The sequence below is a fragment of the Boleophthalmus pectinirostris genome, unplaced genomic scaffold (assembly GCF_026225935.1).
Source record: "Boleophthalmus pectinirostris isolate CB_2022bp ecotype Guang Dong unplaced genomic scaffold, ASM2622593v1 HiC_scaffold_15, whole genome shotgun sequence".
NCBI lineage: Eukaryota > Metazoa > Chordata > Actinopteri > Gobiiformes > Gobiidae > Boleophthalmus > Boleophthalmus pectinirostris.
Genome location: NW_026571070.1, coordinates 20,570,328 through 20,642,416, shown reverse-complemented (window position 1 = coordinate 20,642,416; position 72,089 = coordinate 20,570,328). Strand labels below are relative to the sequence as shown.

Below are 72,089 nucleotides of genomic sequence, written 5' to 3'. Positions count from 1 at the left end.
TGAGCAGGAAATGAAGCCCTAACTACAAATAAACCACCATCTTTGTCTAGACAAATCTCTTTTCGGGCCGTAATGCTCTCAGAAATGTGTTAATGTCATGTAAAGTCTTTCAGGGGGCTGCACAGATGAACGGGAGAAGCCAAATGTGGCGCGCTGAAAGAACCAAAGCTCTCTTCCAGGATAAAACACCAAATCGAATTATTGCCCCGGCCCAGCTGTCATGGCGTCAGAGGAGAGGATCCAGGGGCTAATGCTCTCTGTGTGTGACAATGGCCATTATGGAGGCCTCTTTGCTTCGCTTTGAGGTATGCAAATCTTATACATACACCTTAATCCTGATAGTAGATGAGCTAAACAATTTAGAACACAAACAAAAAAGTTTACATGGCAATAACTTTTCTGAAGAGAGCTGTTTCCATGGAGCTCTTATTGCTTTGCTTGGAGTATAACATTCAATTTGCATTTCATTAGGACTCTGTTTTTCAACTCAAACTAAAAACATACAGTGTCAGCGGTCACATCTCCACAGAGCTGGCCTGTAACTTGGCCTGGTGGTATAACCTGCTTTTCTACTTAAATGCCGTACCTTGGAACATTCTAGGGAAAGCGATAGAATTTCCATGGAGACTGGCAGGTAGCGAAATCTCCACCAGAAAATTACACAGTGCATGAATAGCAAGCGAAAATTCAAATCTGTCAAAGTTTAGAGTGAAAACGTTTTACCACTCATCCAGTCGTCTCTGCTCTAAAACTTTGGTCCAGTTGACAGAACAGAATTTTCTTTTGGTATGGATGCTACCTGGACGACTAAGGGATTACACAGACGTAGTGCTTGAATAATAAAAACCTACTTCCCTTGTATGATATGTCCTTTGTGCTGGTAAGTATTTGCTGCATTATTTATTATTTATCATCGACTCATTACATAGTTGTTATGGTAATAATTCATACTATAGGGTATAGGTCATGTCAGCTATATTTGATGGTTCAGCATTTTGTGGTATTGTGTCATTTGATCTGTGTGTAAACTCAACTTAAGCTGGATTTGGAATGCTTTGTGATTATGGTACAAATAAGAGTGCGATTACAAAGACTTCACCGCCCTCACATTTGTCAGAAGTGCCAGTCAAAGCTCCACGTCTCATTCAGACTGGTCTTATATGAGTTTAATGGCAGAACCACACCTGCACACTCACACAGCGCTTGGCAGAAGTATTCAGGCTGTGATTGCCGTGTGAACGTCCCTCCTCCTGCCTCGCAGAGCAGCTCCAGTTACCAGGTCACACACAATTAGAGCGAGAGGATCAGACGGGCCCCGGTTGTCATGGCGCTGCAGTCCGCTCTGTGGTCACTGCACGCCTACAGGAACACGTATGTGGGCTGCAAGAGTACTGCAATACTTAACTCACATGTATACACCGCCAATGTCATTTCTGCATTCTATGTATAGTATGTACAACTTGTTTTCATATTTCATTTCACCTGATATGTCTATGTTGATGTATGTTGATGTGTGTCTGGATTCAATTGAACTAAAAAAGATGAAGGTATAACATGTTTTTTTTTTTCTTTTTGGTAATGTAAATAATTTTAGATAGGACAACTTTTATTAGTCCCACTATGGGAAAATTCAAGTGTATCCAGAACAAAAGGAGAATAAAAATATGCAATCAAAATGAAAGATAAATAACTATTAAAAATAAATTCACTTGAACATGGGGTTAACATACTAGACAGAGTATGATATAATAAAACTCAACACTGTGCAAGAGTAAAACTATAACTATTATGTACACTAAGTATAAGTACACATACTGTATCTCCAGTATACAGTATGGATAAACAGCAGGTAAAGTGATTTTGGTGTATAGTACTGATGATGTGATATTTATTGAGTTATAAACACAATGTCTCAGTGTCCTCAGATAAAAAGATGTTCAAATCAAATATTTAACAATAACATTTGTGATGAATACTTACACTTGATGCCATGATTTGATTTTTACATTTTGTATTATGGTTAGAGCAAATTATCCAATCAGGATAAGCTTCTCATACTGGAGTGATAGATCCAGCTGTTCTGCCACTACTACCAGATTCAACATCAGTTCTCAGTAACAGTTGCACAGCTGAAAAACTAACCCTAACCCTAAAAAAACAAAACAAAACAAAACAAAAAAAACTTAAAAATGTGCATTATGAATGTGGTTTAAAAGAGCATCTTCAGCCCTGTTGAAAAGACACCTCTCACTTCCTCCCACTCACTTTCACACTATGAGACAAACCGCCGAGGGCCACAGATCCAGACACTTTTTGGGAGGTGAGAATGTAATCCAAGTTTTAGGAATGAATTTATTTGCCAAAACTGCTATCTGTACATCTGCAGGCTGTTTGCTACTTCCTTTTGTCACCGCACTGCTCTCTGTCTCCTCCTCCTGCTCTCTCTCCTCCTCTTCCTCCCTCCCTCTCTCACCGCGAAGAGGACCGAGGGCCTGTAGGGACACGGGCCCACTCCAGATCTTATCACTCTCCCATCCCGGCTAAGGTTACATCCATTTTTTAATTTAGCATACTGGAGACAAGTCAGCATTCACAATGAGGCCATTATGATCGGTGTCAGCTCGGTGGCACTGGTCGACAGAAAATACACTTTAGCCAGAGGTAATCACAGAGCTAGAACCCTGTAGGGAGATTACTTTTGGGGGAAATTGGAGCTAAACAGCATTTAACTTTTAGAAAATCTGTCTCTAAATAGATTTTTGTATTCAAATTTTCTTCTTCTTCTAAAACAAACCATTTTATTAGTCAACTTCAATCCCAGTTTGTATATATTTTTATCTTAGTACATTTTGAAGACTCACTGTTATTCTGACTGCATTAAATGACCTCAAGAGCAAAAAGCAATGGTGTCACCAGACCAAGTTACAGGTCAGATCTGTGGAGAGGCGACCCTGCTCACAATAAGGATACATATTTCCAAGGATCTTCTAAAGTATAAAAACACCCATGCTCTAATTGCCAGACAACTATATGTAAAGCCATACTGCTGAACATTCCAGGCAAAGCAGGAAAATGCAAGTGGCACCAGAAAAGTTACACAGTATAACTTTAATACTCCTTTATTACACAAAATTGACCTGGAGTTATGTTTGGTTTCATTCACACATGTCTGAGTAACCCTTTATTATTAGTCTGTTTAGTTTTCAAGTTAACTTTTACCTTTAGTTCAGTTGAGGTTGGCAATTCAAGGCTAAAATAATCCAAATTATTCTAGTGAAGGTGTGCAGAATTTAAAAACACAGTGAAGCATTTCCTGTATTACCACATGACATCACAAGTTGGAACAGAGTGTTTTCAGTTTGAGAGAAGAACTCAGCCTAAATATGCAGGTTTTGTGAGTTAAATGTGTAAATGAACACAGCTTCAAGTATGCTTTTGAAGACACAACTTTATAACACAGATCAGAAAATTGTATAATATAGCTCCTTTTCTCCTCAGATATCTTGAGCTAACCAGTAATAGTTAAACCAGCTTATTGTCACAAATAATAGCGGTGAGGTGAGTGCAGCGCTGATGTGAACTGGCATAATCTGCGGCTGTATAAACTTGGAGAGTTAACACAGTGAACTCTGTCAGGGCTGCTGCTTCACAGGGACATGAATAATGCATTGAGCTTTAAACAGAACTCACCTACAGTACTTTTTATTCTCAGGCGGGCGGGGGCCATATGTGCAGGGACCAATCTTTAAGAAAAGCTCCACATGCATCCTCATTTATAAGAATTATTTCAGTGAAGAAAAAAATAGTGTTGAGAGTGACAAAGAACCTATGTGGAAGCTCCCTTGAAAGCATTTTTGTTCTGTACAGAAAGTTAAGGCCATACAAAAAGTGATATACTATGCCTTTAAGTATATAAGGAAACTGTAAAAAAAAAAGTTATAAAAAATGCCAGATAACTTCATATAAAGATGCTGTGTCAAATTCTAATTAAAGTTATGAAGTGATTTCTGCATTTATTTTTTTTTTTCATTAATTTCTGTAATTCTGGTGTGAACTTCTATTAAAAATTATGTAATAAGATTAATCAAAGAGCCCATAGTACACAAAAATGACTCTTGTGAGCTTTAATCAAATGAAACAGAAAACGCACACCAAAGTTCCTGCAAGGAACAGCAAAATAAAAGTGAAAAAAAAAAAAATATTAGAATGTTGTTACCAAATCAAAATCATACCTGGAGTTATGTTTTGTTTCATTTACACATGTACTAATCCTGTGTTATTATTCTGTTCACATCTCCAAAGCTCAAAATGCTCTGCTCCACCTTATGTCATGAAGCGGTAGTTTCCAACTTAACAGCTATTTTTTTTACCTTTTGTTCAGTAATGATAGGCAATTCTGGGGATGAAATGGTCCAAATTATGGAGTGTGAAAGTGTATGGAGTTTAAAAACACCGTGGAGAATGTCTTGTATTACCACATGAGATCACAAGGTGGAACAAAATGTTTTTTTTTAAAGAGAACTCAGTCTAAATATGCAGACTTTGTGTGTTAAATGTGTGAATGAAACAAAACACAACTCCAGGTATGTTTGTGATGAAAAAACAACATTATAACAGATCAGAAAATAATGTAATATGGACTATAATAAGTGTTTGGGTGAATATTTTTTTGCCCATGCATTCCCAGTCCAATTTGTATTTCACTCATACAGTTGCCTCTGTAGCTGTCATACTGGTTGACGCAAAAATCTGTGCCCACTTGAGGCCAACGTTCAGACTCTAAAAATATTTCTCTTCACAGTGATAACCCGCACCATGGGACCACTAATATACCAGGTGTACGTACAGATGCATGCTGGGAGATTGGAACGGGCCGACGCTGAGTAGACAACATAACCATTGAGGGGTGGTCAGGCCTGGCACAGGAGAGAGAAAGAGGGGGCAGTGGCTGGGGCCCAGGTCTGAGGGATGAGGTGAGGAGTTTGGGGTTAGGGAGGATAACCAAGAGGACGCCTGTACTTCCTGTATGCGCGCAGGTACACAAAGGCCCTGTTGAGAAGTGCGGAGAGAAGCGGTGGGATGAAACACAGCCACTGATGGTTAACAGATCTATCCCCCAGGACCACAGCGCCCCCTCCCATACCTCACCTCCAAACACATCACAACAAGATGGAAGGAGGGAGGGACAGCACTAGAGGTATTAGATCTTATTGGTTTTAGTGCTGTCTAGTTAAGGATGTATTTGAAAAGAAAATAGAAAATCACAAAGATCATACTTTAGAAGTGCCATATTGTCCAAAATTGACTCCTGTGAGCTTTAAGATATGTTAAATCTCATCAAAAACATACCTGGAGTTGTGTTTTGTTTCATTCACCCTTTACTATTACTCTGTCTACACCTCCAAAGCTCAAAATGCTCTTCCACCTTGTGATGTCATGAAGTGGCAGTTTTCAAGTTAACAGCTTCCTTTTACCTTAGGTTCAGTAGAGATGGGCAGTTCCAGGGCTGAAATGATCCAAATGATTGTAGTAAAAATGTAGACGGAGCACTTCCTGTATTACCACATGACATCACAAGGTGTAACAGAGCATTTCAACCTTTTGAGAATGTTTTCGGTTTGAGAGAAGAATTCAGACTAAATATGCAGGGTTTGTGTGTTTAACATAAACTTAAAGGTGCTCTATGCAACTTTTCTGGTGGAGAATATGCCCCCTACTTGTTTCCATGGAGATGTTATTGCTTTGCTTGCAATGTTCCACTGTATAGTATTGGTATTAGACTTATATATCTCCAAAGAGACAAGCAAATGATGCCACCAGGTCAAGTTAAGGGGTCAGATCTGTGGAAAGGTGACCCCGTTCACAGTAAGAATGCATGTTTTCAGTGTATCTTTGAGCACCTGTGATTGAATAAATATAAAATACATAAGTAGAATACCAGACTGTGGAACAATCCCAGGTAAAGTAACAGCATTGCCTTAGAGATAAGCAGGTGGCAAACCCTCTACCAGAAAACTTACACAATTCACCTTTATAAAGATCATTAGAAGAGCAAAAATCATAACAACTTTCCCTTGAGTTTAATAATGTGTTATGGTGTATGCGTCAGTGATTCTGATATCCTCTGTCCCTGTCACTAGCACCTTTTAGCATTTTCAGACCAAGTCAAAGAGAGTTGGCATGTCTCCAGACTGCTGATTGCCATATTTCCAGACCAGAAATGTCACTTACCACTTTGCTTGGCTTCATCCGCCAGTTAAAGCCTTTGTAATCCCCCAAAAGAGCAGAGTCACCCTGGATATCAAATATTTTCTCCTGTCCAGTGGAACTGGACAGCTCCTCTGTCCACTGTGCGTCCCATAAGAGAATAGAGAGAAAAGAGCAGAGCGAAGGATTCAGCCAACAGGAATGAAACATTAACATTCCAGCCGGGCCAGTAAAGACACAGACAGGAGATAGAGAAATGTAGCGGAAAACAGCACTCATGTAGGTCGGCACTGATCATTGTATTTTGGCCTTTTCACTGCTTTATATGGTGACTAAGTTCATAAAAACAGACTACATTTCATCCATTATATGTTGGATTATGTGTGCGTCGTGAATGAGGAAAAGCAGTGTATTTGAGGTAGATTTGAGGGGCCAGTACACCTCCCTGTGTAAACTTTTTATTGGAGCCTCTTTAGCTGAGTAAATAGCTGCTGCACCTCTGTGTCTGGGCCCATTGGGCTGAGAAGGCTCTGCTCCACTGTGCAGTATCCAAATGTATTTTCATCTTTAACCTGGGTTCATGAACGTGTGTCTGTGATCACATGTTTCACACACTTGAAGAAGACTTTTCAGAATTGATGGTATAATTTAAAACAAACTGCAAATTTTTCATAATAAGACTAATGCACTGGATTTGAAAAGCACCTTTCAAGACACACAAAGTGCTTTACTGTGCTTCATTCACTTCATACTCAGTTATGTTGCCACAGCTGCCCTGGGGTAGATTTATAGAGGTAAGGCTGCCAATCTGCGCTATTTGCAGACATCCGCTAGCTTGATTCATCAGCCAGTTTCACTTCATGGAAACCGTCTGACCTCGCTTGCAGCATTAGAATTTGTTCACTCGACGGTAGGCATGTACTTTTTTAAATTGAACCAATCGCTGCTATTTGGTCGTGATGTATGTATGAGGCTAACTGGTATATTAAGCTTTTCCCAAATCCCGTAGGAGGAAGAGTAATAATGTTTGATAAAATTCATCAATCATTCTCTTTGTTTAGGTTTTAAATCCTCGATCTCAGGAATCGTTACAATACAGAATATATGGCTCTTTGCTGATTGGCTGGTGCCAGGACTCGCACTTCCGGGGTTCTTGCAAACCGTCTAGTGTATTCTGACTCCTGACCTAGTTGCTGGAGAGAAATGAAATTGAGCGGAGGTACTAAGTGGCGCCAGCTTGGCTAGACATCCGCCACCAATCGCACACTTCAAACACCATATTCACACTGAGGTCAAGGTGAGTGAAGAGTCTTGCCTAAAGACACAACAACAGTAAACACTAGAGAGAGATGTGGCACTTGGTATTCACCGTGGTCTCCCATACAAATACAAATAAGACTCAGCACTGCTCATCATCAGCGGGAGCCGGCTGAAAATAGATTTAGTCTTAGAATCTGGCAACAAAAAGTTATCAGCTTGTGAATGCTTTGTTGGAAAATTTACAAATTGTAAATTGTAGGAAACAGATATGTAATGTTTATGAAATATAATATATAAATTAAATGGCAACCTGATTAAAAAAAGCTAAAGTAAACAATACTACTCCACAAATGTACAAACTCTGCCGTCCAAGTCCCTCCCTCCTCCCTTCACACTTGAGTCCTGCACTGGGCCTAGAATAACCATCATTAAAAGTCAAACCAAGAAAAACAGCAGCCATGACTTATCGCAGAGACAGGCCGCGTGGACAGGAGCCTGTTTTATGAACCACATGACACACACTGAACGGAATGACAGCCAGCCAGATGAGAAAACACTAGCACTTATCTGAGACCTAACCGGACCAATTAACAAATCTGTACCAAAAGTTTGAATCAGGTAAATTAAAAAAGTATAAGATAAAAACAGATAGAAAAAAGTTAAAAAAAAAAAAAAAAAAAAAGGCTTACAGGGAGGTCTGACTGGGCCAAGGTACCCTCTGGGGCTCTGGAGCTCAGTACTAGTACACATAAGTTTGGAGTTGTGGGGTGGCCGGGCTGGACCTTATAAATCTCTGCCCTCTCGTACAAGCAGAGTGGTGCGGTGGGCCCTGTAAATATGGGGAGTGTGAGTTTGACCGCAGGGCAGGTGGAGGTAGTTTAAAAAAAGAACAGGCCAACACTGTAAAAACGAATGACTTGAATAAAGCAGGTTACATTCTGAATAGCAATTTTGTTTGATTAGTTTAGATGTCATTAGCAGAGCTGGGAACTTGCAAGTCGTGACTTGGACTCGAATAAGATTTGAGTCACTGTTTTTAGGACTTGAGACTTGATAAAATGGACTAAGACTTGGGACTCGACTTGGAATTGAGGCCTGTGACTTGAGAAGACTTGAGAAGACTTGAGAAGCACATTTAAATCTGAATTATTTCTGTTCTAACCATAATGATTCACACTAAGATCTTGTCAAGACATTTAAAAAGTAAGAATGAACTAAATTAATTTCCACAACTCTTGTATACTCTGTAAATACTCTTAAATAAATATACTTTGACCTTTAAGCACAATTTAGTTTAAAAGTCACATAAATTGCAAAAATCTAAGATATATTTGGTACTTTGTTTTAAAGAATTGAAATGACTTGAAGCTCAAAGCAGACGACTTGGACTTGACTTGGACTTATGGGCCAGTGACTCAAGACTCGACTTGGCTGTATTTGACTTGGGACTTGACTTGGACTTGAGGTCGAAGACTTGGGACTTACTTGAGACTTGCAAAACAATGACTTGGTCCCACCTCTGGTCATTAGTTGATAGATTTGACTTGTTTTGACATATTTAAGACACATTTTAACGTGTTTTACTATTTAAGGAAAAATAGCAGAAAGAAAACTGCAACAAAAAGTCCTAAAAATTAAAAATCCTACTTTATTCTCCCAGTAGGAAAATGTGTCCACCGCATTTGATCCATCTTTAAGGCCACAGTTAAGAGCAGTATGACCCGTCTCCAGGTCAACAGTAGAGCTAATCTTGGTCAGGATTACATTATTCAGTTTATGAGGAAATCAAATCGAGTGCCTGGAACTTTCTTGCTATGAATCAAGAGTTCATCCACCATGTCGCAACTCGGGACATTTAAAACAGCCTGAAATATATTTGTAGCAACATATCCAGCAAATATTTAAAACCTCTGAAGTATATTATGAGCAATTAGTGTCCGTGTAGCAACCGGGGAGCTATGTCTAGATCCTGCAGAATCCCATGTGTTTTGTCTATAAAAATCACCTTTATGTGCCTGCTCATGTCCCACGGCTGTATTTTAGCCCTATAGGGAGTCACTGGCTATCACTACACATTGCACTAATACTGTACATCAACACTGTATTTTTATCCTCTAGGAGCTCGGATGAGGGAGTATGTAAGGATGAGATCATCTGTTGTTTATGCTTTGTTAATCTAGTTGTAGACTGCTGCTACTAGACATATCATTTATATAGCACTGCATGTCAAAACAAGTACTTTGGCCTTTAGTCCAACCTCATCTAACACCAGGCAACCTCAGAACAAAAACACTTTCCTTTGGGCAGGTTTGGATAACACTGTGGGGACTAAAGTACGTCCACGACTAGGCAAAAGTTTGGACTCACGCTTTTTACTAGTTTCTATTTTTTGGATGCATACACAAAACATCTCACTATTTATAAAATATTTTTCATAAAATATTTTTTGACAAAGTAAAAAAGTGACAAAGCAAATATTTTATCTTTTTTTTTTCTTTGCTGCATAATTTCATACATCAAGCGTCATATATTTGATGTCTTCTGAATGTATATCAAATGAGGAAAGTAGTAAGCATACAGAAATAAACTCTGAATGAAAGGGTGCGTCCGAACGTTTGACTGAGTGTATACAACACACACTTAATTCATGGGGAACTGCCTGGTGAAAACATGATTTTAAGTTCAGATGGCTTAAAGGTTAGGGTTTGGGTCAAAGTTAGGCAAGTATTGACTATGATTACGTGAATGTAAGTCAGTGTAATGTCCTCAGAAAGCACAGAAACCCACCAGTGCGTATCGACAGTGTGTGTGACAGCGTTGTCCTGGTCCAGTCTCTCTTGGGGAATGCCTCTTGTCTGTGGAGCTGTCCTGGCTTTGGCATCCACTACTTCCTGATTCCCAGCTGTCTCTGCCCTCCAGTGCCCATCAGATCCCGGTTACCTAGAAACAAACAGTCAACAAAAGGCCTAGTTTAGAATGGCCGCTTGACATTGCAGTGGATTTCATTTGTCACTCTGGCTGCCCGATGCACAAGGCACAAGGGAGCGTGTAGGAGGTGCAATCAGAGTCAGAGGCTTCATTTTGGTCTAAGACAAATAGTTTGAGTGAAATCAGAGGTCAAAGAGCAGAAGATATTCAATTCTTTTACACAAAGATTACACCTGAGTATAATTACTGAAGTACAACTAGAAAGTAAGTTAAATCATTTCTCAAGTAGAAGTAAACTATTGTAAAAATTTAAACCAAAAACTAATCTGATGGACGTGTTAGTGTTGATATAACACATTTAGCTGACAGTCAAAATATTAAATCATGTGGAAATAATGATATGTCCAAAGAACTGACTATGGAAAGCAATTCTATCTCAAAGTGTAGAATATGAAATCATGTCTTTCAACAACATAATTCTCCCTCTTTTTTTTTACATTTTCATCCATATAAATAAGTAAGATTAAATAAATAATACATCTTTTTTAATGATCCAGAAGAACTTTGTGAATCACTACACTTGAGAACCGTGACACTTGAACTACTTTATACCATGATGTTACGGTTCTTAGTTTGAGCAGAACCCTCTCTCTTGTAGCTTTCCTTCAGAGGTAAACCCCCTCCTAATGTCCCAATCTCCCAACATCTGCCCAGCTTTGACAAATTCCCCAAACCTGAGACCCTGGTCCTCAAGAGCAGGACTATTAATAGGCTTCCTGCTCGTAAAGACAGACGTGGCAGATCAGGTTTTGGGGGGAGTTTGATATGCACGTAATACAATATATGTTCAATTGAGATGCACCGTCACAACCCCCCCCCCATGGAAATCTGCATGAAATCACTGTCTGGGCAGGGCTGTAAATCAGCGATGGCTTTGTTTATTATTGCAGTACAGTTTTATGGAGGGCCAGAGCTTTCTTCTGGGACGTCCTGCAGAGGAATGTCCCAATACAGAACCAGCGAACGTAATGAACAAGTTTCCAAAATGGGAGTACTGCAGGCTCTATAATCATGGTACTAAAGTAATCAATTTATTTACTCAAACTGGCATTATAAAGAAAGCAGTATAGCCTTGGGCTGAATACTTCTGATTGTAATTTCCAAATAAGAAATTGATATTTGACATTTCCCAAATAGAAGTTCTGATCAGGAAAAAAAAAAAGTAAAGTACTTTGTTGTTTTGGCAACAACAAGAACTTTTTCCAAATACATTTTAATACTTTGTTTTGCCCTAAACGGTAGGGATATAACAATAACCAAAATAGTGATAGTGTATCTTCAAGTCGCTTAAACTTTGGTTAAATAAAAAAAAAAAAACTAACTACAAAGACTATGATCCTTTTCTCTGTTTCAGTGCAGACTGCATGAAGAAATAATTGTTATAAGCACTTTAAAATTTATGGATTAAGTCCTGTCAAGGCATTTTAAGAGGAAAAAGTAACATATTCACAGTTTTGTTAGTCTCCAGAAAATATCACAATAAATATCATACCCTGAGCTTTATACTGTGAAATTATCGTACTGACAGATTTGAATATCGTTACAACCCTTCGGCACTAAACTGTACTGGCACATGAGATTTTCACTTCTCCCAATATGGTGTCATAAGGGTCTATTGTTATAACATTTAGTAAACATTCAGAATGAATTCTTATTTACGTCTTGATTTAAGCCCAGCTGGTTCAGACTTGTTTAGATCTGGTTTAGTCCTGGTCTAATCCAGGTTTACTTTTGGGTTTTGATGTGCGTGTGTGCATGTGCCCATAGCAACAGACACATATTATACATTTTAAAAAATGGTTGAAAATTCACAGTACAGCCTTTGCCTTTGATTTGAATTTGCTGTTTGAAGATTCAACTTGTATTGGTAAAAACAGCCCCAGGTCTAAAAAGGCGAATACTGGGGGACAGATATGATTCGAATTTATTATGAGTTGTCCTGTCAATAGTTTTACAGCCCGTTGCCTGTCTGGAAATTTATGAGACAAAGTGTAAGCCCACCAGACATATTTTTTTGTATTTTTGTTCTAATGTTATGTATGTGCAGCCAAACCATCAGCCTACTGACCGCCACAACACCCACTTTCTCTTCTCATGTCTGCTCTGGCCCGATGTGGTTTGCCTGGCAGCCCCCGAAACAGGAGGAAAAGTTATCAAAAAGAACAACGCTTTTATTCTGCTCCTCTCAGCTGGACCCAACCTCAGACACTACTCAGTCGACAGCTGCTTGAACCTGGGACAATATCAAGAGAAGTCATTGCACTGTGCACAAAATTGAAAAGCAAAATTGATCTAGATATTAAGAATTTTGTTCTCAAATTCCTCACTCCCTCCAATACTCCAGCATGGTTAAAACTTTTCCCCAGTCCAGTCTAGTGTTACATACTGTGTCCACCTAATAAAACCAGCCTCATAAATATTTTTCATATGTTATTGAAATGAATCGCTATATGGTTTGGAGAGGGTCGCAGTTGGTAAATTATGCATACAAGCTAGTCCGCACTCCACAGACTTAATACGACTGAGAATGGCTAGTTTATTAACCCCGAGAGTGTATAAAACATGCAGTGTGTTCATAAAACTCAAATGTCAACTTAAACGCAAGGAGCTTTTTAATTAATTCTGATGTAGGCAAGATATAAAACATTTTATAGTGGCGATTGGGCAGGTCTGCAAAATGATTTTTCCTTGGATTCTTGGAATTTTGCGGCTTTCAGATTGGTCACACATGCAAACAAACTCTATGACCAAGGCGCTAATTTGATCGAAATATTCGTGGCTTTAAAAGGAATGAAAAATTTGCCATAGCAATTTACAATTTAAAACAAAATACTATAGCATTTGATAGTGAAAAGTATCTAGCGGATATAAACAGGACGCAGGAAGTTTTCTAGTCTTTTGATTTTGATATAGTTATGGCTTTTCAATGTATTACTCACAGGCTTAAGTGCAGTAACAGTTCACAAATCAGTTTTATTAATTTAAACACAATCAAATAATAATGTCAAAAAAACATCTGTACACATATTTTTGCAGACACGACAATCTTGCATTTCACAATGAGGCCCATGTAAAGTATTTCCAGTTTGCACTTAAGATTGCAACATAAAAATGTGCTGTATGAATCTATAAAACGTCTAGCATGACCTTGATCTAGCAGCAATACGTAGGTACCCCCAAGTTGTCTGAGGAGTTTTGGAGATGGGAGCCAATTGGGAAAGGCCAACAGTAATCATGTGCAAAAGGAGGGAAGATTTGAAAGTTTCTGTTTAAGAAAATTCACAGTTGCTAGCACATGTACCGTATGTTCACAAACCTCTCAAAACGAAGTGGCTTTTCTGTCATTGTCCATTATGTTTGTCCCCATCCACAGATGTAAAAGCGCTATTTAAAATGGGACACAGAATGTATCTTCAACATAGAAATACTACACTACATTATACAAAAGGACTACTCGCTGTACAAGTGTTGGTATAGTGCTTGTATAAAAGATAATAAAACCTATTCAAGCCTGCTTTATGTTTTTAATGTGCTGTTAAAAGGGAAATGTTTCTATGTGATATTCATTTGAAGTATATGGGACCAGGGCTGCAAGCTGGTGAGTGGTGAGATGCTATGAAGAGGACGATAACAAAACCCATAGAAATGTGAACCCAAAAATAGTGGTGGTGCTACAGTCTATAAATAAAGCAGAAATATTGCAGAAATTAAAAAAGGCAATTGACACTTGACATCCATGCTTTTGGTCTTGACAAAATGCTTTATCACAAAAAGTTGTATCTACATTTAATAAACAAAAACCTTCCAGGCTTCACAGTGGCCTGTTTTAACCCCCATGAAAAAGCATCGTCACCTTCAAGAGCACATACCTAAATGAATATAGGAAGGAATAGTCCAGTGATTACAAACTTACTCACACAAAAGATTTCCTCTGTACACGATTGTCTCAGCAATGTAAATAAAGTCATTTTCTTAAATTATTAGAAAACCCTTTAGTTTTTTTCATAAATGTCCTCTGTGGTGGAAATCATTTTGAAAAAGGCACAAGTCTTTCAGTCATGGAGGTACCTTCTCAGTGGTTCAGAGCCACTCTAAGTTTCAGTTCATAAATAAGATTTACAGGACGTCCCGGGCAAAAGAGGAGCGTCAGAGTCTGTTCGGCGACACAGGGGACAGGTGGCCAAAAAGGAAGCAGACTGGAGGGGCTGGGGCTTCGTGGAGACGGCGTCACCGCCAGTAGTTGTGGCGTGCTTTAGTGAGTGCTGTGCCGAGGTTAGCCGAGGCGAGTCAGTAGCTCCTCACAGGTGTGAACTCTGACTGTGTCCCGGCACCAGAGCACGCCGTAAAACACCGTGACAGCTTCAGAGAGCGGCCCGTTCACAGTAACCAGGGCAAGCAGCTGCACTGCCGTAAATTCACCTCTCTCTTCAAAAACTCAACGTTCGGAGTTAAGACCGAGTGTGACAGTGTCAGCACATTAGCCTCTGTTCCTCCTCTCCTCACTGAGACGCTACCAGCACCGGGCACAAGTGGCGGGTGCAGGGAAGCCGGCCCGAGGCAGCCTGGTGCACTGCTACAAATACTCCAGGTCCAACGCGTGGTGCAGAGCCATGAGGTCTGAATGACTGGAGATCCTCCAGAACGGCATGTTGTGCTGTGAGGACACAAAGAACATGTCAGAAAAGTCTGAGCATTTTACCTTAACAATAATGAAAATAATTAATAGAAAAATAATAATGAAAATAAAATCTACTACTCAGTCTATAATCATTTTGAACACATAATATAAAAGTAAATCAATTAAAATAGAGTCAAAAGTAAAGTAGCCATGTTTGTGAATTATAAAAAAAAAGATTTCACACTGGAATATTCATGCGTACAACATAGATCTGTCAGCAGACTACCCCAGTAACAGAGTACACTCTGAGAGCTGGTCTCTTGTTGTTCCCGAGCAGAGTGCAGAGGAAACCTGATCCATGTGAATGCGAGGGGCTGTCAGGTGGAGTCCCCTCAGTGTGGAGCCCATTACCTGCCTTTATCACTGCGACAGCCACATGTTCCGCTTAGGAGAGCCTGCACTGACCCTTACAGAGCTCTTTGCTTTTTGTTTTGTAAATTGTCTTTGCTTTTAAGTTTAAAAGCTAGAGATGTTATCTGTGGGCTCCAGCCATGCTAATAACCAAGAGCAGGATAGTGACTGGATTGGGAGGAGTGGAGCTAGGGACTCTTTTGTAGTTGCACACTGTCATGTCCCATATCGCGCTCCTGACGGCTCAGATTGTTGTGTTATTCCATGTCCTCTGTGATGTTGACACAGAAACCTTTTACCGCACGCTGCGTCTCGGGAGTCGCAGCACTCAGAGCAGCCCTAAAAACACGTCTTTTCCTTCCATCAATGTCTCACTCCAACAAGTCCAGCCTGAGCACAAATATTTGCATCTTTTTTCCACAGTCATCCCTGAAGACGGAGATCGCAGGGAGTGTTTGCCTTTCACAGCAACATAGCATCTTAGGCATCTATCCAGGGGAAAGGTGAGCCACTAAGCTTAGTTTTAACAAGAGGTGGGTAGAATAATAAAGAGTACTCCATATTACATTTCAAATGAAGGCTAACTAGTTGAAGAAGTATTTACTCAAAACGCAACTATCAAACATTAGTACCATCATCTTATTCACTACAGAGGTTTAAAGAGAACAGTTATCAGTGTGATTTGATTATGAATATATTGTGTGGTTTGCATATACCAGTACACTGACTGTGTTTGAATAAAGAACTTCCACAGCACAACCTAATGTATTCAATCAAAAAGTTGTATTGTAACATAATGGAATACGTTATTTCATTTGTGGTGAGTAATTTGTTCAAGAACAATTTAAGCCTGTTTTTTGCATGACATATTTACAGTGTGGGTCAGGCTAGAATTACAGAATCTTCACTACTCATAACTCCAAGTTGGAATATTGTATACAGTAATTATGCCATCTCTCCCCTGCACAGATTACATGCGAAATAAAGTGAAAATGATCAACCAGAAAGAATACTATAATGGTTGCCAGCTTGTTTTGTGTCCAATAGAAACATGTTTGATCTTGAGTATTGAAACTGACAAGAAATGCTTCATTGGTGTATACTGTATCTACTGAGCTAGAATTACCTTTTTTGAGCCTTGCTCCTCTTCCACACCGTCCCCGACAACAATGTAAACAACTTTCCTCCCAAACCGCTGGATGACTCTCTCAAAACAGCTCTCCTTCCCTGAAAATCCCAAAGAACTGATCAGTCAAATAGCACATTTTATGAATAATACATTGAATAACATGTAACAAATATGGTACGTTTTTTTCCATAATCAACCCTAACCCTACACACCCAATTAGTAAATGAGTCTCACTTCATGACAAGCCTCTTAAAACATTTATGTGTAAAATAAGGCATGTTTGTGCAGGTTTTTCCTCCTCAAATCCACAACTTAAGTGACTACATAGTGTTCTACGTCCTGAAAATGGCAGGTCTGAAGCTTCATGTTTATTTTGCATTTGAAACAGTGAAGAAGAGGAAGACGTTGGAGGAGGGGGGGTGAGGGGCTTTTTGCGCGGAATGACATAAATGTACAGAAGTGGTTTCATATGCAGAGCCTGAGCAGCGCAGAGGCCCAAGCTCCAGGAAAATAATCCCAGGCTGATTAGAAGAACATCAAGCCTCTCCAGTGACAGCTGCTCCCACCCAAACACACACACCTCGGACTCTAAATGAGTACTGACCAGACTAGACATTACAAAAGCAAAGAACTGTGTGCAGGGGAATCAGATTGGTAGGAGACTTTACCTATTTTGGTTGCGCTATAAATATTCTCGATAGGAAACACTATGCCCAGGCCGTAGAGCAGGACCTTGGCCAGAGCAGGGATGAGTTGTGTGGTGGTCACTAAGATGTTGACACAGTTCGACCTGAGGGCCAAAGGGAGAGAAACATGACATCATACATGCACTTAAAGGGAGGACATATGAAAACAAAAAAATAAGGACAACATATCAGCTGTAGACAAGCGGCTAAAGATCATCCAATTAAAGATCAGATATATGCAAGTGTACAAGATCTAAAAGGCCAATTCTGGACACTATTGGGATAGTGTTGAAATGTACACAAAAGAAAATAGTTCTGTTAATACTGAGAATTAGTTTATGCTTCAATCTACTTGAAGTGAGTTCACATACAGATTGTCCCTTGTAAGGTACAAAGGTACAGCTATAATGTCCTCACCATTTTGTCAAAAAACAATAGAGTACCTTCACAAAATGCAAACTGTGAATCAAATAATTATTGACATGTTGCTGATTCAAATGAAAATAAGCTATTTGGTTTTGAGATCCATGTTTTCATGTTCTGTTTGACTTTTAACATTGTGCCAGCAGTCATTGAGTTCTGGTTCTGATTATAAGGGCTTATTTCTAAATATTATCTTTATATTTACAGCTTGTGTGTGTTTGCTGTGTATGTGTGGCATGGGCTCTAGTACAACTTTCCTCACTGAAGTCCTACCTTGAGTGGATTAATGTTAGTGCTTTCAGTGCCAGTGTTAACCAGGAGTCCGTCAAGGCTTCAATTTCTGCTCGCAATTGCAACCAGGCTTCCCTCTTGGCCGGGCCCAGCAGACCTGCAAACGCGGTAAACATTGTTTAGCTTGGACCAGACTCGTCGAATACCACTGCAAATGGTTCAAAATGGTGCCCTGACCATGTGCCCACACAATGAGACATCTGCTAAGTCATTTGGGCGAGCACACGTGTGTACAGAGCTTGGGGCTTGTTGGGGATTACCTCCAACGTTATTTTTGTAGGTGGTGTAGATTTCTTTTACTCGTCTGTAGCGAAAGGCAAGTTTTCTCATCCAGTCTACTCCTCCTCGGACCCCTGTGGCCAGACACAAGTTGGCACTGGTAGCGGCTGCTTGGAAGCCATCAGCGCTAAAGTTGTACGTACTACATGAATAAATGAGACGAATATGTTAGCTTGTTAACGTTTGCGTGATAATTTTACAAAAACTTTCACTGTGCTTGTGCCATACCTCAGATCTTGTCCATTGTCGTCTGAAGATACGTCGTCGATATGAACCTGGTCACATTCCTGAAAGACATTTTTCAAAACTGTTAATGATTTGAGGGGGTTTATTTTTGGTCAAAGCAACACTCGCCATGTGCTCAAGGTTAGCTTTCACTAAAAGAAACATTTATTTAAGAAAATTGGCTTTGGCAGGAATCCTCCATCTTAATACCCTTTTCCTTGACTCTGTATTTTCACCCCATTAGCCTAAAGCCATGTCCCCACCAGTACACTTTCACACTTATGCCCACATTACATAGCAGCACTGAGGTCGCCTAAGATCCATACTTTTTCTATTACTTTCTGTGAAGTCCAAACTGCCAAGAGTGATTAAATACATATATGTTTGACACAAGTCACTTCACAAGTCTGAAATCATGCTTTCATATAATTTCCACTAATATAAACTAACACTATGAACAAATTCAGATACTTGGTCCAAATGTAAGGAGTACCATGACTACTATGAAGACTCTACCATGCAAAAATGAAAAGTAAAATTTGATGCTGTATTTGATCAAATGGTAAAATATCTTAAATGTTTTTAGTGAATAAAGTCAAATCGATGTTAAACTGTGGCTGCAACATTGCCAGTACCTTGTATACTTGTGTGTGTGTATGTGTGTGTCTCTAAACATATGTATTCCTCTCTCCTGGATGTTTCTTGGAAAGGTAAAGGCATTCTTGCAGCTCCACTGCTCCACCGTAACACAATCCAGACTTTCTGCTAAATGTAACCTACTAGAAAAATTGAACCTGATGCTAACCGCCAATGAAATTATGACCTCTGATTGCTGCCGCGCCACACACCAACTCAGCCCTGGGGCTAGAGCGCCAGTCCGAGCAGTGCAGGGGAGGGCAGGCGAAAAAATCTGTTATTAGTTTTCCATTTATAGGAGTACTCCAGTGCCTCTCTCTCCCTTCTTTTTCTCATTTCCTCTGAATCTGAGTCAGTCCGGCATTGGCTTTGGGATCAACACATTTAACAAAAAATATTTTAGTCAATCCTGAACAATAATAATATTATGTTTGAATGGCTTTTAAATCAATAAGATGTCAACTTAATTTAGAAAAACTCATCTGGAATGTTTTATGTTTGGCGTTGCAACTGCTGGATGTTAAGTGTTTAAAGTTATGCAAGAAATAACAATATTCCACAGAGCTGGAACGAAAAGAATTCCTCGAGTGGAAGTATGAAAAATCCCACTTGATTTGGGAATCTTTTTAATTAAGTTTCATCCGGCTGTTAAGATGGCCAAACACAGAAAGCACTTCCTTGTTTTAAGTCCAATCTAACTGGGGCCAAATGCTGACGTTATTGCATTCCTCTCTAATGCTACGGCAGGGTAAGGGTAAGGGCTTTGGACCGTAAACCTTTTTTATTTTACTAGTTCCCCTCTGAACAAATTTTTCATCTCCCTGGATTTGTGGGGCGAGGGCGGGGGGACACGGCGATGTGTGGGGAAACTCAAACCAGCTGTTCTTTAACAGAATTAAAATCTTGACCCCCAACCTCTGCTCTAATGCAGCCATTCTCTCAGCAAGCCTCTCCCAGCAAGCCCTGAGATCCAAAGAGGAAAAGACTTTGACCCTGTGAACCCTTCCTCCTCTCTGGGGCTCCGACACCCAGATTCTGGGGGTGGGAGATGGCGGGCACAGCACTGACTGCACATGAAGATGATCAGCCAATTGGATGCACAGAGCACCCACTATCTGTTTCCACACACCCGCAGTGCATCTTTAATCACTGCAGAAAGCACCAATTTGTCCCAGCTTCAACAGTCACTGCCAACAGACTTATGGGTATTTTATGTTCGCCGCTGATTTCCAAGCCACAAAACCATTGATGTGGTTAATTCTTTAAGTAGTGGAAGCATGTCTGTTTGTTTAGGAAAACAAAAACAGTGCCGTGGGTTAAACGCCTCATAAAGACTCCATTCACAGGGGGCCATTCTGGTGCAAGTGACTGGAATGCTTCTATTATCCAGTAATTACCTACGGCTAAAGCTCCTGTCACCTCTTTCACTTGCACTCATTGCCAGATCATTGTCTAATTGTACGCTGTCTGCTTGTACTCTCAGCGTCAAAAGCCTACATGCTGATTTGAGGGCGCTGTAATTACAAGTGGAGCACAATAAAGCATATAATTATATAATTATAATAAAAGGATTATAACAATCATTCATTATTTACACATATTTAATTTAGTTTGAGCAATTAGAATATTTTGCCAGTTCATTCAAAAGTGTTAGTAACATTTATATTTACAAAGGTTTGTCACAATTTATTCTCTTAAAGTCACATCTAGACTGGAGAAAGAAAGTCATTTGGATTTATCTACTCTAAATAAATTATGTTTTCAACATCCATGAAAAAATGTGGTTACATTTTAAAATGACTTAATGCATGGACATATTATGAACATACAGACTTAATTCAACAAGAAGAAAATGTCATATATTGTAACTTGCCATTGTAGCTAGTATTAACACAGGTTCACTTGAATGACTAGCGAAGAACGTAGCTTGTGCTAATGTCAAAGAGTAACCCTTACACCCACTCATTAGGAGCCACTTCTGAAGAGCTCGTAAACACCACAGTCAGGACGGAGAATGTTCAAGTCACACTACCACTCCCCATCACAGCACAACCACTCAACAAGATGCCTCAAGTTAAGAATGACAAGCCTTCAAAATGGAGGGACATTGTGGGCCAGTCTGAGAATTTCTCCGTGCATCTCTTTTCCATTGAAATCCCCCGTTTCACCAAGCAAACAGTGGTCCCTCTAAAACCTACAATCACCGCTAACTCGCACCAGATGTTCCTACTGTACTCAGCAGTGAAGACCCTCCACCAGAAGCCATCACAATTACTCCTTATGCAAACATTATGTCTTTCTGTTAAATTCATCAGCAATTTTTTGGCGGGTCGGGCTTTATTAAGTTACCAAACAGTGCTTATCTCTGTGGGAAAGACAGAAACAAATGCACAACAAGCGAAGACAGCACACGTCCCTTTTTGGGATGAGTTCCACCCTTTTATCTGCCCCCTGGATGGCTGTCTTCACTGCGGAGGAAGCTATCAAAACTCTCTTTGTTCCCTGTTGTTCCGTGGCATCTGTCATTAAGCAATCAGTAGTGACGGTCGAACTCTTCCTGTTGGCCAGAGAGAGAGCCAAAACTGCAGAGGACTACAGAGGACGTGTTGGGCAAAACACAGCAACCACAATGTCCAACCAACTTAGCTGTAAATACACTTTGAATGTTTAGTTTGTTTTGGGGGAAATCTGGTGTTTTGATTTCGCTCAATCTGACAAATATTTCGATAAAAAATAAATAAATAACCATAGCAGACTAATTTGTATTTTGGTATAATTACTTGCCTCATGGTATGATATACATTTTTTCCAAACAATAATTTGCTATGCACATTCAGTTTTTTCAGGAACAGGACCGGCACAAAGTACAACTAAATAAAATACATTTTTTTGGTGCAAAATGAAAGTGAAGGAGGTCACTGAATTTATTTTTCCATTCATAAAAAAATTCTTTTAAATGATAAAATGGCATATCCAAAATGTCATATATTATATGCAATAACAACATAACTCTGTCTAATTACATAACTACAGACCAAGTCCACAATAATAACTAAAGGGGTGTCCAAAAACCCTAAAATATCCACAGAAAGCCCCAGTGTCTCAGGTGAGCTTGCTTGCTGCGGGGGGTGGGTTTGCTAAAGCCGATAACAGCCATCAGCGCGGCATTCCTGGTGGGCCTACAGGCAGTGGCCATGTGAACAGGACTCATCCATGGTTCGCAGGTTCTCAATAGTGCCACTCCACAGACAGACCTGTCACTCCTTCTGCCCCCCACCCCACTCTGTGACCCCCAACAACATCCTGGTCCGTTCCCACCGTGGCCCAGAGGAAGAGGGAGGGGGTGAGCTGTGATTACCTGAGGGTCAAACAGGATGTGGGCAACAAAGGGGGACTTCTTCGAACCCACTTCATTCCAATCCGCAATCTGTGCTTGAACAGTCAAGGAATTCAAACAGCGGCGCCAAACAAAGCACAGGTACAGAGGAGTGTATGCTGGTCCGAGTCAATTCACACGAGCTACAGACGGAGCTATAGACAGAGCTGCAGAGAGCGAAGGAAAGTACAACTGTGTGCAACAGTGAGCAGACCATGCAGTCAAAGAGCTGGTAGGCAGCTGAAGTATCATTTAGTTATGTCTGGTTGTGATAAATTAGGTGATCCTCATGATTTCCCACATTTGGTGTAACACGTCCAAACCACACTTGGTGAATGACTGTGATAAAGTACAATATCAAATCTCTGTCGTTTCAGCATTTTCTTTAGTAATAAACTTGTCCACAGAAACTGCTCTGATTCACTGTGATATAATGTGGGTCTGAGAAGTGACAGAGCAGGTGCTGCCTCTTCTGCTCCTTCATTTGTCACTAAACAGTAATGCTATATTGTGGGTGTGCTCAGGCCCTGTGGGTGTGCGGAGGCTGTGTTGGGATAGTGGGTAGTGGGTAGGAGCAGACACAGCTTTGGAGAAGTCAGATTGACAGGGTGGCTTTGAAGCCTTCACTTTCCCTCTGTACTGAGTCCAAAACACATGAGCGCTCTCGCCTAGAAACGTGATGGAGTTATGTCGAGGAGCATGACAGAACTGCTGCATCAGTGGCCAGGCCAATGATCAAATACCACATCAGTCTGTGTGGGCCACAGCGGCCCGTATGACACTCTACACCAGAAATAAAAATTAACTAGGCTGTGTTGCCATTGCAACTGTTTCAACATAATATATCACTAATGAAAAAAAGAAAAAAAATGTAAAAGTGGTTTTAGTCTATGCCAGATGCGTCTAGTGTTAATTGGTGACGGATCAACTGGATTACTTAATTTTATGATTCAATGAAAAGTGCAGTGAATGTCATATTTCTCCTTACTGGAAATAAAACAGCAAACGAGTCTTCAAAATCTATCAAGGAAAACACCATAAAGCCACCAATCACATGGAACGACCAGAGCAGGATCTGGATCTACAGTGGGAAATAAAAGCTGCAGATTGGCTCTGTGCTAAGAGGCCCTGGAGGGCCGTTAGAGGCAGGAGGGAAAGGTAACCGTGCGTTTCACAGTATCTCTCATTAACAGGCCGGTCCTGGGTGAGAGTGACAGTGCAGCCAGGGAGCAGTAAAAGCCCGGGCGAACACAGTCACCGGGTTATACGTGCGTTATACAGTATTTGAGGAGTATATGTGTACGAGTGTGGGAGAGAGAGAGAGAGAGCGCAGCATGGAGGCAGCGCTGCACTAATTTAAAATGTTCCCACCTTTACAGACCTCTCTCACTCTGAGTACTTTGCCCCCATGGCCTTTCTCCTGCAGACAGGGAGGCTTGTTTTCTCACCCAGAGAGGGGTGAGCCAGCTCGCCAGTGCCCCACTGTGAGGGGAGCGCAGGGGGCTTGGCCGGTGCAGAGAGGCCCCTCTTTCTCATATAGAGCTTTGGTGCACCCACAGTAAACCCAGAGCAGGTCTGAGGTGAGCTGTCAGTCTGAACACTGCCTCTGCGGGCTTCATTATCCATATCACTGCAGAACATTCATTAGAGGCACATTCAGCCCACTGCAGCTATGACATTTATGACTCAAATGTACGCTATGTAAACATCCCTCTCATTATAAACACAATACAATCCTGTACTTTGCCACTACCAATTCTGAAAGGTTAATATTAATAAATACATAACACTATATCAAACCTTAAATGACTACACTGTTGTTTTCAGAATGATTCATTGCAGTATCAACAAAGTGTCACTATTTAAACTGGTACAGAGAATTAAGACCAGAGACCAAATGCTATATTCTGTGGCTTTTTCCTGAATTGCCTGTGACACTGCTGTTGTCTCCCATGGATCTAATGAATGAAGAGCAGAGGAGCGCTGATCCAGAAAAAGGTTGTGGCAGAAAAAAAACACAGACGTCAGGGTGAAACTGATCCCTGTTGACCCCTTCGGCATGCCCTCTTTCTTTTTATGACTTTCCTCTGAATCGTCACTCACCAGCTCCATCAACACAGGCCAGCCTCCATTCACACACACACATTCATTCTCATACGCACATAGGCTAACAGCGGGCTGCAGCCACTGATGCTGCACTGTACTTGCATATACAGGAAAACGATGAGCTAAAGAAAGATTTAATGTGAATAAGTGTGACAAGAAGTGTAAGCACAGACCTCTGCAAGACATTAGTTTGGTCTTACAATTTGCTAAGCTACTGCCCAGAGTCAGTCATTATTAAAATATTTCCAGTTTGTCTCAAAATGGTACAGAATCACTCTTGAATCTGAACTAAGAACCTTAAAAATTGTTTGACCCTCTCCATAATTCAAACAATATAAAAAATATCAAAGATGTAAAATCAAAATCTATTTGTCAGTGTTTGACGTCTAAAATAACGAGAAGTCATGTGTGACTTGTACTTGGCTGGCAGTGTTAAGACTTTCACAGAGCAACATTTGGCTACTGACTGTGCACCTGTGTTCTGCCTCTGGGGGCTCCCTTTATGGCGCAGACTAAATTAGATGGACCATATGCATTTCTGCACATGCTTAAATACATAACTGCTGCTGGCTGCTGTATTTATAGCTGGACTCTGTTTAGCTCTATTTGAGATGTGGCACTGTAAATCATGGGAGAGGAAGCACAAATGTGTAGGCAATGCTGAATGCACTTAACACATGGATCCTGGCTTGTTTGAGGTATTAAGATCAATATCATGATAACGTCCTTTCCCTTTATGTCTTTATTACTGTTTTAGAGAACTCCTGCATAGGTTTTTCGGCATCAGATCACAGGATGCTACTTCAGCCATAACACACACACACATTTTGACTAAACTGGAATGAAAAAATTTTGTAGCTGAGACAAAACAGAGATGTGAGCACTAAGTTTTCACATAATTTCCTAAGTAGCTTGAGCTGCCAACTGTGTCTGTGAACAGCCTCATGACAGATGAAAAGAAATCAAAACACAGGACAGATGTTGAGCAAAACCACATTTAAGCATTGTCACAAACTGCCATTTTTCCAAATGATTGGGGCACATCTATTAAACAAAGTGCAGCTACAATAGAATCTACACGGCAGAGACATAAGGAAATATTTAAGCAGCCAATTGGAGCCAATTAACTTTGATCAGTGCGTTTGGGATCCCAGTCACTCTGCTGTCTGGGTGAATATGAAGGTTTTCTTTCAGTTTTGGGGCCTGGCTTTGTAACACAGCAGAACACGGTGGTGAGTAATGAGACTTGGCAGAGCGGCCACACATCTCTTCACACTTAAGTATCAAACAAAACATTTCCTCTCCTGTGAGGTCAGCCGCCAGGACACCGAGGAAAAGTGGTCGGACAGTGGGATTGGAAAAAAGGAAAAACAAGACAAGGGTAATAAATTCAAGAAACCGCCTGAGCATTTTTCATATGAGGTGTTAAAATAGACTTGAGTTTTTTTTTTGTTTTTTTTTATTTGGTGTGTGCTTTTGTGCATGTATATTGAAACATTGTAGCGTTTCTACCTAAGACTTCAGTATATATGGATTACTAACCGAGGTACCATATGCCATATATTCATTTTGGCAAGCCATCTAAATAAACAATATTGCAAAATGTATCAAAATTGAATTAAACATATTTATCCTGATTCAGTAGAATTGAATCGTCAAGTAAAACTGGGTGCTAACCTAGGCAACAATAACTATTCAGATATTTAGCTGTGTATGGGCATTAAAAGGAGGGAAAATCAAAAAGGAATACAGTGTATCCACATGAAGTCCACACACCTTTACCCCCTCCCGTCCCTGCCCCTAGAGGCAGGTTTTACTCTGGTATACATGAATGAGGGCCGAGAGGCATGAGAGTGGGCCTGTAGGGGGAGTTTTGGTACTGTAAGTGGACAGTGACACCGAGCAGCTCAGCAGGACGCACAGACAGAGGGGGCAGCCCTGGAAACTCTAGAGCCTGACAAATTGCACCGGCTGTGATGGGAGCGAGACAAGAGAGGAGGGGCAAAGAATAATTCAAAGTGGCACAATATGCCCAAGATATACATTTTCAAAACTGTACGCAGGTGTAGCTGAAGTTGTTTACATACCTCTAAATCGTTGAAAAATAAGTGTGTGTCAGCCAAGTTAAAAATCATCTCCTCCATTCTCAATCCGAGTGACACTGATGTTGGGGGATCCTGAAAAACAACAGAAAAAAATAAATAAATAAAAAATAAAATAAAAAGAATTTCAGCATGTTAAAAATGCATTATGCCTTTTCTGTTCAGCCACACACTTGCGCGAATGCAGGTGGTATTGCTTGGCCTGGAATATTCCAGAGCATGGTATTAATTTGTCTATTATCTAAATTCATGGACACAAGCAAGTTAAAGTGGATAAGTTTGATGCCATACTGTAAAATATTCCACACTAAGCAATAACATTTCTATGGAGACAAGCAGATTGCAGACTCCCCACCAGAAAAGTTGCATAGTGCACCTTTAAATATACACTGCAGTTCTGACAAAATACTAAATCAAAAGACCTTGTAAATTCTTTAGTCTTACTCTTCATATAAAAGTGAACATTAGGAAGATCTGTGTTTATAACTAGAGCCAAAATTGTCATTAGAATGCCAAAGACCTTAATCAAGTGCAGTAAAACTAAGACTAGGGTTGCAGCCTAACCATGAAAAGTACATTCTGCATCCTTTCCAGTACTTGCAGTTATCATCCCACCAAACTAATTTGATTTGATCTTGTATTTTGCATGCCACTTGAAAATAGTGTTATAAATTAGGCCATGAATAAGAGCTGGCCCACTTTGAATTTACTTTAAAATCATGATCTATGCCGGTAACTCAACACAGCAGAGAAGATATGGTTGCGCTGTCTGTAAGATAATACCTAGAGAGTGAACTAGGCTGTAAATAGTTAATGAGGCAGTGACAATGGGTGCGATTTCCCCTTTAAAATATAATGAATAGGCAAAAATGTCCCCAGTCTAGTTTGGATCAATACACTGAAATATACCAGTGATGTGATCAAAGATACGACGCCTTTTGGTTAGTAGTTAATGCTAGTCACTAAAGTAGAATTAACCAGAAATTTATTTTTTGTCACCGGCTATCTACAGTCTGCATACTAAGTGCATATTCCTGTTGTTTATATTAAAATACATGTAATTTCTAGTTTTCCTCTAGTTTTATTTCTGTGACTATCTTGGTTTATCATATTTATCTTATTTAGTTCTACGTGGTGGCAAATACAATCTTTTTAATTTATCTAAAATCTCTTATCTGTAGAATGTGCAGGCTGTGGAGGAGGGTCTGTGTGAGACTGCCTGAATGCTCCACGGCCTGGACCAGGGATTATGGCCCTAAAGCACCTGAGACCCACCTGAGCTTTTCACTGATTAGCTGCCACTCTCAACAATGCTTATGTTTTTTGCAAAATGACAGAGGATAAACCACACAAGAAGAAGGCAATCTCCACTTTTCAAACTGCTTTCTCCTAACCTCCCACACTCCGAAAAAATAATTAAGTCTCTCGTGGTCTAATCTCTGAAGTCAAGAAAATGCTGTGGTGTTGAATTGTACAACCCTTGTTCAAAAAAAGATGCAGAGATACTACAAAATATAAAAATGATTTACAATTCTATTTGCTTGTATGCTTCTGTGGAAATGTAATTTTATCTCAACTTCATAATGTGTGAATTATGCTCTGTTTTTTTACTTTTTAAAAATTACACATAAAAAAAAATCCTGTGGTCTAATTTCTGAATATACGTAAATTAAAAGTTTTTTGCTACTTATATAACATAATATTGTATTTTTAAGATCTTTTGTGGTCTAAACTCTTAACAAGCAAAATGCCGTGGTACGCTTGTTCAAAAAAAGTATAGAAATGCTACAAAAAGTAAAAAATGGTTTACAAATCTACTTGTGTATCTTGTATGTTTTTTGTGGCAATATAACTCAACAGAACTTCATGTGAGATTTATGCTCTATTGCTGATAAAAAGAAAAGTGCACAGCAAAAATAGTTAGTCTCCTCTGGATTCATCTCTTTAAATAAATACTATATTAAAAATTAAGTGATATGTATATAAAATAACATTATAAAATATTTAAACTTTATCATATTATTAAGATATCTTGGGAACCACATTTTACAGAGCAACTTTGTTTTCAAGTCAAGTATTTCAAGTCGGGAGATGATTTTGGTGGGAAAAGCTTGTCTCTCTTGTGCTCCAATTAAACCTAAACAATCAGTCAGTGAGCGAGTTAAGAATACAAGCAGAGCAGAAGTGCTGTCAGGGCTCTGCTACCACCTGTCCCAAAACGTCAGTACCATCCACGGGGGCGCCAACACCCCCCTGCACCCCCCCATTCACCCCCTCCCCTTACCAATAACATGCCGCCCCCACAGCCACTTAAAGCCAGTCGCCCCAAAAGCTCCACAGCTGGCCCTAACCATCAGTTTTATAGGGGCGAGCTGCCTTGATGCCAATTAAAAGAGTTGATAAGCGCAGCTATGTGTTAGGCTTGTGCGATCCAGGGAGGTCAGAGGGGGAGAGAAAGTGTGGACACCAAGATACACAGCTATTTTTAGTAAAGTTGGCGTTGAAAAAGGCGTTTTGTAATGTTTTTGTTTATCACTCTTAAGATAGACGCGCATGACAGATGGGGGACTGCATAACATACAAGTAGTTTACAGATCAGTGTTTTTGATAAGCCACAAGAACGTATAAAGTGTGCTTAGTGTGGATAGGAGCTATTGTAAAAGGTTACTGGCTTTCTTTGTGTTTCGCTATAATAAGAATCAGAGTTACGAAACATCAATAAAAGGCAGTGCATTTGAGGTAATATTTCTGTTGACCTGCAGAACAAGCATCTAGATTTGTATTACATTTCAAAACATCTTTGTTAGATTTTTAGATAGCAAAATGCAATATGATGTATGCCAACAATCTGAGTCTTCCAGATAATAAACAAATAAAGAGGTAAAATAATGATTCATGTAAAAATCAATATATTCTAATACTTCCTTTTAACTAATTACGGATGATTTCCCCTAAAAGCAAAGCAGCCGTAGGGAGATATGGACTGAGTAGGTTGAGCATTTGTTGTGTCTTGACAATTCTCCAATTCCCTTTTCAAAGCTGAAGCCAACATCACTAAAAATGAGACATCTGGACTTGTTATAAGTTAAAATGTTCTATTCAAATGTTATCAGATTCATTATTTTTCGTAGGTTTGATATACTAACTAATATTGATTCTTCCCAAAAAGGAGTTGATTTAATGGTTTAAAACTGTACCTTTTATAGGAATGTACCAGTAATTGTATCGCTTGCTTTTCATTTGGCAATACCCCTGATAATATAGCATCTAATATAACCCAGGCACTTTCCCCCTAAAAATGAACAAAAATATTGGCCCACATATAAAAATGTTGAAAAAGTAAAAAAATACGAAGTATAGTTCTATACTGAGGTGTTTTTCTGGTCCAAAAGGAACAAAGTGAAAAGCTGAGGAGTGAGGGGGCTGCAGCGGCTGTCACATCCTATATGAGTTCTGATGGAGCGGGCCCTTATGGAGTCAGCAGTGCTTCCTGTTTGAGAGGAGCACACTAGAGACCCTGTGTGCATGTGTGTGTGTGTGCGCGGCCTCCCTCTCTCTCTTTACCCAGCATGCAGCGCAGGAGAATAAAGTAAATAAACAGTAGAGGGTCGCGGGGCAGTCCTCTTTCACCCCAAAAACACAACACTGCCCCCATCAAACAACCCCTCATTCCAGAATAAAGGAGCGGAGTGCGGGCCCCAGACGCTAAGCCCTGGGACATATGAGGAGTCAGACTATCAGACTTCAAAACCACACACCTACACTGACAAAACAAATGAGGATTAAGAAGAAGAACCTCCAACGTTATAATCCTTCTTAGTTCTTAAGATTTATGTCATGTTTAGTAGAGCAGCAAAATTTTGGAAAAAAAATTGCCATAGTGATTATAATTAATCATACATCCAGGAGCATTAACATATGATATAAGAGCTGATAATATACAAGAATGCATTTGAGAACAGGTTTTGTAGAGGTCTATAAAGTAAAAACTGATGTTACTCTTTCCTCAATAAAAAGACCTGATATATAATTTGTTTACAGATTTCATTCTAATACCTAAATAACTTTAATTATTGCACCAACTCAAATATCAGTTTCATTTCAGTTGAGATGTAGCGCACAGCCTTAACATTTAGGGTATCAAATACGCTAATGTAACTCATACAAGCAGGCATTTGTTGAAGTCGCATCTAAGCAGAGGTATTTGATTTTGTTTGCACTGATGAATCCTCTAGAAATGTTTTAAAATGTTTCCAACATGTGGAAGAACACTGGAATGTGGAATCTCCCTAAATAATAATAGTAGTAATAAAAAAAAAACACGAAGCCTATAGAGCCTATGACCCCCACAAAGCCATGAGAATAAGATTTCGTCTGATTTCCCAAATTGTTTGTTTTTAGAGTTTAAATTTAGAGGAGCAATTTACATGAAATAACAAATAGCATAGCCTGGAAAAGTAAACTCTTCCTCTTATGACCGTACACTGTGAATGAGAAATGAATATCTACAATAATTACCACATACGCTTTCAAGGATTTGGCCTTACATTTGTACATATACACAAGCTGCACATACTGTACACGATTTACTCAACGCTATAAAAAGGGACCCTCGCAATGTCCGTCTGAATTTTCCGAGTTGCATTGGGTTTACTCAGACTCCGGGCCGGATCTCCTGGGAGACCACCGTCTGAAAAGGATGGATTGAGGAGCACTTAATTAAACTAACAATGTGGCATTTCTGAAGGAGAAAGGAACACTTAGGATGTGTCAATAGATGTCCAGAGTGCAACTGTTGGGAGCCCCTACAGCAGAGGCCCGAGCAGCAGACGTGCATAGCTCCAACAGCTGCACACAGCACTCACATACTCTCCAGGCCTCATCGGACCAATTAAAACCAGAAACAATTATGTGCATTGACTTTTGTATTATGGATATGTGACACAGTGAAATCGATCCGGTGCTCTCGACTCACAATTTCATTTTTTGCAGTAATTGTTATTATATAAGTCTGAGATCTAGGTCTTACACATTAAAGATGAACTATGTAACGTTGGGGTTGGGGATCTGCCACTTGCTTGTCACTCACAAAAATGCATGTTTTTTCAATATACATTTGAACAATAGAAACATTAATATATTACAGCATCTCCCTGAATACAAGCAGGTAGTAAACCATCCACCAGAACAGTTTCATAGTACCTTTAACCATAAAAATTTTAGGAAAATAAACAAACAAGAGAACTAGCTTAAATCTCTCATGATGAAGTCAAGATTGTACCTAATAAGGATAGACTTATAGAGCACAAGTTTTATAGTTCAGTGGTAAATCATCTTTCAATTGCATAACAAAATTCTTAAATATCAATATGTTTTATAAATCTACTAAAACATATAATTTCTTTATACCTTGCATTCATATCCAAAAAATGAAACAGTGATTGGATGTAAATAGCAATCAGGAATAAAAATGGTCTAAAAATGGTCAAAACAAGATAGATTTCTGTATTTAGAATGATCAAATATTTTCTTAGTGATGCTTGGCTATACTTTGCTGTTCAAACACAGCTACTACCACAGTCTGACGTCACTCACCCGCCCAAATCGGTTGGCATAGGAACCTGTGAGCAAGGAATGGAAAACGATGATCGTCTCATCCAGGTCCCAGATGAAAACCCTCTGGACAGACGGACAGGAGCAGGACAGGAGCAGGGCAGGAGCAGGACAGGAGCAGGACAGGAGCAGAACAGGAGCAGGACAGAAAAACAGAAAAGTCTAAATCAATGGTGCACTCTGTAGGCCTGTTAGGTGATCCTCTGGTCAATAGGCCAGGGCCATGTATTTGTGCACCACAGGGACGAGGGATCCATTTGCTTGGCCTGGTCACCGCAACACTTCTCCCATCACCCGCCACACCCCCCTCCCTTTGCCCTTTTACATTAGACTGATCAATAGTGACAAACTAATTAACTAGATATGTTAACACGGCATGATGTAAGTGCTATAATGGCTGCTATTACCCAGTCCAGATCATATCATATTAATGAAGAGGCCTTTGAATTAGCCACACTTTATTTTGACATATTGTTGAAGTGTTTTATGGCGCGTGGTGCAATGGTATCTGTGTCAGCCAATCTCTCATGTCTTCAATATATATTATTCACCTCAGGTAATCACACGTCCTATTGTTTATTTACAAGTCATAGGTGATCTCATATATTCCAGTGTCTCTGAATAATACATTTATTGTTAAGGAATCAAATTTAAAGAACAAGTGTCCATCCTTTTTAGTTTTCTTTCAAATACATTTTTTCAGCACTGACAAAGTAATATGTTTATGATATAACAGATTAGTTAAATTAGAGATTCAATATACAAGATTTTTTACTGTTTTCAAATGTATCAAAAAATAAAGAATCAGAATCAGTTTTAATTATTGGTCTTGCAAGAATTACAAAAATGTGTGTATATAATAATAATAATAATAATAATGATATTCAAATACTTGTAAATGTGTATCATTCACCTCAGTTAACCATTTGTCTTATTGTTTATTTAAGAGGAAATCTTTATTAGTCATAGGTGATCTCATATATTCCAGAGTGCCTTAATAATGCAGTTATAGTTAAGCAATCAAATATTTAAAGAACAACTGCCCATCAAGTGTGAATGCCATATCCTAAGTGGATTAGTGTCTATGGGCCTCAGACAGGGCTAGGCCGTCTGTCGCCACGGCAGCGGGCTCACCCTTACCTCAAGGTCGGAGTCGGGCGGCGGTGATGGGTTGTTGTTCCTCCTCCCCCGGCCACGTGACTTTCCATCCGAGGCCCGGCGCAATCGATCCGAATCTGAATCTTTAATGGGGGTTGATGGACTGTGGATGGTACTGTACTCTGCTGAAAGGAAGAAGGAAGCAGGTGAAAAAGACTGTATCAAAGATGAGCTATTATTTGCTTTTAGTGAAGGGAGAGCCAAGAGGGACGATTTGTCTTGGGAGAGGACAGGCTGCTTCCTGAGGCATTATCTAAGACTACAGGTAAAAGATAGTAAACGTAATAAAGGCATTTGGTAATATTGATTTACTGTAGAGGTAACAAATGGATGTCAACTGGGTAGCAAATTAATCTCAATCTCAATGTCTGTGAAGTTTTAAGGGACACTCCAGTCTGTCCAGAGCTAAACAGGTAAATGAAAATGAATAAAGATTAATATATTTATCAACCAAATAATTCTTTAAAAGCATGCTCTGATTTCTTGTCAAATTGAAACTTTGTACTTTAGCTCTGGCATCTCCATCGGCCTAAATTACAAAGAACTAGTGTAAATAATATTAAATTTAAGCACTTGCGCCAAATTATTTTCCTCTGTGAATCAATAGTCTCTGATGCGTTTACATGTCTGGTTTGAGCTCAGTTTAGCTCTGATAGAGACTATGGTTTGGTCCTTTTCAATTTTAGTGTTCGTCTAGTTCAGGTTTAGTTTCAGATTTAGTCCAAATGTTGTGAAGTGTGTGTAAGTGTAAATACACACTAGGTCTCATTCTTAATTTTTTGGTGTCTTGACACTAAATCCACCAAATTACTAATCCATTCTTAACCACAGAAAACACAAAAAAGCTAAAGAAAGAGCTGTCAAAAAAGGCATTAAAGGTCTAAAGAATATGCTCTTACATAATTTGAACAACATTAGTAGCCTGTATTGTACCTGCAGGGTTCTCTGTGAGTGCCTGGCTGGTGATGGCGCTGGGGGGCTCCTGGAGGGTGTATGTTGTGGTCGTGGAGGGCGTGCTGGGACTCGTGTTATTACTGGCCATGTACGGCGAGGTGTACGGCGAGCTGTTGTAATACTGTGCATACTGGCCCTGACCGAAGGCGGGGTAACCAGGGTAGTCCTGCGGAGAGACACACAGTATGCAGTTTTAAATGGATTATCAAACAGCGATTGGCCAACTTTTACTATTGAAAAGCTTTTTGTGAAAATATTTTGTTAACAGATAACCAACTTTGTCAGAGGACACAAAATGGAGCTAAAAGGCTTTTAGAATTTGACATTACCAAGTGCTTGTTCTGTTTGGAAAATATTTATGGATTAACTGGTTTCAGAGTGTTAATAAATACCTATCCTAATCGTTAGTTCTTTGATGTTGAATATTATTAAAAATGGCAATAAATAAACCTCTACATTTAAATGAAAATGGCCAGTCTTGAGTGCCACCAGAGAAAGCATCCACACACCCATTGAGACCTGCACCACAGTTTGGGAATCATTGGGTAGTGAATTCAAGTTCACAAATGTAGTGCTGTGCTGTGAAATGTGCTCTTTGCTAGTATTGCTACTTTACAGTGCAGATTCCCCAGCATAAATGCAAACATGTGCCGTTTCTATCCACATCTGGACAATGACTGGTCGAGCTTTTTCTATATCCCTTTCCCTGTGTGGCATTATACATGTGTTATAAGTTGAAGGAGGTACACTCTCTAGATTATGCTGCAGACATGATGGCTGATTTATGTTTGTAAGTGTCACGGATGAATTGAAACATATTGACTATGTATGCCTCATAAAAACTTCCAGATTGGCCTTGAATTCTGACATATAATCTGATATAAAAATGGGAGAAATTGCTACCTGTTGCGTACTATTGAAACCAGTGGAGTTCGTCAAGGAGTTGTTTCCAGCATAGAGTCCTGAAGTTGTTGTAAAACTACCACCTTTGAAAAATGAAAGAAAACTGAGTTACTCCAATGCAAAAACAACATTGTAATAGATCTCAATTGGAACATTGTTAGTGGTGGTGAAGTTAGTCTTTTGTCAAACAACTATTTAGCAGTAGCCTGAGGACATTTTTCCCCACAATGCCCTTATCTCTCCTCTCTTCCTTTCTTATCACCGATTGGATCAAGCCTGATGAATGACACAGGGCGAGTGGTGAAGGGTGAGGAGGGGTGGGGAGTGCTCCCAAAGCCACCCAAGGGCGCTGGACAATGTGAGCAACACAAGAGGCTGTTGTGTGGGAGCTAGCCAAGGGTGGCACGGGGCGGGGAGCAGGAGAGGGCAGTGAATGAGTGGATATCTATATAAGAGGAGGGAGGAGTGAGGAGAAGCGATGGGGCGGGATTACCAATTACACCAAGGGCCAATAAATATGTATGGCGTTCTATTCAGTGGCTAAGAGCATTGTCTTCCAGGGTAATTAAATCATTCAAGGAGCTGATAGCATCTAATGGGCTAATAATATACATGAGTACAGAAGGAAAGCAACAGGCCTGAAGCTACCATGGACTGATTCAGAAAATAAACTAATAGTAAAGATTAGCCAATTCTTGACTGGTCTGATTGTGGAAACATTTCTGCCCAGGTAAGTACCACAATTGTCATGCCACATTAAAATCTCATTTGCTCTTTTCTAAAATTACTAGAAATTAGCAGAACTATTAAGTCTGATGTGAAATAGATGGTGTTTTTATTGGCTAAATGTTTATATGGCAAAGTGGTTAAAAGTGTATGATTTTGATGTATTGCTGTAACATAATTTTAGTAACCACTTCACTTCATTGTGGCCATGATTTATTAGCTACAAAAATACAACTAATTTGTCCAATCAAGTTTTGTATTATCTACACATAATATAAATGAATAGCTAAAAAGACATAGATTTGAATGCATATCAGCAAGCCACCTCACCATACATCTCTAACTGTTTCTTGACACAACTACAGGTCTCCCATGGCTGTGAAGACACACAGGGAGATGAATTTACTGTTCCTAAATGGGGGCGTAATTACACCTTTGTTCTCAGGGACAAACATGGTGAGGCCCTTTCATCCTCTGGTCACTGGCCCCATCGGGTACCCCCACCCCACACCGTAACAAACACGATGCAGCTTTTCAGGGGGAAGGGGTGAGCTGGTGGGGCGAAGAGGGCAACATAAAATGGACAAGAAAACATGGTTCATTACGAAGAAAGGAGTCAAAAATGCTGTTTTTTGCTCTTGTTTTGGATTGAGCCTTGAACAGGTTACTTCCATCATGGCCCTTTATTGTTGGATTTGTCTTTTCACAGGCTGCAAGGGGATTTTGAGTGTTCCCCACAGAAAGTTCACCGCGGAGTGAAAGTCTGACAGAACAATAAGTCAGTACCGAGGAGGAGTATGGAGTGGAAGGACAACAAATTAGCCTAATGCACAGTTCAAACAGTCATAAAAGCTCTCACTGTCAAAGTTTGAGGGTTGCTCTGTGGAAAACGTGCTGCCACATAAAAGACAACCGGGACCCCCCCCTGCTTGGTGAGAATGGGCCCATGCTGTTGCGAGTGGTGGTGCTGGTTAAAGTTTGGGGGAGAGAGAGAGAGACGGTTGTGGTTCCCCCGGGGGGCATGTTTGGGCTCCCCCACCCCCCACCCTCACTTCAGTCTTGCTGCAGTTAGTCCACTCACTCAAGAGCAGACATCACCTCCTCACCCCTCCTCCCCTCTTGCCTTCTGGCCCTACAATTGGAAGTCCATTTGCTTTGCTTGATCAGTCGCCTTTGCCATGGGCTATGTCTATCATCAGTGCACAATATTTGTAGCAGAAGTTTGTATGCTCCACTTGGGAATAGGCTATCAAGTCCAGATGGGGCGCACTCTTTTTTTTTGAAAGGTAACCGTCGCTTGGGCTTCTTGCGTCGCCATTGGGGTAGAATGCAGGAATCCGATTATACAGCTAATCAGCATCTGTTCGCCCTCACTAATTCTCTGTTAAAAACTTTCTATTGTCATCTTATTTGTTTACTGCTTAGGAGTGCCAAACTAAGCTTCACTAAATCACTAATTAACGCGTGTACCCTTTTATTGTGTCTTTAAACACTTACACAGATCTCCATAGCATCGCAGATAAAAGAAATGAATGGGGAACATTAATCTAATTGTCCTCAGTCTTGACAGCTGGCTACAGGCTGGTGGCGAAGACGCTTGAGGGGGGTATCGAATGAAAAAAAAAAGTCCTTCTAGTCGGGACACCCAGGAGTAGGGCAGCTCGCCAGGATTGGATCAATAGGCCAGGCAGAGTAATGGCCATGGTGTGGATGAGGGCCAGAGCTTGAGAATCTAAATAGTGGTCAATCTGTCATCTAACTACCCTGTCAATTACAAACGCACTTAACGCTACGAGGAGCATCAGATAGCTGGAGATAGCAGGAAGACAGCTCCGGACAAAGGGAAGCAACTGTAATACTTAAAGACGAATGGGCACATAACACTGTCATCAAGAGTTAAACCACTATAGCAGCTTTGCACATGTCCTCTCTCTCACTTTCGTTTTTTCTGTTGCATGCTCCGACACTTTCATTGTATATACATCTAAAAGGCACGGAAAAAACGCTTTTCCCCTCTGCCACATCTGCTGCTGCTTCACTGGCATTATTTACTGTCTTTCAACATGTGGAGACGCTTCTACTGTCACACATATTTCAATACAGATGCTGTGATGCTAGCAGTTGCGCAGCTAAACGCCCTTGTAGAACGCAGGTGCTGATACGCTAGGCAGATCCCATGCAGCGACCACTACAAAGAGTAGCAGTAATAGAGACACAAGGCTGCAGCAGGTCTGATCCACATTTATTGCAACTATAACTGCACCAAGAGAGTAAAAAGGAAGGCGGCAACAACTCATCTTTATTGGTTCCAAGGCCATAAATGTGAAGCAGTCGCAGCTCTTAAAACAAATACAAATATGATCATAGGGAGAGGGAAAACAAAGTCGGTAGGGGAGGGGAATGACATGGTGGGTGCCTCTTAAGTGTTATGGGCTATTTTTCCATCTGTGTTGATTTTTAGAAGAAAAAGGGGGCTACCCATTTGCAAGGGTGAGTGCTAGGCCGAGTCTTGCACAATTAGGGAGAATTGATTTCAGGTTGTATGGCAAAAATGGAATGTTTAAAAATGAAGGAAGGTTTTTTGTTCTTGCTTGCTAGCCACTGAGACAGTCCCAAGCTTGGATAAATTTTATTGTAGTTAAATTCATATGCAAGAGGATTAGCTGTGATGATGCTAGACCGGAAATATAACATCTTAATTGCATTCATTCCAGCTTGCATAATATACTTAATGCTTATGAATGTAACTAACAACACAAAAATGAAGAGATCTCTCTGAAAAACTATAGAAAGACCAAAGTATGTATTCAACTTGTAGCTCCTCTGAAGATGCCACCATTATAGTCAGTGGGTGTATCCAACAAGCTGCGTTCTGACCTGACCCCACAAGTTAAAGTGTGAAAGTATGAACAGTTCTGGACCAGGAAGTGCTCACCCTGCATCTGGTAGCTGTAGGGGGCCTGTCCGGTCTGAGGAGTGGTGAAGCCGGAGCTGTAGCTGAGGAATCCGGTCTGTCCCGGCGATTGGGACTGGCTCAGACCCCCCTCAGTCTTTATGCCTGCCCACAATGGACCTAAATCAGTTAGTGACACCAGATCGGTTTGATGCACGGACAACAGTCAACACACAGGTTTAAATTACACTGGACACAGCAGTGTCACACAGATGGGCTAAGTCTGTTAGGAGAACACACTAATCGCAATGGTACTTGCTCATTATCTGATTACACCATTTCTACTACCAGCAGTTGTTTGGAAATATTATCTGGAGTATTATGCCGCACTGCTAAGCGTTTTGCTGGAAATTTATAGTTTTAATGACATAACAGGATCACAGAAATGTTCTTCAATTTTATAAGCCTACTCCTTCCTGGCTGCATTATATTATTTTAGGTTTAAAATTTAAGTCTGAATATTATGAACTAGTTTATGTTACTAACACTCTGACAGATATTTTTTAAGTAAACATTACACAGATTAATATTTTTAACCATAAATGTACTTCTCAAAAAAACTACAAAAATCCCTATCTTGCTCCAATGATCCAAAATGCAGTATTTTCCAATTACAACTACTACACCCTTGCAAGGGTATTGAGATATTATTTAATATGTATTCAGAGAATTGTTCACCAAATCCAATAAGTCACTAAAGTTTCCTTCTAAGATGACTAAAATGCATCACTCCATTCAAATAAACAGAGTAAATTCCTGCTCATATTGGAGAGTCTTCTAGGGCCAAAACACTCCAAAGACTTTGCACAAATAAAGCCTACAGTGAGCCCTGCAGTCTTTGCTTTCTCTAGCCATGCCAGAGGAAACCGGCTTTTGTTTTCACATTTATATCATTAATCTTGCAGATCTGTCTGAACAGCTTGATAAGCAAATTCAGTTTTATTGCGCCGGCAGAGAATATGCAGGCACCAAACAACAAGCAACAACTCAGCACTTTGCAAACGAATGGTGGGAACATGGTTTATTCTATGGCCTCTGTCCTGACCATCTAAAGGACAAATCTGCCTGCACTGCTGTGTTCCTATGGTGATGATAAGATTATTGTTTAACAGAACAAGATGTGTTTGGGGCGTCTTACCATAAGCTGGGATGCCATACGGTTGGCCTGGTTGAGGATAGCTAGCATAAGCTGCGGCCTGCTGCATTCCTGTGGTGTACTGCGTCTGCCCATACGCCGCCATGTTTTGGGATGAGGGGGTAGGAAGAATATGCGGATATGTTCTGCTGTTGAACAAGAGAAACACAAGACAAAAGTGACAAAGATGTCAGGAAATAAAGTGTTACCCCAAAATCTAAACTCAAACAGTGTTGACAATTTCCAAGTGATTTTGCTACTTATTTCAACACTGAGCCAAAGTGTAAGGCAGATGTGTATCACACTGCTCGTATACATTGGAAAGAACAATAATCAGTTAAAGAAAGTTTTGCAAGATAATAATTACAACAGATTTGAGAAAGCCCAAGCTGCAGTCGTCCAGGTAAACATCCCCGACTGAGCAGAGGGATCTAATTAAAAAAGTCGAATGCTGCTTATTTGTTAAAGAGGAATAACAGAAGTCTTACTTGGAAGGGTAAATCTGCGGAGAGAACTGGTGAGTTTGTCTTGGGCTGAAGCCACTGGTTCCAATAGCTGAGGAGAGTAAAAAGAAAGAAGCAAGCACATATTTAAACATTAAGAAATAGAGTAAATATTGTCTTTTGCCAACAGGACTATGGGATTCCAAGGAAACGACCAATACACAGCATTAGTCTATTTATTTCAGTAACCTTATTTCAAGTTGAGAACTGGGGAGCAATAATCAAGACAAATAATCAGGTAAAACATGAGTTTTGTGCTGACCGCAGTATCTCTGAGGTCCGCCTGCTGCTGTGACTACACCGGGCTAAACGCAGCCAGCCTCGGCCTGTGGCCCTGGGCTGTTTGAGCCACAACCACATTGGAAGTGACATCACTGATTACAGGTAATGAGTGCTACTGCATAATCAGCCCTTCATTAGGGCTAAGAGCATGTGCCTCAGCGCTGCTGGGAACTTGTACAAAGTCACCAGTGAATTACTCACAAAAAGCGTTTCAAAGGGAATTAGTTTTTTTTATTCATAATATAAATGTCGATATTTTTGTGAAAACACTGTTCTATATTATAAAACTCTAACACGAACTATAGTATACCTATATAGTATTTAATATTATGTAATATTTCAATTTACACATATTACATATATTACACTCATTAATGTATACAAAATCGTTCATATGGATATTTATCAGAAAAGCCAGGCTTAGCAGTAGAAAGGCTCAGTTTTGAAATGTCTTCCTAATTGGTCCTGACAGGTAAAGGCAGGGGTTTGGTTGCGGGGAGCACTAACTTTATGTAACTGTATGCTATAACCTCACACACGTTATTAATATTGAACACTTTTCCCACATCGGCAGCACCTGCCACTGGACAAAAGTTGCTCTTCTGAAGAGTCTTTGGGTTTCCCCTCAGAGGATACACGGTGTTCAATTACAACATTTCATTAATATTGTTGGAGACAAAAGTCACGGCAGTGATTTATGTGCTTCCAGTGTTAACGGATCAGGTACTTACTTAAACACTGCCTGAAAAACAGGAAAATTAGGACTAAATTTGAGAACATTAATTACATGGATTTGTACAGAAGCACAATTACTACAGAAATAAAAATAGCTTTTAAAAGACCCGCTCCAGTGGTTGTATGAGCAGCGTCCTGTGTTGGTGTGAATATGTGTGTGAGCTGTAGAGGTGCTGTGCACAGAGTGTGAAAATGCAGACTCTGACGGGGCGAAAGGGTGACGGCCCATGGAGAGGCAGGGCCATGGGGACACCCTGTCACTCCAGTGGACAGACAGGTTCAGGGCATTACAGGTCAGCATCAGCCTGAGCAGTCACAGTAACACACACCTCAGTCATCCTGGGAGCAAGCTTTGAGCTGCAGGACACTTACGGCCCTCATCAGTGACCTATAGGCTCATAATCCCATACAACAGACCCCAGGCCCACCAGGCCCCCTCTGACCAAACCATACCCCTCCAACTCACCTGATCCTGAGAAGCTGTCCAGAGACGTGTCTGCTACTGAGGAGGCAATGTCACTGCTGCTCATTGGCTCGGTTTTAACTGTAACAAAAAACACACCTTATCAGGATGTAAATAGACAAAAATAAAATTACGATTTTTGGTTGCTTCCAGGAATTTGACAAAATGACTAAAATAAGAGTAAATAAGAAGAGCTTAAAATGCAGCAAAGGTAAACAAACTGTACCAAACCAATAAGCTTTATGTGTGTAAATACAATACTTACTTTTTTTACTTTTATATTTTTATAACAAAAATGCTTTTTTATCCATGTTTTTTTTTTTTTTCGCTAGACATACTAGAAACATTTTGATGTTTTTGAGTAATGTGTCTGTGGACCAGCATAAAATTGTTAGCGTGCCATGAGCGCTGTCTGACCTAAAGTCAAAGACAGATTTGAAAAGACAATTTCATAGTTTTCTGACAGCTTTGGAATCTACAAAAATGAATCCACTCCACTTCTGACGGCCTGAGAATTTTTCTCTCATTCTGACAATGTGGGCCTACGAACCATGCTCAGCAGACTCCCTCATGCTGTCATGTTTTACATGTCTCTGCTCTGCTGTTTGGTGCAAAAACATAAGTCCACCAGATACTTGAACACAGATAAAATATAGTGCATGCATAAACAAGCACACACAAAATAACCACTGTCCGAAGGAGGCAGCATGGACAAAATAAAGTCATTCTGAAATTTGAAAACCACCAAACCATGCTCCAAACACAAGAGGGCAAAATTAAACTTTATATTTAACTTACTGAATGAAAGGCACAATAGTTGAAGTAGTATTTACACGTTTTAATAGCCAAAATTAATCAAGGAACTACAAAATCACTCTTGGAAATAAACTTTTTTCTCTTCCTTTCTTCTGAATAATCAGAACACCAAATATTGTCCTTTCATTGTGTCTCTGAAGTGAACAAACCTGCAGCGGACTGTGAGTTAGACCCTAACAACCAGTCTGCAGTGGTAAGCATTGTGATGTTATCTCCTATGGGAAAAAGAGTGGCAAAGCACACAAACATGACAGTCTGCAGAGTCCACCAAATCCTGTGTCATAAGTACACACTCATAGAAAGATTCAGACTGATTAGGTGGATGGGAGACTTACATTAAAAGAGAATGGCTTCTTCACTAACATAAATAACCTAGCTTTTATTTTAAAGGTGCTCTATGTAACTTTTTTGATGGGCCTTGCATCTACACTTACCTAACATGTAACATGTGACATGTAGATAGAAGTCTAATGTCATAGGACATTCTAAGCAAAACTATAACATTTCCATATAGCCAAGTACATATGTAATTTAATTTGTGTATAGCGGCCTAAGCATGTCCAACTACCATCAATATTCAATTTCATAACCATTGAATTATTTTGTGGTGAGGGCATCATACCTTCAGTGCCATTGGGTGTCATGGAATTGTTGTTAATGTGTGAGTTGTCGAGGCTGGGACCGTTGGGAGATTCACTGCTTCCACTGACTCGGCTGTGAGGACTGGCTAGATCCTGCATTTCCATAGACCTGCACATGGACACAGCACACACCATTAGCCCAACACTCACAGAAATCACATTACAACACTCTGGTTTTACACACATTATTATCAACACAAGGAGAGGCTTATGGCAGCTGCATTGTTCAAGAGCTGAAGATAAGAAGCACTATAAAATATGTATACAGTATTTGATAAGAAATAACACACACATTTTCCTTAAAAAATAGTTATATTCTAGAATTGCTGATAAAACAATTGCAAACGCTCTCGCTCTCACCATTATACTCACAAAAATAAATGTAAAAATATTTTTGTGTTTTGTGTTTGACTTGAGACAAGGGATTTTGATGTGGGTAGGAGTAAAAAACCTTCTTTGCTTCCAAAAACATTTTAGTGTCGATTGTAAAAAATATTACAACTGTAAATACTAATACTAATAACTCAGAAGTAGTATTGACAAAGCATTGCAACATATTCCTATGACTATTTCAGATTATTTCAGATATTTTGCTTGTTGAAGACCACTATAGTTCTGATTGCAAGAGGCCTCTGCCTTGTGAGAGCAGATGCTCATGAGGCATGTGTTTGCCTTGGCACGCTCCTTAATTGTTGCTGTGTTTAGACAAAAGACCACACCACTGAAAACATTATTCTGTCTCTCATTCACAGCGTCTGATCCAGCGTAGATGAGAGAGTAAAACGTCATTTGAAAAGTACATCAACAACATCATTTGTTTCTGCCACTGTTATCGTGGCAATAGCGAGTTAATGAAATTACACTAAATGCTCTGTGCATTATCCTGCCATTTCCAATTACATTTGATGCTTGTGGATATCTGTGACATCAATAAACGCTAGCCCTCTTCACATGGCCACAAAGAGAAAAGCAAATCCCTTATCAGATCTAACAAATGCAACGCAGTTATAAAATAAAATGATTCAATTGTGATATGCATTCAGTGCTATGGAAATGATTCAGCTTTTTCATACTGTTAAAATTATTCTTCACTTTGCCATAGACTGTGCATAATTCTACTAACCCTAAACGCTACAGTTAAAAACATTAAAGCCATAGTTTAAAATCCGGCAGCAGGCCAGGCCATTTTTCCACACACTGATAATGGAAGCAGCATTGTCTTTTCCCCAAAGGTATATTCATTTACCCCACACCAAAATACACAGCCAATGAGACAGTAGAGCACTTTAGGACCATCCTGTAAAAAAAGTAACACACTAGAGTCACAGCATTAGCTCCATGCGTTACATCTCCACTCGCTCTTACCTGGATCCTGCTTCACCTCTGTTCCCACCTGCTGCCACTGTTCCAACAATATGTCCTGTTGTTACTCTGAGTCCACAGCCATCCTCCCTGACACAAAAAGGCCCCTCTGAGAAAACATTATTGTAGTCGCGGTTCAGAATGGGACCAGAGAACAGAGCCTTGCATTGTGTCTTCTTCCTATAGTCCCTTACTCAACCACTACAAGTCTCCTTCCACTCCGCACTGTTGTTTCCTACTACCTCGCGTCCTCCCTCCTCTCCGGGCCAGAGGAGCACGGCCAAATGACGGCAAGGTGATTCATCATTGGTCTACGACAGCTGCAAACTGGATTAGCCCTCCCCCAATCAACATGCAAAGCCGCTTAGCCCAAAGGTAAGCAGGAAAAGGGGTTTGTGAGGGTGGGGGGGTGGGGGGCAAGGGGGTGAAGGTAGGCACTTTTTGGGGAGGGGGGTAGAGACAGCCCGCTTCACTTAGCTACTCCTGCCCCTCTGCCTATAGGGATAGATGGGACTTGTTGAGCGCATGGGAAGCGAAGCGTGACACCCCTAGCATCTCCAGCACATCTTTCATCCACAATTGACACTATCTGAAATTTATCAGCACTCCCCCGGCCCGGGATACTGACAGGTCCTAATGATCGTCAGGGCTGCTCTACCCACAAGACTTGCCTCGGCCTGGGGCAGTGGTAAGAGTTCCAAAAAAATCACAACTTTTTCACAATGGAGCTAAAGAAAACAATACTGCACCAGTATATGCACTGCAAATGTGAGTTGCCATTGTCTGATACTTCAAAATAATATTAAGGTAAAGTAAAAAGTTGCCAATAAAATACATACAAACAAATATGAAAAAGCAATTATCTTTTAGTATAAAGACCAATTAGATACTAGACAAGTTATATAATTTCAAAATTTCAAAAAAAGAACTATACACTTTTGAAAGCACACATTTTAGTTCCAAATAAATAATATTTTTTAACAAAATAAGATATCTGAAACCAAAACATGTATACAACTAAAATATTCAGGATTACGCAAAACTTTGCATTTAACTATAATGTAATTCATGTTATTCATTACTGTATTGATTTAACTTTTTATTTGCGTCTAGATAACAGATCTAGATTACAATTTATTCACAAGTAAATTTATTTTTTTCAAATAATTACAAATATTTACCCTGACATGGGGATTTCTATCAACAGTGTATGGAATCTAACAAAACATAAATCTATTATAGTCCAGCAACAAAAAACAGACTATTTTTCAGGAAACACATAAGTCATGAAGTGAACAGACATGGGGCACTTTAGAGGGCCCCAAACTCACTGGTGCAAAACACACACAAGCCTCAGCATAGGGCACGGTGGAGGCCCCTCGATCAGTGGAGCATCTCAGACAATGAAGTCTACTCGCGGCGGCGCACACAACATATGGAGCCACATATGTTTCCTATGACACTGCGAATGCCTCTATTACTCTCCTTAGCTGACAGAAACATCGCGCTGTCCACTCTCCCCTCAAACATCAAGCACACAGCCGAGCACTAGCCTGGTCATAACACTATATTAGTCCACCGCGGGAATACAGGGTCCAAAACCAGGTCAAAAGTTGCCATATGGTCAAGAAAGAGCAATGACAGGGGATGGAGGGGTACTAGTTTTTTATAATACTGGTAGATTTTTTTTTTTTATGTTGGCTGTTTACATAAGCCTGGGTAACCTGAGCTGCTTGGTCTTAAGATTTTTTTGGATAGGCTTTACGCTTCACACCAGGGAAAAACCTCCATGAAGACTACAATCCTAAAAATAAAATGTATTTAAGATTTGAATTCAGAAATCATCATCCAATATAAAGTTAATAATAAATATGTAAAAATGATTTGGTTAATGTTTTCAAAAATATATAATAATACAAATCAAGATTTTTTTTTTTTATGTTTGTCCAAAACATCAGCAGGTGAAAGTCGGAGAGATAGGGGAGGGGTGCTACATTTAAAAACAAAAACAACCTTTTCTGCCCCTGCACTAAATGTTTTTTTTCCCCTAATCTTTGATGTGTGTCTTAGCTGAACCTGAACCGGCAGCTCTTTGAAGGCGAGCAGAACAAAGGCAGGTTAGATGAAGCGCACGAAGTGTCATCCCCGAATGGAGACGAGGGAGAAGAGAAAGAAGTGCCACAACACGCAGAGCTCCCGAGGTGATGTGAGGCTGTTTGCCGGCCCCTTTGTCTCGCTTTACTTACTCCAAGACCTGCGTTTCCAAAGGTAAACACAGCTACGGCCAGGGCTTTTAGCATAGATCATCTGTGCATGCAGGATGTCTGACCTTGCACTAACGCTTCCTACATCTTTGTCATTTTTGGACCATGAATTTTGTGTTGCAACAGCTGAAATATATATAGCATTTCACTGCAATTTTTCTCTACTCTCTCTACACATAACTGTAAGCCCCATGGATATGACACTACATATTAAAGCATATGTTGTGAGTTACAACATTTTGCACATCAATACGTTAATCAAAATGTAACTTTAAAACAGCTAATCCTGGCTTAAGCTGCTCAGCTGAGTCCACATGGTGGCCCAGGAAAAATAAATCCACTCGTGAAGAATGTAGATGCACACAACAATTGGACACAGATGTGAGTGGAATTAGGCACAGTTTACAAAATGTTTCACTTCACTGGCAACGCTGAAGTGTCCGGCAAAATGACAGCTGCCAACACACATGCTTAAACATTTTCAGTGACAAAGTTTGTTACTGAAAATTGTAATAATTTTTAAAATAATTAACGTTCCTCAAGACAGTTACATTTACAGTCTACAGTATGAATATTTGTATTTTGGACATCTATCCTAGTAGCATAAAATGTTAATAATTGTACACACGTGGACTTGCGCTAATAAACTAACCACACAACATTTCACACCCAATCACCAATGTTGTAACAGCCTATAATTAAAAACACAATTATAAACAGATGTGCTGTTTGTTGATGTGCAATTTGTCTCTCTCATTTGCTCCTATATGACACGGTGCTCCGGCAATTCACTCAATAGCTACATTAAATCTGTTAATACGGTGCTCTTCAACCTCCTAAATGATTTCCAGAAGGCTGTGCGTCTTCGAGGGGCCATCAAACAAGATTTAAGGTGCACGTTTTATCACAGTGGGCCACCACCATGACCGAGCCGAGTAGGGAGATAGACTTTACAACAGGAAGATGAAAGTAGGACCGCTGACAAATCTCAACCATTATCTTAGGTTTATGCTCTTGTTGTTATTCTACTGCTCTCCATGACCAGGGAGTCATCTGCGAGAATTATTACAGGATGTGAACTAGATTCCTATTGATAAATGATAAATAAAATAATATGATAAAAAACAATGGACGAGTGGGATTTAAAATGTAGTTTTTTTGCAGACTCGGCAGCTACCATCTTGTATAGTGTTTAGACTTGCAATACAGGGACTTCCTCATTATCTTACGCCGTGTCAACAGAGTCCCATTTACAAACAAACACAGTGAGTATTACTGATTGAGGACTTGTAATGGCAATCAACAGAAATCCTTGCAGCTCATTTCCTGCTCTTTCAGCCAATAGTGCCCCTCAAAAACAGTGGGGTGTTAGCCTAATAACACAACCAATATTTAGTAAACAACTACTGCTGACCAATCATATGAGATTACTTGATTGTGGGTCACGGCTTTCCTCTTCTCTATCCTACCAAATATATCCACAGTCAGTTAGGGTTTTGTCAATTTTTAAATCTCAAATTGTGGGTTGGGACAAACAATGCCGTTGCCAACCTTACACTGGGCACTCCTGTTTTTGCACACTGCTACCCCGCGTACATAAAGCAAAGCAGTCAGATGCAGGGACCTGTCTAGGCAAAGTAAATAGACAGGGTAAACAGCCTAAATCAGCTGGCTCATTATTTGTTAATTGGATAAATAAGGTTATTGTGTGTGTGAATGGACGCAGCAGGCTCTCCACACACTGCCATGTTTGAGTAGCTATGTTGTGTTTCCTCTATAATCTCCTACACTGCACTTACGACCAAAATTACATCCTCAAAAGCAGAAAAAATGGAAGATGAAATAGCCTAAAACGTAATCATTTCGTGTGATGTTAGCTTGTCATCGCACGCTCAACATTAAACTTGAACAAGGTGAAATTAAAGGAGCAGCAGATTACAGCTAGTGGGTCAGAGGAGTGAGGGAGAGTTGAGAGTACTGGAGCCGCAAGACGGGCCTGTTGTGCGGCTGCCGTCCCGGGACAGACGCTGACTATGGGGCTAGTGGTGCATTCCAGGCCCTCAGCAGATGGTACCTCATGTCATCTGCTCCAAGCGTGTAGCAAGGTTTGTTCTACCATCTGAAAAAGATGACTCCAACTGAGAGCTGTGTGTGTTTGATAACATGATAAAAATGTAAACAGGGCCGTGCGCAGGACTGTACATAGAAAATTTGCACATTTTGTGTATTAAGCTAATTTGAATTTGTAACAAATTATATGGTTCATTGGTTCATTCCTATTTGTATACAACATGTAAATTTAATACTTTCAAAATAAACTATTGATATATGTGAATAATAAAGATATACTGTAATACATATATTTAAAAGTAATGTAATTTCTAAAAGCAATGCCTACAAAATTGTATATTCATTCTAACAGATGCCTAAATTATTAGTAGAAAAATATATATATTTTTTTGTTTGCTCCTTTTAAACAATATATTAGTAAGGTGTAAAAATGACATAATGTTTATATTTATTGCACTGCTGTAACAATGCAATATAAAACTAATACAAATGTTAATTAAAAAACATTAAAAAACTATGGCGGTTCACATGGTAACAGAAACGTTGAATTACAGAAATTAAACATGAGGATACACACACACACACACACACACACACAAAATAAAATAATAATAATAAAAACATAATTTCAATCAAAACATGCCAATACTCACTACACTTCTGGCCGAATCCGTTTGTATATATCCCCGCTTTCCTCTTTTAAAACAAAATCTTCGTATGTGCCATTCAGGCCAGGAGCACAGTGAACACTAAGCAAGCCTTTTCCTGCCGCAGGTCTGGTCTACAGCACGGCAAACTTTCTTTCAACTTTCTTCTTTTTCATTTTAGGAGCAGGGAAGCCATGGAGCCCGCTTGGCGATCTCAAGAGAGGAGAGAGAGTCCCGGAGAGAGCTGGGGAGAGCTGTCCGATTACTGCTCCGGGGCAGGCAGTCGCTCTGAGTGTCTGAGGGAAGAAGAAAAAAAAGAGAGTGAGTGAGAGAGGGAGGGAGAGAGGGAGGAGAGATGTAGGCTGGACTGGAACTGGCTGCCGTTTGGAAAAATAGAGAAGAAGTTTGGGGGAATGACACTAACCTCACATATGCCACTCAGTTAGAGTTCTGAGTCGTGTGTAGCTTCACAGATTGTATCAGGGACCTAGGAAAATGAAAGCACTAGGACAATGAAAGCACTGGGCTGAGCGGATACTAGAGCACCCCTAGGGCCCATAGCTCATCCGCAGAGGTGGGAAGTAACTAGATATTTTTATTCAGATATTTCAAGTCTTACTCTATTAGATTATTAGAGTATAATTTCATACAGATAAAAGTATTTATCTTATGGGTAAATTGGCTAAATACAAGTTTTATGGTTTGTAATTGGAACAGTAAATATTATAACATTAGTAGTGCTATTTTGAAATGACTTTATAATTTGTTCATCATGCAACTGGACATTAGTGAATTCAAGTAGTAATAGTTGTAATTCATGTATTTTAGCCTTCTGATACATGCACCATTTTAAGGATCTTCCGATTTAAAAGATATACTGTTTTAATAAATTGTTACTCAATATGGTAACAACAATAATGGTTAAAAATATTCATTATTCTGAATACAGTAGTAATTGAAGCAGTAGTAATAATAAGAGTGGACATAGTGATTAAGTGGTCACCCAGTAATACAAAGGCATATTTGGGATACATAATGCATGCATAATATTAGGGTCTGTAACTGTACTCACTGAACGAGTTCTAACAGTAGTGGTCTAGCACTGTTGAATTTGTCAGTACTTTCCGTTTGGCATGACACATTTAGATTTAGTAGGTTTGGGCTGTGACAATAAATACTATATAATTTTATTGTTCAATATATGAAAACTGGAGCAATATATTTTGGTAATCAATATTTGTGGTGTGTACATTTTCTATGGAAAAGTATGCAGATTTGGGGTATTTCTGATGCAATACACTAACAACTGAGCTGTAAAATGTTGAATAAATGACTTCTAGGGCCAATTATTGACCAATAATAGCACATTAGGTGTTGCAGCTCATGCACCTATTCAAAAATTGACTATCTTTGGTTATTGTGTCAGTGGCATAAAGTAGTTTCAGTATTACCATTTATCGCAGTAAATGTCTGTACCAATATATCATGTTTCAAAATCTGTTATAGTGACAGAGTAGTTAACTAAATATAAAAGCAGTAGTGGCAGTGGTGGTAGTAGCAGAAGCTGTATTACGAGAGTGGTAATAGAGCATGAATACCTCATAAAATATTATATTAAGTGTGATACATGTACCAGTAGTGCATCAGGTTATACACGATTCTTTCAATAAAAAAAAAAAAAAACAGAAAATTGTTTATACAGATGTATCCCTATGGCCATTTTGGCACATCTGGCTGATAACCTTAAGATCTCAAGCTCTATAGTACAAATAGTAAAACAGTATATGGCAGTGGTAGTAGAAACAGTACTGTGAGTGTGGTAGGTAGTAGTAGTGTTTTTCTGTTAGACAAAGTGCTTTGGAGCCACTGTCCGTCTTGTGGAAGTCCTCCATCAACACTTAGATCCAGGGGCTGTATGCGGGGGAACCACTGCCTTCTGTCTGCTTCAGCTTATTGTTTCTACTACCACTAGACAAGGCCGCACTGCTACTGATGAGCTCCAACTGGTGGTTCAGTCCACTCTGTATAAAACTGGCCCACAAGGACGATAAAGACTTTAAGATGTGTTTAATTTTCACATAATAAAACTACATACGTTTCAGAAATATGATAATCAGTGAAGAAATTATTTGCACGAGCCAAAAAGGGTAGACAAGGAAAGAGAATTGAAAAAACATGGAGACCAATATATAGGGTTTGTATTTGGTACAGTATAAACTTTCTTTTGATGTTTCTGATCTGATTCTGGTAATTTATTACTATTACTTGTATCATGTATTGTAACAAGATACTTTATTTTGAAAGATAACAATTAATTAAATGCTAAAAGTAAAAGAGATAATAGAGTGTCAAAAAGCATGTATGGAGGAACGTCACTGTGGATAAGCCCAGAGATACACCCATAGGCTCATTTTAGAGTACTGATGCAAGACTTACACTGTATAGCAAATTCATATTGACTTATAAATGCTTAGGGCCTCTCCGACTATTATTTATCCTATTTATTTATCCAAGGCTAATTATGTTAGAGTGTTACTGCATTGTTTGTATTTTTTTCAAGAAGCTGATGTATACAATTCAGATCAGTTCCAAGTAGATACTAGAACTAAATCAGGACAACTCTTTTGGTGTTTTAAAAACATTAGCTAAACTGACCAGGCCAATGATCAAACCAAAACACTAATGTGAGCTCTAGTTACTCTGTGAATATCACTAAAATGCACGTGTTGGTGTTTAAAAGTCAATTTTGATTAAGTTCTTTATAGCCTCAATCAAAAGTTAATGGAAAACTTCACATGAGCCAAATAAGCGCTTAACAAAAGATGCCCTGATACTGTCCAGCAGACATCAGCACTAAAACGCCACTTGCCAAATCTATATCAAGTCGGAAATTTGAGACGCAAACTAAGATTAAATGCGAAGCCGTTCTTTATTAAGGATTATCTTGATGGGACTCAGTGGTCTTCATGTGGGGCTGTGGAGATGCCTGTCTGCAATTTAGAGTGAAGAGAGATCCACACTGTCCTCCACTGCCAGCGGGTTATGCACTCACACATGCATTGTCCCAAGCATCAGAATAGACCATTCCAATAGCCCCAGTTTGTCCCCGAGATAAGAAAGGGAAAGCTAATGTACATTTATCTAGGGATGCCTCACTTGAAACTTTAGCTGTGATTTTAACTGGAAGATCTAAGTACAGTTTACATATAGTAACATAAAATACATAAGCAGTGTAAAGCGAATGGGAACGATATGACAAGCGATCAAATGCATGGATGAAACAAAATGCTAACACTCCAGTGACACAGTTGCACTATTTTCTTATGCAGACGCTGCAAATTGTTAGGCTAGAAGTAATACAATGTTTATAGAGCACCACACATTGGAGGGGATCAAGTTCCATTTTTGACACGTCTCAACAGAGCGTTACTCTGAAAACGTTCCCCCAAGAAAGGAAATCTGAACTTGGGATAACTTTGGGTAAAAATAACAGCTTTTATATATTTACATAGGCATTACCAGGTGAAGTGGTCACCCAGTGACTTAAGAATAAAATACTTAAAAAGTCCCTAGAAAAACAAAGATTTAACACCACTGCAAAACACTAACGGTATGAAGCTTTAGTCACTGGACAAAAGCAGGTTAAACGTTCTCTCAGGGTATAAATTATTAGTTATTTTCATTGGCAAACTGTGTCACATTTTAAGACATAAGTGTGTGTTTTTTTTTTTTTTTTGTCTTTGTTACTTTAAGATCACACAATGCTACAAACTCAATCGGATGAGTCTCCATGCTGCCTTGATGATATAATGATATAATTTTTGAAAATAAATGAAGTTTTAGACAAAAGATAACACCAGGCTAAAGGGCAAGAAGTAAAATTACTAATTGGTACTTCAGAAAGTACATTTAAATAGACATTCATTTCCAGTGACCTTATGTTTGATTTTAATTGCAACAAAAATAACACTAGTCTCCAATCAAATATGTTTCTGAGGTCTAAAATCATGTTACCTTGTCTTTCCGCATGCAGTCTGTAGTTCAATATATATTATATAACATTAACCCATCCATCTACAATCTATCATTTACACTAAAGTGAATCTTTGATGATGACAAGTTCTCACCACAAGAAAGCTTTCAGCAGAGCAGACAGGTAATTTTCAACTCCCTAAAGGTAAATTAGTAGCAAGTCGAGTGCTTTAAAGTGGTGAATGAAAGTTGCAAGTGAAGCCAGAATTCTTTATAAACAAACATGAACTTGGCCAGCCTCACAGAGGAACAGATAAAAGTAAATACAGGGCATACCTCAACACAGGGCTACCCCTCTGTTACAATAGCAAGAAATCGGGAAATGGTTAACCAGTGGAATTCATTTGGGTAAGAAATGTAGAGGTGGAAGAAGCACTATAAAAAGTTTTGTTATTTAAAATCATTTTAAAATGCTAATACTAGCTGAATGGACAAAGACGTACAGTAAACATCAAGGTGTATACACAATTACAACTTCGCAGCATGGTCACGATTAATGCTGCAAACACGTAAATCCTTACTAACACAACTGCAATTCCATATTACTCTTTGCAATATTCCAGTTAGCAGTAGTTATTTTGAAATTAAAATTCAAAAAAATTTCTTTCTGATTAAGATACAAATATCTTAAAGTATCTAGCTTCCACCATGATTGCTAAAACTACTACTACAGTACTTAACAGAAAAGTTTCCCCTTGAATAATGAAAGTCATGTTGCAGTTTACAAGGCACTGCACACCTGGGAAAAGTCTATAAGGACCCTGAAAACCCTCAGACACTTTACAGCTCTCCAGTGGGCTAAGAAAAGCTAAACAAGCACACTTCAGAGACCTATTACTCTGAATGAGACATCTCTATGGCCTGGGTTATCACTGGTACTGTTGAGAACTACCCAAACCTATGTGGGCAACAAAAAAGTGCATCAGTCTTAGGAAATACAAATGACACAATTCATTCTCATATCATTTTCCGACATGTAGTAATTATTTAAAATAGTATGACCTAAGCTGTGGTACCTCTTTCCTGTGAAGTCATACAAGCCTTAAGTCTATGTTGGAAACTACACATGAAGCTGATTTGCTATGACTAGCCAAGATGCGCAGATAACAGCGACACTCACTGCTAAGGCAGTGAAAGTCATTTTGGAGCTGAAAGTGGTTTCCCTGATTGAAAGCACCGCATTGCCACTAAATCAAAATCAGCTGTGCCCTAAAATACCAATATGTTAGGTAATAAATTTTCAGCACCTCTCTAATGGCAGCATTTGTCAGAGTGGCTCCAACTGTCAGGGCCTGGTCTCCCTCTGACTATGTGGCACACCCCGTCCGGCACACAGCTGCCCGGGCTGAGGGTCCGGGTCACAGAGGGGGAGTAGGGCAGCTGATGATCACTGTGGACTCAACATCACCAACCTGGAACTGGACAGATGAAAAACAGACAAAACTATATGAATGTGTAATTAATTTTTTTTAGAACGTTATTGAACTTTACACCAATTTTACCTTCATTTGCATGTTATGGCAGCTATATTACTATCAGAAGCCCCAAATGTAGCTGTGGCCAAACAATCAACATACCACTATTATGTCACTGGGATGTGAATGAACACTTACTTAGGTGTAGAACAATAAAAGAAAAAAATTATGTGTACCTTGTATACCAACGCGCATGAAATGTTGACCGTGTGAGAAGCTCCTTATATTAATAAATCATGATTTTCAATTTTTTTTCCCTTTCTTTCTTTTTGAAACTAATAAAAATGTATTTTACTAACTTATGGTTCATGAACATGAATAAGACACAATTTACAAGACTACACAGCCCTACTCAATATGGATCAGGAGGAAAATGTACAGGTTCTAGAGTGGCCTACAGTCCCTCTCAGAGTCACCCCCTGAGGCTCTGACCCTGTGTTCCTGTACAGCCCCCACAGTCACTCAGCGCACCCTCCACCGGCCCCCACCGTCCCCCAGCAGCCCTCAGCAGCCCCCAGCAGCCCCGGCCTCTGTGACATTTGTGAAGCCAGAAGTCCACATAACAAAAACACATTAGGCAAATGTCTGGGGTCAAACGTCTGCTTGAATTGGCTAGATGAAAGCCACTTAGATTGGGCCAGTGCCATTCTGCGCAGCAGCTAAATACAGTTACAAAAGACTGCTGTGTGCGCCAGTGGTTTGTCTCACTCACTGGATATGCTCCCCTTAAGTTACAGCCAGTCACTGTCAGAGCAGAGGAATAGGGTCAAATGTTTTTTTGGAATATATAAGAATAAGTAGCTTCAACCAGAGGAAACTAATCAAATATGACCATACATGATATTAAGAGAAGACAGAACTATATTCAAAATGATAACTGGACACTTTCACTGGACACTTTTCAATCCTGTATAAACTCCTGGACAGGCTTAACAGCTGGTCTTATCTATATGTGTAATGAAAAAGAAGAAGGCACCAAATGTCACCACTTTGTAGAACAGAGGGAAACCTGCTGGGCTATCCATGCTGAGCAATTTATCACAGCTATCACCAACGATCAGGAGTTTGTTGTTATAATAGTCCCTTTTGTGTTTAGGGGATTAATACAAAAGAATGGTTTAAGCATTTGCCAAATATAATTGATTGATGTATTTTTCATATTTTTTTCATTTGGAAGCCTTCTATCAAGTAGTACTCTGGGTAAAATACTTAGTGATGACTCTGGGACATGTCATTGTAGTTCTCATGAAGAGAGGAGACAACCCGCACAATCAATATTCCAGGAACAGGAAGCAGGTCTAGTCACTATTTTACTTAAAAGTACTATGCATACACATTTCCTATCATTATTTAGGATTTTTTTTCATGAACAGTAGAAGATTTGGACTAATTCAGTGTTTACAACCTACAGCATATATCCTATATATTTTATAACTACAAATAGGTCTTTTCTAGGCTTAAAAGTACACTGTGAAAATGTTTCTCATAGAGAATGTCATCCATACATCCACGGTATGGCCAAACTTTTTACTGTGAGTGGAATGGCCTCTCTTGAGATCTAATGCCATAATGCCACACTGTGGAATGCTCTAGGTGGTGTGCCCTCCACAAAAAAGTTACACAATGATGATTTAAATGATGTCCAAAATCTAATTCAAATGGATGTGTTGCAATTCTATGATTTCTCATGTCATCTTATGTAAAATGGGTAGCTTCATTAGATCACTAACAATTAACAAGTATACTCACTGATATCATTTGAAAACCATAACAAATTACACAATACTATGAATGTAATTAATTGTAGTTGATTGAGTGATAATGTAGTGAACCAGAGCAGCACAAAGGTTAGTGACTGGAGTTTGAAATCGGAGTCGTGGAGCTACTGCTGCCAACTGCCTGGAGGGCCATCTCCTGAACTCTGCAGCTGACTCCTTTGATACTTCGCCTGTGAATCGTAGATAAATTATCACATTATTGAGGACGATCCCCTTATCCCCCTTATGACTGAGACATGTCCAGAGAGTAGAGACACAATGAACTTTGATAGACCTGTGATGACGACTGCATGATTCATCTACACCAGCAGAAAGGCAGGCCTGCACTGGAAATGCACAAGAAACCACAACAGACAAGTCCCTCTTGTCCCAGTGATACAGCTCAGTGCAAAATAAACATTACATTTTAAAACAAAGATCCGCTTTTTGACAGGGGAACGGGGGTTATTCATCTCTGTGACTCAAGAAGTACCAGCTTTATAGTTCAATGAATGACTTGACTGTCCTTGTGACAAATTGAGATAGGTTGCAGTTTCAAAATAGAGCAGCTGATTCAAATGTTTAGGTTTTAAGGGTATACTAAGTAACTTTTATGGTGAAGGGTCCAACACTGCTTTGTACAGCTTTGGAATGTTCCATTATAGAATTATATGTATATCTCCAAGGAGACAAGGAAGTGATGCCACCAGGCTAAGTCTCATCTTTGGCGCGGTAAGTAAATGCCAGCAGTAAAGATTAATACTACACTGAGGCAATATCTAAATAGGGATAAGCCAAGGAGCACCAAAGGTTACATGTTTAAATTACATTTTTAGACAACATATTTTTTACATAACATATTTTAATGCTTGCTATATTTTGTGCTAATCATTGTAAATTTAGCCATTAAAAGTGCCATGAGTATATTAACTTAACAACATTATAAGTGTTTGGGATCTATAAATAGCTCCACAGTCTGCCATGGAAACAACAAGCTCTTAGCCTAGGATCTTTTGCAGGCTGAGAAAACTTCCCGTTGCTATAGAAACACAAGAGCATAATGTCTCTTTTGGACACAGAACAGGTAGGACTGGTCAGAGCAATTAGGGGCCCATTACAGTAAATAGGAGAATAACAGAGAGGCCTGTGGTAATTGAGGGGTTTGCATTGACAGGCTTCTGACTATTGTGTCAGAACTGCACCTGCCCCATAGCATCTTTCTAAGTCAGGTTTGAAGGAAAAATCAATATATAGTATAAGCAATTGTAAACTTTAGGTAATTTGAAAGAAAAAAAAATCTAAAAAGAACCATGTTTTTACTTACACAGATTTAGAAGACACTTTTCTGGTATAGTATTCAAGACTGGTTATGCAGTGCTTTATTATACTGAATCTTAGAATGTTATGTTGTCAGAACTATTATCTAAGAGTATTATTTTAATTTTACAGATAGGTGATAAGAGTACCCTTGCCAGTCTATTGCATGATGACTATGCAATTTGCAAAATTACAAGCGAGGTGAAACTCTGCCCCAAAGAAGCCCTAGAGTCTGCCTGAATTATTAATGGGCTATTGATGAGGGCCTGATAAATGCTCTCGACTCACAGGCCCAATGACATTCTCCTCCATCGCTCCTCTACCTGCACCAGTGCTAAGTCTGTGCGGCCATTTAAAAGTTTACTCATTTGAATCACAAAGGACAACAAAGTATTATGTGACAGTGCTTAAATTCATTAGTACCTCCACTGTCCGGGAACTTGGCTAAGCTCACATCTGTGCCAACTCATTACAGTAGTCTCACAGTGTGACAGTCCAAAATCAGGCTTTATTCTGTTGGCCAGCCACCAAGCCCCTCTAATGCGCTCTCACAGGGGGAATCAGCACACCCGCGTGATGAAGGCACTCAGACATTAGCACCAAATTACTGACAACAATTTAAATCTTTTCTCCCTTAAGGTATCATGGACCAATTAAGTATTTTAAGAGTGCTGAACAGTAAACAAGCTCAGGCAATACAAGTGGATCGCAAAGAATATGTAAAACATGGAGTGAACTTATTTAACTTTGTAAATATAAAAGTAGGCTGTACATTATATAGGTTCTGTACACTCAATAATGGTCATAATCTGTATTTGTACACTCAGTCAGGTGCCATACAAATAGGTGCAGATCTTCTAATGCAATGTAAAATCTAGTGCCTATGAATGTGACATACACACTTGAGAAGTTCAGGGAGATTTTCCAAAAAACAAAAAATATTTGTGAATATTTTAAATGATAAATTATTCAATCCACCAACCAAGGTCTGTCAGTCCTTTTACAACTCAAACCTCATCATGCATATACTAGTATATATACTGAGCCTCAAAAATAGCTAGAACTGATTGAACAATACGTCAATATAGTCATTATTGAGACAGGCCTTTTCGAGCTAAAATTGTACATGACTATAAATGTAATGTTGCTGTGCATAACTGACCTTTGACCCTGTTCGTTCAGGTTCATCCTAACCACTGTCATGCCGCCTGCCGCTGCCAGCACTTAATAAATTGCACCTTCAACAAAAGGAAAAGGTGATGAATTGAAAAATGTTTAGCTCTTTCATACATATTTAATGTAGCCTGTGCCTCAAATCCACAACTGATAAATAATTAAAATTAATCTCATTATGGGAGTTTTCATTATGGGATAATTTAATTAAATGAAAGCCCAAGGACCTCTGAGGGCCCTGAGCCGCTGGGGCCCTATGCTGCACTCCTCTAATGGGCTGTGGACAGGAGATTGCTCTGGTAATGCACAGGGCCACATGCATTATTCAATGGATTCCACTAAGTAAGGACAGATCAATGATAACTTGTCATCTCGTCAATGTGTAGAAAGCATCTGAAGTCACAACATACCCCAAAACTGGAGCAGAAAATAAACACCCAGGAGTAAGCTCACTACATCTGATGACAGGGTTTTTGCAGAATGTAATGTAATATCTTTTATGGACAGTAAAAAGCTTTTAAGTCATGCCATGTATCAAAGCGTATACACTTTTTGGTAAAACTTGTTGTGACAAAGTGGGCCTTTGTCTTATTTTAAATTCACCTTAATTTATGTTAAACATTTTGATTTTGGAAAGACACCTTTGCTTTGCTTTACCTGGAATTGTTACTCACCTGGAGGAGGTACTTCCTGCTGGGCGGAGTATAAAAGGCAAGCAGGTGTCACCAATTAGGGAGACTTTTTGGTGTTTTGCTTTGAGTTACTTATTTTTTGTCTATTTGTATTTTTGTTGGTTAAACCCAGAAGTCTGTTTTTTAAAATAAATTTTGTCTGCGTAAGACACCTTTTTTTGTGTCATCTGCCTCCTACTTCGACCACTTTGGCCAGCTTCCCCACACTTGTTTTCGAGACGCTTTTATGACATTAACAAATATATATGTATCATCACTGACAATGACAGCTATTATAAAGCAACTTATTTTCAATCAGAAAATTTAATTTTATGGTATGGCTTAAGGCAATACCATAAAATTTTCTTCAAGATTCCATGCACCACATTTATTGTTATCAGCGTCATAAGGACAAATTAAATACTATTATCCTATGCACACAGTGATGGATGTATTCCAATAAAAATATCATAGTATTACTTCAATCTACATTTTATATTATGTCTCCTCTCATTCTGTCTGCATGTCCAAGAGGAAATCTTTAACACAAATATTAGCATTTGGTGCAAACAACTCAGTAATTAGTTTAGGGCATAATAAGCTTGGACGGGCACACAATGAAAGAAAGCATTCTGGCTTTAAAATGAATAAAAATTGATTGTGTCCCAATAAAAAACGAATTGGCAGAGTGTTAACTGGATTCCACATAAACGTCTATAGCAGTCCCTGGCCGCTTTATTGTGTGCTAATGCAATAGAGAACACTTAGCAATAAATGCCCCTCTCTGATGAGCTCACACAGGCTTTCCAAGATGGCCTGATGAAATTGTAAAAATTAGATTTGAGCGAGCTGCTAATGACTCCTAAAACAAAGGAAAATCTCCAAATAGAATTAGCCTGCCCTCTCCTTCTCTAAATACATCATATGTAAATTACTGTCATTTGGAGAAATATGCTTGCCTGGAAGGTAGAGCCTTCATTAGAGACCTCAGTAGGTTTGGGACTAGAAACGGGAACTCCTTTAGGACATTTAAAAGTTTGACTACTCAGTGAGGAGATGATGCTATTGTAGTCAAAAAAGCAGAATTTAAGACAGAGAACTGCTTCAAGATCTAAATGCATTTTCTGCACAATGTTTGTACTAACAAACATGTGCAGAATAAACTGTTCGAGCAAATCAGATTTATTATTTTCTTGGAATCCACCACCTAGTTTCCAGTGACATACCATACAGCATACATTTTGTCAGATGCCATTTGATTTTTCAATGCTTCATACTGGCACAAAAATACTCCTTTACATTGGAACACATGAGATGAGCTAAAATTAATGATTTTAAAAATGAACTGAAGAACTAAAAATTAAAAAGTCACTATTGTATTTTTAGCTGTACCTGTACCACTATAGTATAAGAGTGCCAATAGCTCTGAATCAGTGTCTAAATCATTATCTTATCAGGCAGGTCAGAGGGCCACAATACAAGCTGTCAAAGCACAATGAAGTGTTTACACAAGCTGAGCTACTTACCTTTGAGACAAGCCTCCATTTAACCACTCACTGCCCATTCACACTCTCCTCTACTGTTTGTGGAACACAGAAAACACATATATAACAACTTGCAGGAATTACCTGCCAATTAAAGTGGATAAGTAGGACCCACCGAGCTGCTCAACTGTTTCCTAATGCAAACATTGTTCTCGGTGGTTGCTTGGCTCCAGGACACAGGCCTTGTGTACTTCTCTCAGGTAGGTCACTCACTTATCTGCCCATTGTTTTTACTTCATTCTTGTTTATTGATGCATCTTAGCTTCAGCTCTGATCCCATAGTGCAAGGTTTTCTAAAATAAATAATAATAAAGAATGGTTATTGTTGTCAGTTACATTTTCTGTTTTTGGTTGTGCCAGGTACGTTTTAATAGGTCTAGACAATTAGAACAGCAAAGAATGAAACAGATCAGCATTTTAGAATCCCAGTGTTAAACTTAAATAAAAACAGAACAACACAAACATTGAAACAGCAAATGACAAAAAGATTAAAGGGACAGAAATTGACTAATCGATCAATTAATGCACATCTAGAGATTTCTTGCTTGGTAAAAATATGTAAGAATGACCATAAAGATAATGCCTAACAATAAAATAATTTAAAAAGTTGAACTGCAAGCCCCCGTAGCAAAAGTAGCAGATAAAGTGAAGTATCTCCTATTGTTTAGTGTGCGGCCCATTACTGGCTTCAGCAGAAAGTAAGCATGCAGTACAGTGGTGTTGGCTGTTTTGTGAGGGTCTAATGGGAGGATTACATGTAGACCAACAGCCAGACTGCAGCTGTGGGGTATTTCCAAAATCCAGAAGACCCTGCTCTGTAATGGGCGTAACCAAAACCATCACTTTCTCAGTCACTTCGGTCGGACACTTCTGCATTCGACAAATTTGTTTTCAACCACACTGAATAGTTTTTATATGCAACACAATACACTTATAAATTATAAAAATATGTCTTACAGTTGAACACGATGCATGTAAATATTTAATAAGGTGTGATGTTCTTGTAGGAGACAAGCTTCAGATTATTATTGTAATTGAAAGTCCATACTGTGACAGGAATAAACGTTCTCACAGGGGCTAGACCCGCTGGTGCCTTTAGCTGTCTGCTGTTGGCGAGAACTAAATATATTTTCTGCATTCTGAATGGCATTCCACCCTAACGCATACGTGCCAGTAGTTAACAGTGCAAGAGAATAAATAGCTTTCTCAGCCAGGCCTTAAGACATGTCAAAGATGGTGCCTCATTTGTTTACATATGCTACGTTTGTCATTTTATCAGCTTACAATGCGTTTAAACCCATTTTCTTATTCATATTGACAGGATAATACTTTTCTGGCAGTGCAGTGTGGTTTAATTTCTATGGATCGAATCATAAGCCAGAATTATGTCACTCCACGACCACCTGTTCTCCAGCTAAAACGTCACCGGCTTTAAGTAGTTTCCGGCACAGATCCAAAATGTGAACTTATGAACCGGGCACTTACTTTCTCATTTGTGTTGAAGCAGGAGGAGGAGGCAGCATGTAGCAACAACCACTCTAATTCTGTGAAGAGGAAGGCTTTACATAAGGGATGTGCTGCTCTGTGCCTGTCACTCAAGCGGACCTGATTTGCAAACACCAGGCAGAGGTACAGGTCCTGTTCTGTGTCACCTAGAGGTTAATGAGAGAATAACAACAGAGGAGAGAGAATTACGGCTGTGATTATTGCTTTAGCAGAGAGCATGAAGTTCACACATGTGCAGAATATCATAGTGAAATTTTAAGATTTTAATTGGACTGGGCTTGAGAATGTCTAGCGGACTTCATGCAACTTTTTGACTACTACTCATATATAATAGTGTGTTAATTGTTTTGTGTTATTTCAGTGTAATAAGGAATATTATATCATAAGTAATGCATGGGTTTGGGAGTGATGAAAAATTTGCACTGTTCCCATGGCAATTAGCAATTCAAGACAAAATATGGTGTGCTAAAAATGATGTGTATGATGAAACCCATGACTAGACTATCATGGTACTTAAATTTAACTAGAATTTGAACACCTGTTTATAAAAATGTACATTACTGGTAGAGTTAGTTTATTTGTTTAATTATTTTGTTAATTTATTTTATGTCACGACAACAGTAAAACAAATGTATGAAAGTACTTATATAAAGTGAGTTATATATTCTGAATTAACATATGGTAAATGGTAATCCAAATATGACAATTTCCAAATGAATGAATAGGGTAAAGAAATCTTGCTGACCCGCTCAATCAAAAGGAAATGTAATGTTTTGCTTCTTCTGCAGCTTCATGCTTTAAGTTGAACTTCCATTACAGGTGCTGCACAAATACACAGACTACTTCCTTTGGATCCTGCAGGTATAAATAGCAGCACAAGTGTTGATGGATGGCACAAGGCTGGGAGAAGTGTTAGAAGGCTTACACAAGTACAGCTAATGTTATTACATATGCCTGTGTCATAATAAGATTTCTGTTTGCATTGGACCATTTTGTCCAAGAGGCAGTGATATTATAACATTGTTTTGAAATGTACATTGTAAAAATGAATCTGTTCTTCATGTTCTGCCTAATAAAAAAATACTGTTTACTTGGCTATTAAAACTTTAGTTTAGAGACCCCATAATAATGTGTAACTAGAGGTAAGAGGAACACTAAGTAGTTAATTAGACCTGTTAATGAAGAAAATGAAAATGACTGAAATATTTTTCTAATTAACACACTTCATCTATGTTTTAGCATCATAAGAATGTTATTGGACATTATCTTAACTACGCATAACTATATATACAACTAATGAACCAGTTAATTAGTTTTAGTTAGTGATTAATGATGATGTGGTCACATAAGTTAGATGTTACCATAACAATGCTTCATTTGATGGCATACTTTCATATAATGGCATTGTTAACACTTGATAAAAACAACTGTGGTATGTTTTTGTCAAGGAGATATATTAGCACAGAGAGAAAAAAAAACAACACTTTTTTAATTTAATGCCACACACATAGAACTCTAGGTCTAAGTGTTTGTTATTTTAGTCTTTAAAGAAAACAATAAATATATAAAATAGATAAAGAGATTTTATCATGAAAATTACCTGTACAACACAGAGCACGGAGGAGTGTATAAGACAAAGATAGGAGTAGAACTCACGCCGTGGCCTTGGTGACATCAGCTCTCACTCGACTCTGCTGCTGACAGTGGGGATCAAGGCAGCCCCAGTTATTCCAAGGGTCCAACCACTTTACAACCAATGGTTGACCTGGACAAGAGGCCGATAAGCCACGCACACAAAGTGGCCATCTCCACATTGTAAACTACACAGAAAAGAAAGCCCATGTTATGTTTCAATCCAACTCCACAGAGTAGAGACAGGGCAGAAGAGGGCACTGTTCCTTTAATTTACATTGTGAGAAGTACCGCTAACATCAAATTAGTTGCAAAATGCTTACTACATTAGTAGCTAGTTTTGTAAAATTTAAAACCCAGACAATAACTGATACTAAAATGTCTAGTGAAGTTGGTGTTGATATAGAAAAAAATCACATTACGGGGACAACATATGACTTTTTCTGAACAGTCTTAGTGTGGTCTTGATCTTTATCAGTATAACCCCATGGTATCACCTCAGAAACTACTGATAACTAAATTTGGAAAGTTACATTCTGTTATTGTGTAAAAAATACTTTTTAAATTATAATTTCATATTGAGCCTTTTCCTTAGAATTCTAGGTCAAGTTTGGTCTGTTGATTCTTTCATTGTTTTATGACTATTTCCCCTCCATGTGATAATAGAATGCCATCTTTAAACATCTGACAGATGACAAATGAGCTCTATTTCATACAAAAATACACACATAAAACACACTATTGTCTCGTGTTTTCCACATAGCTCTGACCAGAGTTTTAAATGGTGAATGTCTTAATGTAAGGCCTATACTCCCCTGCATATAGTAAAAAGTAGCTCTTGACCAGCTCCATGTGTTAAGGTGTCTATCATGTGTGAAACAAGCTATTTTTCCTCAGCTGTGCCTTTTTGACTCCGGTGACATAATGCCGCAGTGGGTCGGGAAACTCTCCCCCGCTCTCACTTTTATACACCTCTTTAAGAACGGCAGCCTTTCACACCAAGTTCAACAGGAAGACGCAGTAAAACCCAATGGCCGGGCCCTACAGTATTTCATAATTAATAGGTAGCAGTTAGCGCAAAACGGGCAACACTGACGTAAAAAGATCAACAACATATAAACGTGATCATTCATTCTGGACAAAACTACCCTGGAACGACCTCGGTGTTATTCTTTGACCAAAAACAAAACAAATTTGAAATATATGCCAGTCTTTTTTTGTATTTATCTTTGATCGCTAATGCTGTGGTTGGAAATGTTGCAGTGCGTAGCCACGTTTAATTCGTTACTATGGTGGTCCCGCGCTCAAACACGGTCAGCACCTGCGCACAGTACTGTAAATTAGTCAGTAGGCTTAATTGCCCATGCCCATATAAACCACCAGAGCTGTGCTAACTCTATTGTCAGATACTTAATCAACAGCACCAGATTTATTTCCCTGTAGGAAAAGCAGGGGCAGGCTGAGTAATTGGATATTTTTTGCATCTAAAATTAACCAGTGGAGGCTTTGGGAATGATAACAGTAATGATATCAACTGCATTAGTCTTTTACACTGGGAGTTGCATAATAGCCCAGATGTGGCGGGAATGACCTTACCTGGGGGGTATGGTGCTATTACGCCAATCAAACACAGCAACACTTGATCAGTCGCAGGCCTTGAGAAGACTGGAGAAACTCAATTATTCAGGTGCAGTTTTCTACAGAGGTAACAGGCGCACAGAAGTCAAGTAATTTCTATAGTGAGTGACCTAGGACAGAACTATTGGAGTAAGACTTTACTATATATGGTACGTGTTTTTCTGATTGAGCACACATTTCATTATCTACACTATTAATGACATTAAAGTTGCAAGTTAATTTCACCATTGTGAGATTGAGGTATTTCAACCTCATATTATCTTCAATATACAATACGCAATCATTGTTTGCTGGGACTAAATATTTTACAAAGTATGTCTGGATAAAAGTAAAAGCTATAGATCTCAACAGTGCCACCCACTTGATGGAAGCAAGGTGGAATAATTAAGATTGTGGTGGACAACACTACTCATAACAACAACTAATGTGTAATGGTGCAATATAAAAAACAGTCTGCAGTATTTTCAACTTGCAACTCCTTTTGTTAATTGCTGGTTTGCAGCAGGCAGGCATAGATACTTAAGAAAGGGCACTATGTGTTCTTTGTCTATATTATTCAAACAGGGAAGCATCAGTTAGAAAATATACTACGTAAGCAATTGATTCAAACCTTTCTGTGCTCAATAAAGTGTATCTTTTGCACCATGGGGCTGGGAGCAGTGTGCCTGGGGTGAGCATACAAGAGGATGTCAGGTCCGTAATGGCCGCTGAGTCATAGGTTATAAAAAGCTGTCATGAGGGATTTCTGTCCTCAGCAGCTCATCACACCCGACCAGTGAATTATTTATTACGCAGAAACTCAAGTGGTCCGTTACCAAAGACTGCCTGGTTTTTCCTGCACTTTCCTTCTTTTTACTTGTTCCTGTTAAACAAAAGCATAGCGCAATTAGTCTGTGAACCATGATCTAATCCTAATTTATTTCATTAATGTGACCAATGGCTGTGATTATTTTTATTATGCGGTCTTAACAAATTATAGGCTATTATTGCATGCAGCTAATTACAGCTTTAATGCATCGTGCAAGTGCATAATCAGAGTGTTTGTATTATTAGTAAGGGTCTTATATTGACTTTGTCTGCTGTCCAAATGGCTGTTAATTAGAACTTAAAAGAGCAATTACAAGTTGACAATTTATATGAATGTATAGAAGGTGTTATAGAAGGTGTGTATGTGTGTATATATATATATATATATATGTGTGTGTGTGTGTGTATATATATATGTGTGTGTGTGTATATATATATATATATATATATATATATATATATATATATATGTATATATATATATATATATATATATATATATATATATATATATATCAATGATACTGGTACTTTGTTAAATAGTTTACTGAAACATATTTTTCAGTTTTGGCAATGCCACCCACATCTAGTAAACTGTGTACTATTGGTTTGAAACACTGTGAGTGTTGAAGAGTGTTTATTACATAATCATTTAGAGAAACATTACTCTTTATTACATACATTGTAGCAGTTCCACTCAGCTGTCACTGAATTAAACAGGCTGCATATGTTATGCTATAACTCTATTTTACAAATAACTAAAGAAAAACCTTATATGAAATGTTTGATAGCAAAGTCGATGAAAATTGTCTGGGACATTTTTGCTCTCGCTTGGTCTATGAAAATGGTTAAAAATCCCATGGGTCAGTGAAAGCGATCCCTCCACTTCAGTTGCCTGCTCTAAGTCAGCCAAAACATTCCAGACTTCAAAAAGGCGCTCTGCCTACCGGGGCCACTGCATGTCCCCACCTCTCTGGGCCAGGAGGATGTGCTTATTTGGATTAATTAATTTTTGGAGTCTGCAAGAATTGCAAAAACAGCCTCTTCCTTAACAGCAAATTAGTTTAACAGCTAAACTAAGATATGAAATTTGCATATAGAGAAATTAGTATTTCTGATATCTGGCAGGGGAGATAGTTCATGGGCAGATTCAGCATAAAGCAAGCAGGCCAGAGTGACATTCTGCACCTATTCATTTTCAAAAAACTGTGAAAGAATAAAAATAGCTAGCCTAGCCACTTTAGCAGTGAAGGAAAGATAATAGTAATGTAAGCAAATAAATGATGATAATCCCAATTTAATGGTCCACAACATTTTGAGAGGCAAAAAGAACTGTCCAAGGACAAGAAAGCCAGTGTGGCCCCAGTAATTGTAGGAGTGTGTAACTTCAAAAGTGAAGAGCAGGCACTGGAGAATTCTTCTAAACGCCAGGTCTTAAAGAAAACACATGTACTTTACAGTGGGAATTTAGGACATGTGTGAATGAAAATGGTACTGTTCAGTGCTTGTGGCTGTGCTACCAATGCTCATGAAAAGGTCTCTGAACTATAGTTTCAGGATGACTCCATATCTGGTTTGGTAAAGTAAAAAGCTAAGCAGGTAAAAAGTTCACTTCAATAAGTCCAGGACATAAAAACAGCCTCCATATTTCCTTGATCTTTGCTTGTGTACTGCGAGCAGAAGAAGGCCAGCTTCTGCGGCTCCAGCTGTAATCATGATGGCATAACTTTGACATAACCTACACTTCTGTCTTGCTGATGTGCTTTAGCAATACATCATGAAAATGAGTCCAAGAGGAGAGAAAATGAAGACAAACTGTATCATATTGGAATGGGAAAAGCAGAGGGGAACACAATCTTTCCAAGGTCTTTTGGTCTGAGCGAAGAACACCATACACACACCATACACGCTTGAGTCAATCCAACATACACCAACTCAGGACAAAATGTCCATTTTTAACCTGTTATCCATCACTGTCAAGTGTGGCGCACAGTAAAAAAGGAAATAATTAGACAGAAAAATGACTGCAGCCTAAGGCAAAATAAATGAGAGTAAAACATAGGTACAACTGCTGTTAGCTTAAGGCCAATGATATTTTGATAAATGCCCTGGATTTGACTACTTGCACTGGGGCATTTCTTCAAGCAAAACCACATTTTCACTTAAGCACTGTTCAGTCCAGCAAAGGCTTTCTAAAATAAGAAAAAGTAGAGATGCATTAGCCTGCGTGATATGTGTAATAAATATACAATTATGTGAGTTAGCCCTAGGAAGACATAAGGCAGAAAATTCTGTAGGCCTATCATTTTCGTTTAATGCAGTATTTTATTTAGACTATTGGCTTATGCAATAAAAAAGATAAACAAACCAACTATAAGCAAAATGTCAGAGTTTTGTATTAAAAAAAAAAAAAAAAAGTTAGCAGACCGAACATTGACCTGAGCGGATTTTATGACCTATCGCACTTTGTGTCACCTCATGTTTCACCGCCGGGCACAGATACACGGGCTCCCCGTGATGGGCTCACCTACCTCTGCTGCTGCTTGGGATCTTCTTCCTGCTCATCACCTTTGTACACGACATACATTTCATCCTACATCCTACATAATCTTGTCAGACATCAAACCACGTGCTAGCTAGGTACCTCCGTGTAGGACTGCGTGTTAAGCGTAAACGTATTTCTTGTAAACCGAGCCTATTTTTGATTTAAGATCATCATTCTGTGTAGGGCTAGCCTCTTTTTGTGTAACACTTAAACTATCATTGTACAAATAATCAAGATGATAGCCAAACGAAGCATGAGCTGTTGGAAATGGTGAGAGGTAAGTTTATTACACAGTGCCTCCTGTAGGCCAATATGTATTTGACAAGTGCATTTCATTCAATGGACTAATAGATGTACAGGCCTGATAGACAAGAACATATAAAGTGTCCATTATTAGACAGCACAACAGAAACTCTGATTAGTTTAGCAGCTTTTTCTGCATTCATATTATGTGGATGGATGCCCTGCCCTGGTATACAGCTTTACACCTGTCATTCTACCCCAGTGATAATAATAACCACAAAATTCGGTTATTGGATAGACAGCCGTTAATAGCCTTCAGTGATAAATCATGGAAGCAATTCTGGTGATTTGTTGCAACAATTGACTGTTTACTTAATCTGATTTGTTGAAAGCACTCATTCTAAACGCGTTGATCTGGAGCCTGCATATGATTGCTGCTGCCCACACACACAGCACACCTTCCAATAACAGGGCATCATAACAAGTGAGAGTGCCACATATCCTTGAGAGCATTTTTTAATTTCTTGGTGCTCCATCTGTTGAAATGATAAAGTGCAGCCTTAATGGAGTGCAACAAGATTAAATTAATCAGGTTTGTCCATTACAGTGCCACAGGCTCCTTACAGATGATTGCAATTTTCTCTCCCAGCCCATTATTGTAAGATCTGTTTAGTGGCTTGATGCAATTAAATCAAACTTAATGTAAATTTAACAATACAAATAACACCACTGTCTGTCTGTGTTTATGGGGAGAATGGGTGAAGCTGGAAGGTCTAGAAGTGCAATTGTAAACATCTCCTGTAACCATTTTTAGCTTCAAACAAACCAGGATGCTATTTGATTAGCGTGGAGCAACGTGATCAATAACTATGTTTCGTGTTTTCATGTTCAGAGCGATGTCGGAGGATCCGGTTGCACGGACCACCCTTGTCTGGACACGGGCTGCAAGCAACACAACACCTTCCACAGGCGTATCATGACGACCAGAGATCATTTGAGAGGAGAAAAGAGGAAGTTTAATGCACCCGGTTTGATGAAAGCGTGTCAAGTGGACGCCCTCAGATCTCCAGGGTTAGTTGAAGCAGGTGAGGCAGATATTTTGAGGGAAACTTTATTAATTCTTTTTTTCCTGCGGAGCTGATCTAATAAGTTCCTGATTGGTTGCTTCCTGGCTGCTGGATCAGGTCATTGCCAGGGGACACAGCCGCTACAGGATGTGTGCTTAACAGAAGTTCAGGCCTCGCGCCACGAAAGCCCCATTTGCCACTTAAACTCAGTGATGGCGGAACTGTCACGCTAAAAATGTCAGGTGAATTTTATTCTCCGCACCTCTATAATATTTGATTTGTGTTACATTGTAAAGTACAACAATACCATTTCAAGATGGGGGAAGCGTCTTTTCCGTGCTGGTTGTATATGCTAAAGGAAACTTCTTTCCCAGATTCAATGTAGACCTACTTGCATATAAACTACGGAAAGAAATATCCAAAGTATTTTTACACATATATATGTTTAATATGTTAATAATTCAGGCAATGTGCATGACATAACCATACTGCCAGGTAGTCTCAAATACTGTAATAAAATCATTTGTGTACCATTATCTAGTTTTTAGAACTGAATTGGCCTCCTTAATAGCACAGCTGTTTTTTTGTAATTTATCTTGACAATTCTCTTCAGGAATGTTGTCTCAAAAATAACCATAACCAAATCAAACAATGCACTTTATTACATTATATGCTGCATTTTCTTTTAGTTTCACATGTTTTGCATTGGTCTTCTATCAG

General features: G+C 39.2%; 1 protein-coding gene across 1 annotated transcript; it reads right to left on the bottom strand.

Annotated features, from left to right (window-relative positions):
- Nucleotides 1-13,477: 13,477 nt before the first annotated feature.
- eya1 (EYA transcriptional coactivator and phosphatase 1) lies at nt 13,478-50,170 on the bottom strand. Its single transcript, XM_020925601.2, has 17 exons — nt 49,969-50,170; nt 43,601-43,728; nt 42,166-42,243; nt 40,668-40,734; nt 40,183-40,328; nt 39,027-39,149; nt 35,366-35,448; nt 34,442-34,628; nt 33,491-33,633; nt 32,333-32,416; nt 26,723-26,812; nt 18,521-18,579; nt 18,274-18,434; nt 17,996-18,110; nt 17,282-17,403; nt 16,611-16,711; nt 13,478-15,109 (listed from the first exon to the last, which is right to left on the bottom strand). Exons 2-17 carry the CDS (start codon nt 43,722-43,724, stop codon nt 15,029-15,031), a joined length of 1,764 nt encoding a protein of 587 aa, XP_020781260.1. The 5' UTR covers nt 43,725-43,728; nt 49,969-50,170; the 3' UTR covers nt 13,478-15,028.
- Nucleotides 50,171-72,089: the final 21,919 nt, after the last annotated feature.

Excerpts from the sequence above, each read along its gene's own strand:
- eya1 (XM_020925601.2), bottom strand. The coding sequence starts at position 43,724 with ATGGAAATGCAGGATCTAGCCAGTCCTCACAGCCGAGTCAGTGGAAGC. Across the intron at positions 40,735-42,165 it reads GGACAGCTTCTCAGGATCAG|CTATTGGAACCAGTGGCTTC; the intron begins GTGAGTTGGAGG and ends TACTCTCCTCAG. Across the intron at positions 16,712-17,281 it reads TTATAGCGCAACCAAAATAG|GGAAGGAGAGCTGTTTTGAG; the intron begins GTAAAGTCTCCT and ends TGGGATTTTCAG.